General features: G+C 46.2%; 2 protein-coding genes and 1 pseudogene across 7 annotated transcripts; 2 read left to right on the top strand and 1 right to left on the bottom strand.

Moving 5' to 3' along the window:
- Window positions 1–2,798: 2,798 nt before the first annotated feature.
- On the top strand, window positions 2,799–11,560 carry LOC136510473 (putative disease resistance protein RGA1; annotated as a pseudogene).
- Window positions 11,561–21,140: 9,580 nt separating this feature from the next.
- Window positions 21,141–21,704, top strand: LOC136510472 (uncharacterized). Its single transcript, XM_066504903.1, has one exon. It carries the CDS (start codon window positions 21,141–21,143, stop codon window positions 21,702–21,704), a length of 564 nt encoding a protein of 187 aa, XP_066361000.1.
- A 12,865-nt stretch (window positions 21,705–34,569) lies between these two features.
- Window positions 34,570–48,657, bottom strand: LOC136514135 (probable leucine-rich repeat receptor-like protein kinase At5g49770). 6 transcript variants are annotated; one of them, XM_066508126.1, is made up of 9 exons: window positions 48,574–48,657; window positions 38,755–38,983; window positions 38,412–38,673; window positions 38,080–38,308; window positions 37,606–37,756; window positions 37,284–37,493; window positions 36,135–36,206; window positions 35,459–35,546; window positions 34,570–34,860 (listed from the first exon to the last, which is right to left on the bottom strand). In XM_066508126.1, the coding sequence occupies exons 2-7, from the start codon at window positions 38,854–38,856 to the stop codon at window positions 36,189–36,191; spliced, it is 972 nt and encodes a 323-aa protein (XP_066364223.1). In that variant the 5' UTR covers window positions 38,857–38,983; window positions 48,574–48,657; the 3' UTR covers window positions 34,570–34,860; window positions 35,459–35,546; window positions 36,135–36,188. The 6 variants fall into 6 exon arrangements, with proteins under 6 accessions (XP_066364223.1, XP_066364225.1, XP_066364224.1 ...); XM_066508128.1 differs by having other exon boundaries at window positions 35,481–35,546; XM_066508127.1 differs by lacking the exon at window positions 35,459–35,546.
- Between the last annotated feature and the right edge of the window lie 13,512 nt (window positions 48,658–62,169).

The raw sequence follows: 62,169 nt of genomic DNA, 5'->3' as shown, positions 1-62,169 counted from the left end.
TACTGAGAGGTAGGCCTCATATGTAATAGTCTCATCCAACTTTCCAATGTCTTGTAACCAAACATAAGACATGGATCGTCCCTTCACTCTCAACCAAACACGTGATGGAACCATCATATCCCTAAAAAGTCAAAACTGAGACATGTCTATCTCATTTCACAATGTCTCCAAACCAAACAAACCAAGGATCGGGAACTCGGAGGAGGACATGCGAAATGTGGTCATGTGCCCCTCCCCTTTCCCCTTACCAATTGAAGAATCCATTAATCATCCACTAAATTGACAGTTAAGAGTAATATAAATATATGCATAACAAGCAACATTTTAGTACTGATTGTTCTTGCTTGCTTTTCCTTCCTGAACCGGCACTAGTAGGATGAATTAACAAGGCGATGGGTAAAACAGTAATGTAGTTTTTTTTTAACTAGTAATGTAGCTTTATGTTGCCATGTCATCAGGGAAAATGCGATCCTATTTACTAACACTAGTACTGTTAAATGCTCCATTTAGAAACAACAATTGTGCTTCTACTGTGTCCAGAAATCAAATCATCCATCAAATCCTAATGGCATACATTAATTATCTAGATTGCAGTCACATACTTACTCCGTTCTTTTTTACATGTCACATTAGGTTTGTCCTAGGTCAAACATTCCTATCTTTGACCATTCATTTAAAAAATCGTTATAGTTTTTTGTACAAATGGTTGATTTAGGACAAAACAAATACAGGTAATGAGATAGACACCACCGAGGGATGGCTGCCAATCTATATCCACTATATATATAGTCATTTATTATTTTTCGAATCTTCCTTACTTAAAGCACTCAACCCAAATGCCTCTAAGGCCAAAACAATCCATAATTTTGTCGGTGCATCTAGTGGTCCCGATATTTTCGTGACTTCGCTTTGCCCCAACACAAGTTTTTGTTGGTGCCATGCATCCTCTGACTCATCATACCAATTTTGAGGCCCAAACCGGTTAAAGTTGCCACCATTAGTTTTGATGGGACCAAATTAGCAAACCTCACACACCACGCAAGGTGTGACTCACCAATATCAATGAGTATCCAGCCTACGCCCAAACGCATTTGCCTTCCTCCTTGACTTGACCGATGGCATATCTTCATGTTTGAGCTGCAGCTTGCAGCTTTGGGTTTTTGGCTCGAAAGCTGGCTTTCTGGCTGTTATTTATTTTCCTATTGGCTTTTGTAATAATTTTGAGCCTCTCAGCACACTAAAAGCCACAAAAACTTCTCAGAACATGCTTTTTAGCTTTTAGTTCATTTCTTTAGAAGCCAATTTTCCAGCTTTTTAAAATCCCTCAACAGCTAGGTTAGTTGTTTCATTTCTTCGGAAGCCAGCTTTCCAGTTTTTCAAAATTAAAGCCAGTTCAACTGTTGAGTTGTTTGTTTCAGCTTGGCTGCTAGAAGCCAGGTAAGAGCTGAACCAAAAAACCCCTTATATATAGTCTATACATCTGGCGACCATAACGTAGTAGGCTGGTAGCTAGTGCATGCATGTGGTGTGGTAACAAGGGAATCCCATAATAGTTAGTAGATCCTAGTTATTATAAGTTGATGTTGCTATTTACAATTCATGGATGATTCGATACATATTAGTGTTGGCAGGTGGATCAGAAAAATATAGCAATGGATCATGAAGTTAGCAACAATCCGCTAAATAATTGTCGTTCTCGCTTCCTGATAAATAATTTTGACTAATTTTATACAAAAATATTAATATTCATGGTACATAATTAATAGATCATTGAATCTATTTTCATAATAAATTTATTTAGAGATACAAATGTTGTACGTATTTTCTACAAATCTAGTTAAACTTACGGCATGGAAACAAAAAACGACAGTTATTTAGGGACGGAGAGAGTAGCATTTTTAATTCGGAGGCACTAGCACCCGGCACCAACAGCGCGTCCGAACGCAGCTCAGCCAACCAAACCGTGGGCTGGTGTCGCAGCCCACCAACAGGACGGTCCCATCTCAGCATCCCGCATAACAGAAAAAATGAAAGGGACCGAAGCGTTACCTACCGCATAATAGAAGGAGAGAGCATGCGTTCGCGTCCGCGCCGCCATCCCACGGTGTGCCCCCACCACTGGCCCCTGCCACACCCCCTCCACAGTCTGAGAAGGCAGCAAAAAGCGAGGAAATTGATGTAACACCCGATCTACTTTTGAAACATCCAAATACAACACATGCAATATACGTTTGAAGATAGATGAAACGCTTAGAACATGTGTCTAAAACATTTACAAGAAACATAAGAAACACTTGAAAACCATTGCAACAAATACGCAACATCCAGATAAAACACTTGCAACATATGTGTGAAACATATACAATATCCAGACAAACACACTTGCAACATATGTCTAAAAAATAGATGAAACATTGGGAACAAACACTTGCAACATATGCAACATCTAGATCTACTTTGCAACAGCCATACAAAACACTTACGACATACATCTGAAACATCTGAAATACTTGAAACATACGCTTGCAACATGCTTTTCAACGTAATGTCACCTTGCTGCTTGGACGAACGAAGCTTGTCGTTGTAGAGCTTGATGCCGGTGCGGAGGTCGGTGGCGGCACATGTAGCTCACCGGTGTGCCAGCGGAGTGGCGGGCACTACGTGACCTGGGCGAGCACCACCTACGCGAGGCCGCAAGCACCCCTAGCGAGCAAGATGGCGGGGGAGAGCACCTACGGCTGGCGCAGCGTGGATTGGGAGGAAGGCATCGTGGCGGGGAATGGAGTGCGGCACGCGGGATGGGGGCGCCGCGCGTCTCGCGGCGCAAGGCGGAGAGGACGGCGCAGTGAAACCGCGCGCCAGCGAACGGGGGAATTTCAGTCTCTTTTCCTAGAAAATGTCACCGGATATTGATGGAGGGGAGCAGGCTCGACCCGGTGCCTTGTCGGCCCGATCACTGCACGCCTGAGAACGGGGCATCCGGACGAACAAGTCTGGACGAACACTTTTTAATTTGTGATTTTGTTGAATATTTAACCGAGTGCCATGTAGTGGTTTCAATTTCTTTAAAACAACTCCACCAGATCACATGTTATATTTCCTTTAAATTTTGCTATAGGGTTTTGAAAAAAAAAACATAATTCCTCATTCCTAAAATAGTTGCTGCAGCAGATTGAATGAAAAAAAAACATCTCCTTTATCTCTCTTCAATTTTCTCTTCTCTCTCTTGCCCACGGCTTGCTCTTCTCTCTCCATTGACCAGCTCTCTTTTCTCCCTCGCCTTCAACCCGCTTGGCTCGCCGGTGCGGCAGCCTACGCCCACGCCCACGCCCACGCCCACGCCCTGCGGCCTGCGGCCTGCGGCCTGCGCGGCTGCTGCTCGCCCAGTTGGATGCCTGCCAGCGCACCTCGGCGGCACGGTGGCATGTGCGGCTGTGGTGCCGCCTGGCCGGCTTGCCAGCGCGGTGGGCCTGAGCGCCTGCCCTCCTTTGGTGCGGTGGCGTCCGTGTAGGCTCGTCACGGCTGTGCCGTAGAGCGTAAAATGAAGAAAGGGGATTGAAAAAAGAAAAGAAAAAGTCTAAATAACCCCCTGAAGTATTATACCTGGCATACTTAATGAGTAGAAGCAGGAGATGCCTCGTTCGGCTAACCCTATATTCGACTTGTTTTTCCAGCCGGAACAGTGTTTTTCTCTCACAACAATTCAACCAGAACAGTGTTTTTCAACCAGTTTCAGCTAAGATTCAGCGAGCCGAACGGGAAAGATATTGCTTCAGCATGATGGGGGTCTCATGGTTCTTCCTATCACTGGAATGGGTGGTCTGGGTAAGACTACCTTTGTGCAGTTCATTTACAATGACCCTGAAGTCCAGAAGGATTTCAGTCTCCAGAAGTGGTGTTGTGTCAGAAGATTTTGATATTGTTAGCATTGCACGAAGCATTTGCCAGACACATGAGCAAAATCGTGAGAAAGCATTGCAGGATCTCCACAAAGAAGTAAGTGGAAACAGGTACCTAATTGCGTTGGATGATGTATGGAATCGGGATGCAGAAAAATGGGGAAAACTGATGACATGCCTTAAGCAAGGTGACAGGGGCAGTGCAATACTGACAACAACTCGTGATGCAGAAGTAGCTCGAATTATGACCACGGGTGAAACTGGACCCTATAACATTAAAAAATTGGGTAACAAGTATATCAAAGAAATTATCCAGAGCAGAGCATTCAGTGTCCAAACACCAATAAGTTATGAGCTAGATGTAACTGTGGATAAGATTGTGGACAGATGTGTAGGTTCTCCTTTGGCAGCCAAAGCATTTGGCTCTATGTTGAGTACCAAGACTAGCATACAAGAATGGAAGAACATATTACACAAAAGTCACATTTGCAATGAGAAGACACAGATTTTTCCTATACTCAAGTTCAGCTATAATGACCTACCGTCAAACATGAAGCAGTGTTTTGCATTTTGTGCTATGTTTCCCAAAGATTATGAGATTGATGTCGAGAGTTTGATCCAATTATGGATGGCTAGTGACTTTATACCCGTGCAAAAAGAAGATAATCCTGACATGGTAGGCAAGGAAATTTTTAACCAGCTAGCTTGGAGATCATTCTTTCAAGATGTGAAGCAAACCCCAGCACCAATTGATATTTATGGAAGAAGAAAACAGCTCCGTTGTAGAAAAATATGCAAGATACATGACCTTATGCATGATGTGGCTCTGTATATTATGGGAAATGAATGTGCAACCATAGTTAATAGATCCAGTGAGAATTCATTGTCAAATCCTACTACTCGCTGCATGTTTATGTCATACAAATCATCTCACGGTCTTTGAATGATTTTCTGAAGAAGCAATCTCCAACTCTCCAAACATTGTTAGATTCGCAACCGGACAAACATTACACAACCATATATTTATCAAAGTGTAAGTCTCTACGGGCAATGCAAGTACGTCTAACAGAAAAGTTTCTAATCAAGCCAAGTCACTTGCAACACCTAAGGTATCTTAACTTCTCAGGCAATTGGCTGATCAAAGAACTTCCTCAAGAAATATCCTTACTATATAATCTGCTGACAATGGACCTTTCTAATTGCCGGTCTCTTTGCCGGCTTCCAAATGATATGAAGTATATGAGAAGCCTCCGACATCACTACACTCATGGATGCATATCATTGGAATGGATGCCTCCTGACCTTGGACAACTCACTTCTCTACAGACTCTGACATATTTTGTGGTGGGTTCTAGCTATGGTTGCAGCAATATTGGTGAACTCCAAAATCTAAACCTTGGTGGTGAATTAGATTTAAATGGCCTAGACAATGCAAATGAAGAGCAGGTGAAAGCTGTCAATCTTGGAAATAAAGAGAACCCACTTATCTCTGAAATGGAATACTGAGGATCATGAAGAGCTAATACAAGATTGTCATCAGAGGGTACTAGATGCTCTTAAACCTCCTGGTGGGATACCGATGCTAAGGATAGTGAACTACAAAAGCTGCAATTTACTGATGTGGGTGAAAGATCCTAGTTTGTTTCACCAACACTTGACCGAGCTCCATCTAGTTGGCTGTACAATGTGTGAGGAATTTCCTGAATTTTCTCATTTCAGGGCTCTTCAAGTTCTTCACTTGATTAAGCTGTATAAATTGCAGAGCTTGTGTGGCAATATGACATCTATGGAATCTCCAGCATCAAAGGAACACCAGTTACATGACTTCAATATGGTGGCAACAAGAGAACTAGCATTTCCAGTGCTTCATGAGCTTGATATTCAGAACTGTCCCAGATTGACAAATCTACCTGAAGCACCGAAGATCAAGGTGATAAAGATAAAAGAAGACAAGGCACAACTGTCTCTTTCACTATTTTCATCCAGATATTTGTCTTCCTTGTCTTTGTTAAAATTGTCTGTAAGTGACAAAGATGCAACTCTGGAGCTTGATCTGAATCACGAGTTATCAATTCCAGAAATGAAAATTACTGGCTGCAGCTTTTTCTTCGCCTCAACGGCTCAACTCCACAACAAAAAGTGGGAATTTGGAAATGGTTTGGACAACTTCAAGCACTGGAGATTCATAGTTGCAGTTCTGTCATCTACTGGCCAGAGGAAAAGTTCCTAAGCTTGATATCCTTGACAAAATTAGTCATTGGTAGCTGCTCTAAGCTAACTGGCCGTGCACGAGTGAATGGAGTAGCACCACGAGCAAGGGAGCAGCTCCTACCACATCTAAAGAAACTAGAGATACAAAACTATGAAAGGTTAACAGAGCTGTTCATCCTTCCTGCATCTATTACATACGTCAACATATTTAATTGTAGTAGTTTTGAGTTCATGTGGGGAAAAGATGATACAGAGTCGATGAATGTACAGTTGGAGCATGACAATGCCCTCGAACCCAGAAGAGAGCCAGAGCAATTGCCAAGAAATAACTCTTTACTTGCCTAGATACTCTATCTATAGTGCGTTGCGATAAGTTGGCAATGCTTCCAAATCTACTGCGGTCTCTCGAGAAGTTATGGGTTAATGCCTGTCCAGAGCTTTGTTCCATATCTGGGCATTTGGATGCAATCGTGGACATGCATATTATTGGGCCCTGTAATAAGTTGGAATCACCGGATTGGGGGAGCATGCCCGTATTAGAACACTGCCCAGCCATAAATATGAAGCCTCATTACGATCACCTCCCACAACGGCTTGACAGCATCGAATATCATCGCTTGTCACTTGCTCATTCAAGAGATCCTCATGAAGGTATTCTTCTATCCCCTCATCTTCTTCTTTTTTTAATTTCAAGCCATTATTACCTAATACTGCCTCTCCTCTATACATCCTTGTATCTTTAAAGGATTTTTTTTTATTTTTAACACTTTTTGTAAACTAATTTTAAATCTAACACTGTTTTTTTTTCAAAACTAACACTTTTGGCCGCGTCTATTGTCATGGCGCGGCCAAAAGCCTGTGACGCGTCATGTATTGTGGTGCGGTGGGTGGCAGACGTGGCGACAACCGCAAATGCTGACCGGTGACGTGGCAGGGCCTGCTGCGCCACCGATCTTGGCGCGGCAGTGATGCGCCACGGCGCATGGCGCGGCAGTACCTGGATGCAGACAGAAGATCGGCTGCTGTCGGTGAGGATCGGCAGCGACGTGACCATGGATCCCGGCTTCCTCGACCCCTCGCCGGTGGGCTCTGACCAGGTGCTTTAGTCCGACATGAGGTCGCGCAGCACGGTCGACTACTGCGCGTGTAACGAGGGTGCCTTCTTTGGTAATTTCGTGGCGGCGATGACCAAGCTCGGGAGGATCGGGGTCAAGACGCCGGCCACCGGCGTCGAGATATGCTGGGACTACCGGTTCCCGAACTAGTTGCTACTTAATCTCGCCGACAGTGCTGCCGCGACGCATTGAAACGAATATGAAGCAAATAAATAAAGTCCGTGCGTAAGTTGACAAGCTGCCACGTAACATTTTCATTAATTTGACATAAGTTCGACATAACATAACCAACTAAGCCTGCAAGTTTCGGACGTCAATATTCGTTCGACCTAACAAACTAAGACCCAGGAGTGTAAGAATCCCTCGGACGTCTCTGTCTCTTCGGATTTGTTGGCAACACATTGAGAGTGTAGCCAACGTCGGTGTGGTCACGTCGGTGTGGTCGCGTTGCCAGTGCGTACGGCTCGTACCCTGCAAGTATATGATATACACGATTACTTATAATCTTTATGATCTTTAGTTCATGGAGCCTACGTATTTAAAGAAACTACCTTTGTTAGTACATGTGAGGCTCCTTGGGTACCAAGCGGGGCACCACCTAGTTGAGACATGCCGATCTCATCCTACGGCCAATCGTCCCACTGGTCGTGTTGTCTGCGGAAGCCCGGGGGGTCGTCGTCGTCGTCGTCCTCCTCCTCGGTTGCAGGGTCCTTCCCAGCGCTATGATGTGGTGGTGTACGCACTGCTGAAGTGGCACCTCTCACCGCCTGAGAAGAGCCGGCTGGTGTCCTCAAAGAGGCCGAAGACGTGCCACCCGACTACGCCAGGAGTGGCGGTTCCACCCAAGGAGTGTCCATGCAGCTCAGCTTCTGAGCTAGCTTCATGCAGCTCTTCTTCACCTTCTGCATAAATAGACGTTAAAGTTAGTGCATTTCACAAACGCATATACACTAAAGAAACATATTTGGAACGGACAAGTTTATGTTTACCTCCACAAAAGCCTCGAGAACGCCTGGCCCCTGCCCTCTAGACTCGTGAAGCCAGAACGCTGCTTCGTTGGACATCCTTGACAATTGTGTCGCCAGGGTACAGAAACGTGATTGGACAGTTTTAGTACACATACTTAATACCAAATGGATAACAAATTGTACCATTCAAGTATCTTACCACGTATCTTTGAAGCGGGGCTCTCTGTAGCTGTGTGTCCTCCCTAGTGGCAATGTCGTACACATCTTCGATCACATCTTCCTCCGAGTCCTCGTCAATCTCCTCCTCAGTGTATGGGGGCTTGATATGTGTCCTCGTAGACCTGTGAAGCCACCGTAGGTACTCGTCGAAGGTATGTTGGTCGTGTGGGGGACCCGCATGGACCGGCTGTTGTTCCCTGGTCTGCCACAAGTGGATGTACGCGTTGTGTGTCACGCGCCAATCCTTGGTCTTGTATCTCTTCCTGCGGTCATACCTGCAATAAAATGATGTTAGTTGTACCACACACACCTCTGAATTGTAGCTTTATTATTAATCGATAACGTACCCGTACAATTCTTGGTTGGTGGAGTAAAGCGGTGGTGGGCAGCCTATCATTCTTCCAAACTGTCTGCAGACCCTGATGGGCAAGTGAATCTTGACCACGTGAAAGAAAATAAGAGGGACGCGGCAGCAATACTCGTCTGACTCATCCCTAGTGACAGGACTCAGATAGTATTGGAGCTCTAGAGTATCCCAAGGACACCAATGCACCTGAATATTTTATAATTGAGTTATGTTGTGATATAGTTTACATCGAACAAGACATATGTATGATTGTAAAGAGAGCGTAACCTGGTACTGTGTCAGGACGTCGAGGCCGTCTATGTACTCCCTGTACTTGCGCCTCGTATTCCCTCTAACTAACTCTACTTCCATCCAGATATACAGAGTTGTAGGGAGTGTATCCTATCCGTTCTATTACTGCATTGAACACGATAATGAATTAGCCATTAATAATTTAATCATATATAACTGCCTCAAAGAATATAGTGAACCGAAGTACTTATCGGTAAACCAGTATTAAGGGGCCTCCCAATGGGCCATCGTTCCCAACACCAAACCTGTTGTAGGTAGGAGCAACCCCTAAGGTCCGCATACCCTGAGGTGCGACGACAGGCAATGCACAGCCGTCGATATGTCCATGCCAGGACTGCGCTGCCCTAGCTATACGTGCGCTATGTTCTACCACGGCTGGCGTAGTATGTCAAGGAAGATCCAGCTGATGGTGTTGCCCGAGGCATCTGGGAAGAGGAAAGCATCAAGGAAGTGTCAGAGCCACACTCTAGCGAACCTGTCGATCTGAGCCTCTTCAGCCTGTGGGTCCAAGTAATCAAAGCGCTCTGTGATCCAGGACGACGAAACACCGTAACTTTTTCTAAAATTCACTAAAAAAATGAGACCCGATGGCTGCAGGAAAGCAATGCAAGTATTAAATAGGCTTGAATTGCTCACTTATTTTTCTTTGAAACCTCGTCGTCCGGTGGAAGAAAGCTAGTGAACTGAGCCACCAGCTCCCTCTAATGATCGTTGTCAACTATACCCGTCACTGGAAGTCCTCCCAACCGAAGGCCAAAGATAGCCTTCACGTCCTGCATGGTCAAGGTCATCTCGCCGCAAGGTAGGTGGAACGTGTGGGTCTCAGGCCTCCACCTATTATAAGAATATAGAACGACTGTTAGTTGACTCAAATTTGTTATAAGAATGTTTACGTACAAAGAAGGCACTCGTACCTGTCTACAGCTGCTGTAAGTAGTGCTGGATCAAAGGGCGGAAGACCGTAGTTGACAACACGAACAAGCTCGAGAAAACCGGCACGCCGTATATACGACGCGTAACGCTCGTCTCGCTGGTGCGCCCTGGTGTGCGTGCAGGGCCTCAAATGAGGCAAGGCCACCTCTGTGTCGGTGTCACTTAAGATATATGCTCGGTGTTGGTCGTCGTACTCCACCTCAAGAATGGGATACACCGGGTGCTGCGTGGGAGGGGTCATCCTGTTACAAATTGATAAACAAAGGGTTAGAGTATTCAAATTAACAATATTCAAATTAACATTATGTAGCATTGCAAAATTTGAACTATTTGTTATGCAATACAAACACAATATGAAAGCACATATATATATTCAAAGTAACATTAACAAACATATTAAACAACTTCACTAGAAAAATAAGCATTTGACGAAACTTCATCAAGTCATCCAAATCGACATATCACGCACTACTAAGTACCGACACTTGAAAACTAGTATCTATACCCAAAATCCCTAACTAAATAACTAACTATAAACTAAATAATAAATACATAATCAATCCCTAAACCCAAAATCCTAACTAACAGTAACCTAAACCCTAACTACCTAACCAAACCTTAACTATACTACAACACACAACCTCAAACCTAAACAAACAAATTCACTAACCTAACTATCCTAAATCACTAACCCTAACTATCCTAAATCACTAACTATACTAAATCACTAACAATCATAAAACCGTAACTATCCTAAATCACTAACTATCCTAAATCAATAACAATCATAAAACCCTAACTATCCTAAATCAATAACAATCATAATAACAAGAAATCGAGAGGGAGGTACCTTGATATGAGCGGGCGGCCGTGACGCGCCGGCGTTCGTGGCGTGGCCGTAACGGCGGGAGTGGGCGGGTGCGGGCGGGCGGGCGGGCTCGCTCGCGATATTTATCTGGTCTTGTTGCGCCATGCTCCATGGCGCGGCACTGCCGCTCCAAGATCGGTAGGGGGGCAAGCCCTGCCATGTCACCGGTCAGCATTTGCGGTCGTCGTCACGTCAGCCACCCGCCGCGCCACCATGCATGGCGCGGCACAGGCTTTTGGCCGCGCCATAGCAATAGGCGCGGCCAAAAGTGTTAGTTTTGAAAAAAAAATAGAGTTAGATTTAAAATTAGTTTACAGAAAGTGTTAAAAAAATTCTCTTTAAAGTACTACCTCTGTCCCAGAATATAACTGTAGTTCTAGCTATGTGTTGCGAACTACAACGTGCCCTGTTTGCAGCATCTACTTCAATAATTATCGAAGAAGTATGTGTTTGAATACTCTTAATTCTTAAATGAATATTTACCACCAATGGCATGTAAACATTTCTATTGCAATGAGCAATCCATTATGACTGGTGTAGCTCAACATTACTATAAGTTATATACATTACTTTTTTTTACTATGGTTCAGTTGATGCACAGAGAATTCTTACATTGTTGTCCATCTGCAGGGCCTAAACTAATGGACCCAAAATCATGGAAATACGGTCTCCCTTCGTGTAAAAATTGATCGATCTTGCATCACAAAAGTTCCCGAGTAGGGATCTCTCCTGATACCATTGAGTTTTGACTGACTCCAACAAGCTAGTTTCATAGGCTGTAAAACTGAATTTAGTTTCTGCTTCTTTCTTTCGTTGACTATGTGTGCCTTCATGCAGCATCCTTCCTGGACGATACGAAGCATCGACTTAATCTCTGAGTATTATCAGATTCACGGGAATTTCCTACATTAGGCGAAGTTGTAGTCAACAGAGGCGTGTTCAAGTGCTGACATGTGACAGCATGAAATCCAAGCTGCCAAACTAAAGAAGCTCCACCTGTGATTTAATTACTTTATGCATACTGAATTGTTAACGCGGCTGTTAGTAACTTTCTACCGGATCTTCAGCTCTCCACAACGTCCCCAAGTTATGGATCACACACTCCTGTGTATTGTGTGTGTTGTGTCAGCGTCTATTAGCGTTTGGTGCTCACAAGTCACAACACCACTTCTGTAACTAAGTGTACAACATCAGCTTGCCAATGAAATCATTCAGCTGTGAGCACTTGAATGGTATTAGGTACCTCTTCTGAGACATGTATTCCTCTCTGCCCTGAGCTACAAATGATGCATATATCCCTCCCATAATTGTGAAGACATAATAATTATTATATATATGGGTTGGTGATAGATCTTAAAGGTTGGTGTGCATGATAATGCTGTCTTTTTAAGCTAAGCTGAGCAATGACTTCACCTTAAATCTCTTATAATTTGGGACAATTTCAAAGCTCTGGGTACATTACATTTCATGGAGGAGATAGCAATGTTCAGAAGAGTGAGGCCAGGAAGACACACACAAAGCACTACTGCTTTGTGACTTATTAAAGCGATAGTGTTGCTACCTAAGATCCTCATCATTCCATCAGATTATTGTATGAATCTATTTCATTTTTTTTTACTAATTCAACCAAACATAGAGGTAGTAAAACATATTCGAGCTAATATAATTGTCACTGGCATTCGCAACCACTCTGCCACCCCATCAGACGATTGATGTCTACAGAATGGGATATGCTAGCATGTCATTCTTAGTTTGGATACAAGACATGTTAGTGTCTATTGTTTCTACACTCTTGTCATTGCCATGCCACTTGAAATGACATCGACTCTTGCATACATATAGAAACACCAAGAATGAAAGTGGTGGTGGATAACATGAGGTACTAGCCTAACAACAACAACAACAACAGGTAACTACTGCAGATTGATGATGCTGATACAGACATTGACCTGGATAGGATCCTCCTTGTTCTTGTCTCCAAGAACGGAATCTGGCACAACAAAGTGGAAGCAGTCGGCAGGGTCAGGCGGCCCATTGGAGAGGTCCATGCATTCCACATTGATCTCAGATCGCAGAGAATGGCTGGCCAGGAACTTACAGCGCTCACAAGGGTCATAGACTACCAGTGAATAGCTGAGCACACATCTTAGTATTTCTGAGGGTGACTCCTGACCGATGAGGTGCACGGTGATGGCACGGCCAAGCGACTGCCTTGTCACATTCAGGAGGAACAGGTATTTACTGCTGCTGATGGTGGTGGTAGTGCTTCCATGATTGTCGTCCTCAGCACAGTCAGCAAGGAGGAAGTTGAAGCCGTCATAGAGGCAAATGCTGTGCCCCTCAAACACACCAATCTTGGTGGTGGAAAGCCAGCCATGTGCACTGGCGAAGTGGTCCAGGAGCGCATCTGTTGAGCCAAGAAAGCTACATTCCTTGCTCGGGCAGCGGTACGGTGCATATGGACACGTCTTGCAGTGGCCATAGTGGTCGTAGTAGGCTGGCTTGGTGTTGCAGCCATGGGCCGCATTCGGGCATGGGACACGGATGGACTCCACCAGGCGCTCCAAGGCATGGCACCTGTGGTACGTAGCTGCTTGTGGCAATGCCGCATACATGGCACTTGCCAGCCGGTGCAAGCTTGTCACGGCATGACGAACACACCACATGGCCCTCGTTACACTGCAGAGGTATGCATCAGCATGTGTATTAGAGATATGTATAGTCTAACACATGTATATCATGTTACTTGTACCCCAAGTTGTATCTTGACTATATATATGAAAGTCACCCTCCCTAATTGGGTGAGAGGTGTTTCCCTAATTCTCTACAATGTGTAATCAAGTTGAAATTATCCATGAATAAATAAACACTATAAACATCTATGGCTAAAGGTAAAACCAGAGGTAACCGAGAACTTTCCAAAGGAACATTCATAGAAAATTCCTTTTTTTAGCCAGATTATGTTGGGAGTTCAGTAATTTGTGAGCTATATCTCGAAGTGTCTATGCTTGATACACGATCAGTTTTTAGCCAAATGGCAAACTATGACATTGACAAGTTCCCCTACCATGTGATCAATTCTTAGGATTTGTTTGTAATAATATGCTCCTTTTTATGTGATAATTGCTCCGTAGTATAAAAAGGTAATGAGTATGGAGCACAGTACTGTTATAACATTGAAATCAGGTAAAGTGTCTCTAGATTAGTATGGAGCACGGTACAGGGTGTTTCAGGAAACTTGATCTGAGATGTAACACGGACAAACAGGCCCCACATGTCATTGAGACGTTGAGTTAAATAAATCCTGAGTTATGACTATATTTAAATATTTAATGACATATCGTGAAATCTTCCAGTCTGTTTGCATGCTGATAATAGCCTCATATACAAATTTCAGTGGAGGTAGAGGCTCATAGTTAGATTTAAGAGGCACTGTTGAAAGTTGAAACTGAGTATAATTAACTAATTATCATCCAGAAGGCACAGATAACGAAGGAAATCTTATGAGGACAAGGGGGAAAAGGGACTGGCAATTTTAAGAGGCTTGGCTGAGATGGTAACGGCATTGCTGCTGAGAAATATGTGCCTTCAGGTAATATGGGTACTTTTGATGCTCTAGGACTAGAGCTAGTGGTATGGGCGGGCAATCATAATATCGATGGAGTTTGGAGAAGTCCAATTCCAAATTAACTGTTTGGAGAACGATGACTTTGTTTGCTGGAGGGAGAGAGCTCCTGTTTAAGCCAGTTTGATGACAATGATCAGGAACAACACTGACTCCTGCACCACAAAACATTAGGTGCAAGATAACAGCATCTTACCTCATTAAAGGAGACTGAATTTTAAAAAGAGGCTATGTATTAACTTGTAGTTTGGAGAATGCCCACTGTATTGATCAAGGATAGACAGTGCATATATATAGGCTAGGTGGGGAGCCTGGGACCGGCTGGCCCACCTGCCGGTTTACATTCTAACACTCCCCTGCAGTCTGAACTAGGAGCACCGCGAACATTTAGACTGGATCTAAACTCCATGAAAACAGATGTCGGCAGACCTTTGGTGAAGATGTCGGCGTACTGGGACGAGGTGGGAACGTGCAGAACGCGGACTTCACCAAGGGCGACTCGTTCTCTGACGAAGTGCAGGTCGATCTCGACATGCTTAGTTCGCTGATGCTAAACCGGGTTGGTGGAGAGGTAGACAGCACTGACATTATCACAATAGACCAATGTTGCTCGACGAAGAGGACAGCGAAGCTCTTGCAGAAGTTGGCACAACCAGCAGGCTTCAGCTACTCCATTGGCGACGGTCCGATATTCGGCCTCTGCGCTAGACCGAGACACTGTAGGCTGATGCTTGGACGACCAGGAGATGAGATTGTCCCCGAGAAACACTGCATAACCCGAGGTGGATTTGCGAGTGTCAGGACAGCCCGCCCAATCTGCATCTGTGTAGACGGTGAGGTCTGGTGGAGATGAAGTCCAAGATCTAGAGTGCCCTGAAGATACCGCAGAATGCGCTTCATAGTGCCAAGATGAGGCTCCCGGGGATCATGCATATATAAACAGACCTGTTGAACTGCGTATGCAATATCCGGGCGGGTGAAGATGAGATACTGAAGAGCTCCAGCAATACTGTGATAGTGAGTGGGATCGGCGACCATGGCCCCATCGGCAGGAAGCTTGGAGTGAGTATCCATAGGTGTGCTGCAAGGCTTGCAGTCATGCATAACAGCACGCTCCAGAATATCCAGCATGTACTGTCGTTGAGAGAGGAACAGGCTATCAGCTCTGCGATCAACAGGGACACCCAAAAAATGATGAAGAGGTCCCATGTCCGTCATAGAGAATTCCCGACGAAGTGCTGCAATAATGCGCTGAAGGAAACTTGTAGACGATGCTGTGAGAACAATATCATCAACATATAGGAGTAGGAACGCCACAGCAGCACCTTGGCAATAGATGAACAGTGATGTGTCAGACTTAGCCTCCATGAACCCCAGAGAAGTGATGTGGGAGGCAAAGCGATTGTGCCATGCGCGAGGAGCTTGCTTCAGGCCGTAGAGAGACTTGTTCAGGCGACACACATAGTCGGGTCTAGAAGAGTCAACAAACCCAGTGGGCTGAGCACAATAAACTGTCTCCGTCAGGGTGCCATGTAGGAAGGCATTCTTCACATCAAGCTGACGAATAGGCCAGGACCGAGATAGGGCCAATGTGAGAACCACCCGAATAGTAGCCGGCTTGACGACAGGGCTGAAAGTCTCATCATAATCAATTCTCGGACGCTGTGTGAAACCGCAAAGAACCCACTGAGCTTTATAGAGGTCAAGCGAGCCATCAGACCGGAATTTGTGACAGAAGATCCATTTCCCTGTGACAAGATTAACACCAGGTGGACGAGGCACCAAGGTCCAGGTGTCATTCACCTGCAGCTCATCGAACTCAGCTTGCATGGTGAGGCGCCAGGCGGGGTTGGATAGGGCGGTGCGAACGGACGTAGGCACCGGACAGAGAGCCGCCGTGTTGAGGTTGAGGCGATCAACTAGCTGCCGAAAGCCAGACTTGCCACGTGTGCGCATGCTGTGCGCATTGACGACGAGAACAATAGCCTCTGGCGCTGTCGAGGTGGTGCGACCAGTGGACCGCCCGACGCCACTGGCAACAACCTGAGGCACGATGACCGCAAGGGCAGCGGCATCAGGTGGCGGCCCAGTGGCAGTGGGTGCTGAGGGACCAGCAGCCGGGCTGTTGTGGCCTGTAGGCGAGCTGCTAGTCGCAGCGGGCGGCGTCAAGTGGCCAGCAGCAGCGCTGGTAGGACCCGCAGCTGGCGGCGAGCGGCCAGCAGCTGGGCTACTGGAGCCAGGAGTGGCTGCCACGCCGGGAGCACTAGGGGCAGCAACCACGTTGCTGGGAAGTCGAGTACCTGCAGTCACAACTCTCGGCCCAATGGGCAAAGTGGAAACATTATCATCAGTGCTCAAAAAATCCAGTGTGTTGGGATCCTGAGGGGTGGTGGACACTTCGGAGAAAGGAAATAAAGTCTCATCAAACACGACATGTCGAGAGACAATAATCCGATTGGAGTGAAGGTCAAGACACCGGTACCCTTTGTGATCGGAGGAATATCCAAGGAAGACACACAAAGATGAGCAAGGTGACAATTTATGTGGAGCTGTGGAGGAGAGGTTAGGATAGCAGGCACAGCCAAAAACCCGAAGGTGAGTGTAGGATGGTTGTGTGCCATGAAGAGCAAGGAATGGAGTGCGGCAGTCAAGGGTTTTGGTTGGGTGACGATTGAGGAGGTAGGTGGCAGTATGGAGGGAGTCAGCCCAATAAACCGGGGGAAGACTAGCCTGAAACAGAAGGGAGTGCACGATGTTGTTTAGGGTGCGAAGGGTACGCTCGGCACGCCCGTTCTGTTGAGAGGTGTATGGGCACGACATGCGGAGGACCACACCGTGAGTGAGGAAGAATGTGCGGGCCGAGGAGTTATCAAACTCATGGCCGTTGTTGCACTGAACCGCCTTGATAGGAGTGGTAAACTGCGTGCGCACATATGAGAAAAAATGAGATAAAACACCAAAAGTATCGGACTTGAGACGTAAAGGAAACGTCCAAGTGTAGTGGGTGCAATCATCAAGAATGACAAGATAATATTTATAGCCAGACACACTAACAAATGGGGAAGTCCAAAGATCACAATGTATTAAATCAAACGGATGAAGCGCGCGGGAGTTTGACATGGAAAAAGGAAGACGCACATGGCGGCCTAATTGACAAGCATGACAAACATGATCATTGTGGTGCTTATTACAGGAAATAGCGTTGGAGCTGATGAGCTTGGACAAAGCCTCATGACCGATGTGACCAAGGCAGCGATGCTAGAAAGTGGATGAGGACAGGGCGGCAGTGAGGGCGACTAGGTTGGCTGGTGTCGGTGGAATGAACGGGTAGAGATCACCCATGCTATTGCACCTGGCGATCACGCTCCGTGTCTGTAGGTCCTTCACAGAAAGGCCAAAGGGGTCAAATTCGATGGAACAATTATTGTCAGTGGTGAAACGACGAACAAAGATTAAATTCTTAATAATGCTAGGTGAAACTAGAACATTAGAAAGAATAAGAGGACGTCGATCGGTGGAAAAAGAATGTGACCCAACAGAGGTAACGGGAAGCAAAGCTCCATTGCCGACAATGATAGATGAAGGACTTGATGACGAAGGAGGGTGAAAGGAGGATAATATACCAGCGTTGTTGACCATATGAGTGCTGGCGCCGGAATCAGCATACCACTCGGCCGAAGATGGTGGGTTCAGCGACATGGTGTTGAAGTTGCTGACGAGAGACGATGCGTCTCAAGAGCCGCCCTGCATCGGGTCCCAGGGCGAGAGCTGCTGCTGCTGCTGCGAGGTACTGTCGTAGCCGCCGAAACCTGGAGGCGGGGTGCCATATCCCGGAGGGGGTGCACCAGCACCAGGTGCACCAGTGCCATATGCAGCAGCGCCATACGGCGAGTAGAACACCGGGTACTGCTGTGCAGTGAACGCACCAGGCGGAAGACGAGGGGGCGCTCCTGGAGCACGGCGAGCGACGGGTGGATGCGGCCAAAATTGGACCGTGCCAGCCCATGGGTTGATGAAGGGCGCTGGCGGGCGAGGCATGCTGGCGTAGTGACCAGCACCTCCGGCGTAGTGACCAGCACCTCTGGTCTGGTTGCCAGACCCTCCAGCATGGTGAGATTGCTGCTGCTGTTTGCCTCCACGGCCACGATGGCGCCCGCCCGAGCGCTGGGACTGGGAGGAGCCGCGGCTGTGGCCGCCGTGCCCGCTGCTGTGGCCTTGCCCGCTGCCACCAGAAGGAGTGCGTGGGGCAGCGACAAGAGCGGATGGCGCCGGTGGTGGTGGAGCGCCGTTCCCGGCGGCGATGTCGTCGATATCAATCTCCTCGAGAAGGAGTACAACACCAGAGGTATGAGAACCTTGATGTTGACGACGGCGATGGCTGCGGCGTGAACAGCAGCATGCTGGGCCTCGTAGGCGTCGAGGGCGGCCTTTTCCGCGGCCTCGCGCATGACGCGTGCGTCCTCCGCGGTGCGTTGACGTGCGGCCTCCGCCGCATCATGCTCGCGCTGCTCGCGAGCCTTACGGGCCAGGCGGTCGGCTTCGGTCTCCATTGCTGGCGGCGCGAGGATCAGTGACGGGAGGGGATCGGGCGGCATGCGCGGGCTCCGCGACGTCCCGTGGAAGGAAGGCCGGCGAGCAGTGACGGCTCCACGGCGGCAGAAGGGCTGGCCGGCGATCGAAAAGACCAGCGGTGGCGCAGTTTTAGGGTTTGCGGAAACGATCTGTCGCAGGAGCGAACCGTGACAATGATACCATATTAACTTGAAGTTTGGAGAATACTCACTGTATTGATCAAGGATAGACAGTGCATACATAGAGGCTAGGTGGGGAGCCTGGGACCGGCTGGCCCACCTGCCGGTTTACATTCTAACACTATGGTCTTTTAGATAAATTCACAGGAATTTGGAATTCATGCTAGGAAATAGTTAAAAGGTTTGAAATTGAGAAGAAAGTTTAACAGGGGACTGCCCTTTATGAAATCCGAATTCCCTGAACTGTGTTTATTGTTCATGATCCTTACAGGGATGTAGCTTAAAGTCTGGAGCAAGTCTAGGCTCTTAGAAATTATTCACGGCTGGTAAGGACCAGATGCATGTGTAAATCTAACAAAAGCATGTTAACTAATAAATAAGTGGCAAAAAGAAGGTTCTATTCAAATATTAAAGTCTGGAAGTACTAAATATATCGAAGGATTAAGGTATTATGGTTTTGTTATGGATAGAAAGTTTGGGATCAAATGTCAAAGGAAAAAAGAAATTTCCTAGAATTGCAGTGAACTCAGATTCGGCTGGACCTACAGCATACTAAGTACATAGATAGTATTGACAGTATTGTCCTAGTTTATTTAGCTTCCTCTTTCTGTTTCCTCATCTGTTTCAGAATTTTCCTCCACTGTCCCCTTCCACCCCTGTGGTGTTTCTCCTCTTATCCCCATATTAAGCGGGTTCTTTTTAACCAACACTCACTTGATATCAATGACGGAGCCAGAATTTTTTTTTAGCTGGGGCGAACTCTATACACAAGCTACATCCTAATCAAAAGCACCAAACAGAACAATGCTTAGGGAGAGTACCACACAATCATCAATCACGCTTACCCAAAAGCAGCGCTTCCTAGTGAAGCTGCTCCTCTCCTCCCTCCATCGCAGGCTCGCAACAGAGCTGCCAAAGCAGTAGCAGTTGAGCAGCTCCTGCCTCCTAGAGTCTTGGCCGGCCGGTGGGAGGCGGTCGGCGGCCGCAGAGGGCGGTCGGGGGGCGAGCTGGCGACGCCGACGGCCAACGTGGAGCGGCGGGAGGCAGGAGGCGATCTGGCGACCGCGCGACGGTCCGCACTCGGCAGTCGGCGCGGAGGTGGAGCCGCAGTGGCCGGCGGGTAGGGCCTGGCGGGCAGCGACCAGCTCCTCGCGAGCTTGGCTGCAGGTCACGATTGGGGGATTTGGAATTTGGGAACGAATCCACCGGTTAGGGAAGAAGTGTGCTTGTGTGAGATGGTGGGCTTTCAAGGGCCTCTCACGGTCTCACATCTGTTGGGCTGAACAAAGTAAATAAAAGGCCCATTCTGTGTGCTCGTTTATCCTCTCACCTCTGCTTTCTTCTTCCATGCTCGAGCGGCGCAGGTCGCTGCATCCTGCTCGTGCTCGCCACCGGTGTTAAGGAAGAAGGGGTCCGGGGGTCTTGGACGAGCTCGCCAGTAGCTGGGGCGGCCGCCCCACCCCGCCGCTAGGGTGGCTCCGCCATTGCTTGATATCAATTACTCAGCACAGCTGCCATTCGGATATAAAATGTGATTTTTGTGACAAGGATGAACCTGTAGACCATCTTTCTGTTTGGGGAAGAAATTATTTCCTGACTGTGCGGCTGTAGCCGGTCAAGGATGGACATGTTTATATCAAATTGGGGCTGATAAAGCAACTTCCTTACAATTTGGGGATCGTGTTTTTGGTGCAGGGTTATTGAATTGCAATTTGGGCAGATTTTTGTGGGGGTGAAGTAAATCTGGGAGCTAAGGAAATAGTATAAAAACATGACATATAGGAAGAAACACATGACCATCAAATTCCTTGTATGAAACAAATTGTTTGCAATCATGGGCTGTGTTGCTTAGACTGTTTCCAACGGCCCGGACCTAAAAACGAGAGGCATTCGATGGTTTCGGTAGCGCACAGCGAAAGGGTCACGGACCCAAAATTTCCCTTTTCCAACAGCCGACGCAAACGAGAAGCCCGGAACGTCGGCCAGCCAAGCACCGCCCGCCTCACCGCGTCGGGCCGCTCCCCGCCGGCCGCACGCTGCCACGGACCCGCCTCACCGTACTGGCCGCGCGCCGCCGCGGACCCGCCTCGCCGTGCCGGTGCGCACCTCCGCGACGATGACCTCCTCCTCTTCCACCCGGTGCTGCCTGCTCCTCCGTCTTCATCTTCCCCACAGCCGGCCACCGAGCTGCGAGCTCCAGCGCGAGATCCGGCGAGGCGCGGTGCCCCTTCGCGCGGACGAGCTCCGGCAGCGCCCCCGGCGCGGGTCCCTTCACGGCGCGACCCCTTCGTCTACCGCCTCGCAAGCGGCGCCGCGGGTGAGAGCCGCCGCGCGCGAGCCGCCTCCGTCCCCACCGCGAGCGGCACCTGCAACCACCTTCCTCAACACGAGATCCGGCCGCCCTCTCCTCCCCTCGCCGGCGGAGCGGCACTGGCGGCGTGGCCCTGCGGTCCGTAGGAGCGGCACCTGTGACCCCCTTCCTCAGCTCCGATCCACGTTGAGCCGGCTTCGGTGCTGCGACCTCGAGGCGCTGCTCTCGCCGGGCCAGGCTCCGGTCATCCCCTTCCCTCGTGGTGGTGGACCTGGCGCCTGCATGGAGACGCAGAAGGACGGAGAGAGGACGCTTATTTGCGTCCCGCGTCGGCTCCCACCCAAAATGGGTCACTCGTTTGCCTAGTCTGTTGGAGCTTGTTTTGTGCGGATAAAACACTGTGAACAACCCATTTTGGGTTTGGGTCACGCTATACCTACTCTGTTGGAGTCAGTCTTACTATAGATGATAAAGTTGTCGCTCCTATGCAATTTGCAGGGATAGAAATGATGCTTTGGCCTTTGGCTTTGTGGATGCGAAGGCATCCATGAGCCACGAATACTTAATTCATAATGTAGCATGTCTGCAGTTTATTAACTGAAAGAAAGTGTCCTGTGGTTTCAGCTGGTGGAAACGTTTCTTGGATGTAAAAAATGTGCCCCCTTTCAAAAGGAACGGCTGGAAATCAGGTTGCTAGGTACTCATACTAGAGCGCTGTGCTACTTCAATATTATGTTGCTATTTATTATGTTCCTATTTTGCTCTAGTAATATGCTTGATATAGTTATGATTGATGATGAATATATGCATATGTTCACAAAGCTCTTAGCTCAGTTCTCGAGAGAGTTAAGTGGTCGACATTATGTAAGCATGGTGCTTAGATACTGTTTGCCTGCGGATGCATTCTGCACTCTGGGTCATGTGGTAGATCGTGGATGTGACACTCTCGTTAGTCCTTTGCAGTCCACTCCCCATTTGTAGAGCACGTAGAACATGATTGCGAGGCTCTGTTCTTAATCTTCCTTAGTAATGTTCCTTATGCATAAATCTAAAGTTAATTATACTATAGATGAGAGTGTATATACTTGGGTGTACAAAAGACTTAGTAGATAAGTAATGACTTAGGAATCTTTTGCTCTTAACGAATCTCCTGCTTAGCCTTACTATATTTTATGAGTATCTATTTCTATCTCTGGAATACCATTATTACCTTACACTTATTATTTATTTATCACTTGACTTACCCCTGCCATAGCATGAGAGTGGTTTTATCATAAGTATACATATTTGTTAATATCTCAATGCCAACACAACCCCATAGCTCTTTCATGTGGATAAAATATAAATAACGATACTCGGTATACTCCCGGATGAAATGCTACAATGGTAAATTATTTATGCGCTTGCGGATACCTTATATATAGTTTACAAGTGTTCTCATAATTATCAATAACGCATTTCTGGCATCATGCTAGGGATGACAACTTAGTTAAGAGTGATGCTAAGAAATGTCAACACCCTCCAACACCAATCTTCGTGTACCTGTCTCAAGATTCATGCCAACAAGATTTGCAATATTTATGATAAACATATGCATCTACAACTACCCTTTCAAAATCTTTATGAACAGGAAGCACGAGGGGGTTGAAGATATCGTGTGTTGCAATGTTGGAGAGACTAATTAATTCAGGAGATTTCTCATGTGAGCATAGATTTGATGAGGTTTTCATGAAATAACTTCCATGCTCATTGATGTCATCTTCCTTTTTAAGCTCTAAGGGTGTTTCTTTATGAATGTCTATAGGCAGAAACATTGTCTCCATCATTCCATGCCTATGACATTCATTGAACGTTTTATTGTCCAAGATTTCCCATGGATTGGTGGCTCTCGGGTTGATCTCGTCTAAGGACTCCTCCAAACTTGGATGAGTCATGTTTGTAAAAGAGATTGATTTAAGCTCACTGTTTGAATCTAGACCAAGTTTGGATTCTACCCATAAGGCTTCATCTTGTCCATCCATTCTTTAGCAATGTCATATGTGTTCTTAATACATTCCAGCCATTGTCATTGCTCTTCTTGGTCATCCTTGTGGTCTTCATGACTCCTATGCCTTGGTTGTCTTAGTGGATTCTAGGGTCACCATGAGACTTAGGAGAAAGAGTATAAAAGGGATCATCGGGGTCAAGGATGGGTTGAGAGAAGGATTCATATAAAACATCTAATGTGGGTATAGAAGGGGAGAAGATAGCAATGGCTTCCAAATGACTTGGCTCTCTTTCTATGGGTTCACTAGACATGCCATCCTTGAATTCTTCCCAATGTCCTATATGGGAATAAGGATGTTTTCTAAGAGGTCTCTTCTTGAGAGGATTTGAATAATAATCACTTGAAGGTCTCTTATGAAGGTGAGAATTTAAGCTTTTCCCAAAATCAGCATCAAAAAGATCATCCTTAATTTCAACAAGGACTCCCAAAGGTAGAATTCCTTCTCTTGGAGGATTTTGGGGTATTGATGGTTTGGGATTGATAGCTAAACCTTGGCATTGGAGTGGTTGTGATTGGCTATCAAAACTTCCAATTCTTGTTCGAGAGATGATTCTTTCTCTTCCTTGGGGAGTTTATTAGGAATGCTAGTGCAGGGAGTCCTTCCACTAATTCTATCAAGCATAGACCTTGCTTCACTAGCAGATAAATGAAGGAAAGCTCCTCTATAGGTTGCATCAAGGGATTCTCTGGAATCTTTGCTAAGACCCATGTAAAAATATTAAAGAAGTACAGGGTCTTGAATGGCAAGGTCCGGGCCAGTGATGATGAGTTCGTTAAAATGATCCCACGATGTACCAAGAGATTCTTCTTCTATTTGTCTAAAATTTAGAACCTCTTTTCAAAGGCTAACCACTTTAGAGATGGAAAAGAAACATAAACAAAATTTAGAGCATAACGTTTCTCAATCTCCTTGCATACTTCCTATGGTTTGACTGTACCAATGTTTAGCTCTTCCCGTCAAAGAGAACGGAAACAACTTCCATCTTAAGGTCTTATCAGACATGCCAGCGATACTCAAGCATGCACAGATCTGTTCAAACTCTTGTAGGTGCGAGTATGGGTTTTTATTGCCTTCTTCCAAGAAGGATTTATCCCGAATCAGTTTTATAAAATACAGGCACAGCTCATAACTAAGTGTTATGATAGGGTCTGAGGATTCTGGTGGCTTTAGGCTTGCGCTTGTGGGTTTAGCATATTGATAGATAGGAGTGGAATCCATGCTAAAAGAAAAATTAAAATAGAAGAAAGATAAAAGGTTAAGCTAGGCTTGTAATTAATTCAGCAACCGTTTCTCCGGCAATGGCTCCAGGAAGCTTGCTGATATATTTTAACGCACACAGATAAATCCGCAAGCACACAGATATCATTGTAGCTTTTACCCAGAAGTATTCCAAGTATCATATCCACAGGGAAACGTGTGAGACTAACTATGGTCTAACTTAACTAAGGGTAACAACAAGGTTTGGATAAATAGTAGCATAGAGAGGAAAACTAAGGTTCTCTAATTCTGACTTGGGTAAACTGTCTTCTACTATTTAACTAGGGACATTACTAGGGAAAAACTGGTAGATGATGCTTTCCTTCATAACCGTGTCCTACGTGCCCTTACAAATGGGAGGTGGACTGCAGAGGATTCAACGAGGCTATAAGAGTCACCCTCGCGAGCTGCCATCGATCCGGAATGCAGGATGCATTTATGATTAACCTAAGTCTAAACACCATGCTTACACTTATGATTAATACTTTACTCCCCCTAGGAAGAGAATAAAGCACTCAAAAGAGTCGCAAACCTGATGAACAATATAAACAAGATGCTTACTTGGATCAGAAGTTGGTTACCAGAGAAATCTTAGAGGCAAGCTCAGATAGAACTTGGATCTGCCAAGGTACAAGCCATAGAGAGAGCACCGATAGGCCGGCACCTCCTCCAAACTCTTCTCTCACTCTCTATCTCACTACTATTTACAAGACTAGATCCTAAAGAGGTCTAATCTTCTCTTGATAGCTGGCTCTGATCTTGATGAGGGGGGCAGGGGCTGGTATATATAGGCCAGAACATCAATTCTAGATCCTCGGATCAAACCAACTTGAAAGAACGGCATAAATGCAATCTAGGAAGCGGTGGAAAACCGACGTACGAAGGAGAGCTAACTGGTGGGACCCATAGACTAGCCGGCCTACAGGTGGGGACGGCCAGCCCCACCCATGTCAGCCTCTCATGGTCATCATCGATGGAGAGTCTCCTGGAGTCTTCTAGAGTCTTCCCACGCTATTTACACAGCGGAATTCCGTGATTTCCTTTGACGAATAAGTCCTCCTTGGGGGTTTTCTAATTAAATCCTGCTGAAAACATAGATTTATGAAAACTCATGAAATTTATTAGCTTAAACCCCTAGGGTTTAGGGTTTAGGGAAAGCGTCGGCGCTGGCAGCGCTCGAGGGGATCCACGGCTATCTGGGCCGCTGGCCACACCAGAGGCATCAGACTCCCGCCCAGCACCATGGTTCTGCATCCCCCTCCAACCCACGCCATCGACGTCCCTTCACTAGGGTCCTTCCACCCTCATGGGAGCGATCACCAACGAAGGGATCTAGGCTCACTCGGAGGGAAGCGTCACACTTCATCATCACCATGGCTGTCAGGAGTTGGATCTAAGAGGAAGAAGAGAAGGAGCCAGAGGAGGGGGAGAAGGTGACGTGTCCCCAAGGCCCCTCTTTATAGTCCTAGTCGATGCGCTATTAATGGCTCTGGGCCCTATGATCAGCCATCAGCACTAGGGATTGACCAGGCGCTCCCTCAATCCCCATATCACACCTTAGAACAGTTGCGTGATGGTGGCTGCACAGTAAAGGCAGAGTCAGAACGGCCCGGATCCGCGCGCACCAAGTGTCGTGGCTCCTCCACCTGATCTGCTCCACGTGGCCCGATGCCCCATCTCCTAGACAAAATGGGACAGTGCAGGAGTGCTGCCATAACTCCTCTATTAGGCATGATGGCGCAGACACCATCAAACCGCCTGCATAGAGCGTCAGCGGATGGGATGTGCCTAGACGCCATCACGCCCGCTGATAAGGAGGCCCCACGATGGCCTCGGGGGCTACGCTGGCTCCCTAGACGAAGTGACTCGACCCCCCGATCAACGGGTGCTCGGTGGTGCGCCCCCAAAAATCAACCAACTCCCTAGAGTTAGGTCGGGAGCCGCTGAGCGGTGGACCCAATGAGGGTCCCCCACCTAAGCTCAACGTGCTCCCCTGCATCCTGACCTATGGCCATGGAAGGTTGGCCCTAGAAGGCTAGCCCGAGAGGATTGGAGCCTGCTACCGAAGCCCCTAGAAGGGCATGGCACGCTAGTTGATCAGGTTGCCCTAAGCTAGAGCCCAGATGCTCTCGATCACCCGACCCATGGTAGGCTCGAACCAAGAGGATGGTACCCCTAGACCTAAGGTTGGTAACTCCTAGATGAGTTCATCAAACCCTCACTCGGACCACAGACCAACGTGACATAGGGCCAGAAGAAGGGTCAGCGCACAACTGCCTGGCCTCGACAGCTGGAGCCCCCCATCACACTAGGGAAAGTGCCTCACACAGGGCATCGCATTCTCATCAGTGGAAGTGTTCCCCATCATGGCTAATTTGCTCACCAAAAGATTGAATTCAGCCCTTCGTCACCATCATGAACCAGGCCAAGTGAGGCCACGAAGGGCTTGGAGGCTCTAGATGAGATCCTAACATACAATTATGTTAAGCCTTGGGATTAAAGGCTCCCGACCGAAGAGACCCCTGACTGACCCCTCTAGGATCATCCGGGGGCTCAGGGGCTATACCCATTGGGTATGCTCACGCATACCCTCTGACAAAGAAACCTGACTGAGCCAGGGCTCAGGCTAGTGCCCTCTCAGAGCTCAGGGGCTTGCCCAAGCCTCAGGCTTCCGATCAACGACACGACAGAGCTTGAGCCTTGGCTCCTGCCCAGCCTACGACACCAATCAAGGCCCGGGCACAAGAAGACAAGCCCCAAGCCATTAGGGCTCGAGGGCTCCCAGATGTCATGCTCTGGGCGTGGCTTTGCTGGCCACTCCTGCAATAGGGTCATGCACGGGGTGTGACACAAGAAGACAAGCCTCCTTTGGCCTCCAGGGGCTGGGCAGCTCCTAGGCCCACGCATCAGCCCTTGGAGCCAACCTCCTTCATCACCAAGAAGACTCCAGAAGATCCACCTGGGAGAGGTCGGTCCAAGCCGACACAGCTTGACATGCATAGTGTCAGAACGGATTAGCCAGGCGACACCCAAGGCTTCTTTGTCACCACGACACCGCCATGGTCCATAGAGCGTTGCTGCAAGACCCTCCTAGACTCCGATGCATGTAGACTATAGACTCATCTCCACAAACCACCATGTACCCGACCTATCTCGTTATATAAGGGATAAGGTCGAACCTAGAGGAGAAGAAGATCCAAGAGTCCCCAAGATAGATCATTCCATTCCATTCCACTCCATCTGCTCCTGCTCAGCACCGAGATCAGGGGAACCCAGAGAAGGGCACTGAGAGCTCCTCTACCGCATCCCGTCACCTTCCTCCTCTCCAACGAGGGGAAGGCTCCACCTGTGGTGAGGCAACCTAGGATTAGCACTGAGCTAATCTCTACCAAATCTCTCTCTACACACTGTTGTAACCCCCTAATTTTGGGTGCTTTTGAGTATAAGGATCATCAGCTGCTAGACGTAGGGCATCGATCAGCCCAAACCAAGATAAATAGTTGTGTCCTCTCTATGATTCTTGTGTTCTTGAGTCCACCCGAGCCACCAAAGATACGCACTCTAACACCAACTTGAACAACAATGCTTGCCGCGGTTCTGACCCCGTGACACTAGTGGTGGCAGTGAGAGCAAAGTGTGGCACGGGCAAGTTAAGTATAGTCCCGTTGTCTGGCTAGAATCTACATGAGCCATGATAGTCACAAGCCCCTGGTTAATTATGTTTCGTAGGTGGATATAGACTATTTTGGTTGGGAATAGACCTTGTTATGCTCACACCGCCAGTCGCGCATGGTTGGACGCATTGCATATCATGTGGGTAAAGTATACACACTCTGCAGAGTCAAAACTATCCGGATAGCCATGGTCTACGGTCAAGGACGTGCTATGGTCAGGTCCTAATGATTAGTTTTAGCTTGAGCTATCCTTTGTGTGTGTGTAGGGTTGATGCCTGGTTTTCAAAAATGCCAACTGTGAGCCGTGAGCTGGTTTTCTGCCAGCAAGTAAAACTTGGGAACTTGCGGGGTTGATGCATTCTCCCCCAGGGACAACAACTTAAAACTTGAAAACTACCTGGTTTTAGAAAATGTTTTCCAACCGCGCTTTTACAAAAAAAAAACTTGCATGAAAATGAGGCCTTTCTGCAAATGAAACCCCAAGCCAGTCCTTGAATATTCCCCTATGCATGGTCTACCCCTTGTCATGGTGTTAGGGCTTGCTGAGTACATTTGCCGAGTACATATTGACAAAATTTATAGAAAAATCTTGGACAGGATGGAGAACAACACTTGGAAACGTTGAGTTGGTCAAGAGTGGGAACAACACAAGGAAACATCAAATGTAGACATTACCCTCGCATATGCTGATGAAAGGTAGAACTCAAAAAAAACTATTTCATAGTATTTAGGATATGGATATAGTGTGATTTCCCATGGTATGGCATGACCACTAAAACTATTTGTGCTTGATATATTGTTTCCTTGACTTTGTTGTGATGTTCGTTCACGTGTTTCTTGGATCTTCTGTTTGTGTGTGTGCATGATCTTTCGATCTTGCTTTGATTGCTCTCTAGTCAATAGTTTGTTCCATCTTAGCTCTCAACTCACCTTGTGCTTTCTATCTCACATCTTCCTTAAAGAATGAAGGTCCAATCAGTCGAAGGTGCCACAAGGAATCCCAACATACAAGAGCAACATTCTCAGAAAACAACTCAAGAAATAACAATGGAGGAAGAAAACACTGCCAGTCTACCTGAGCAATTAGTACAAAGCGACAAAAGCCAAATGAAAAGCCATGAGAACAGGACGGAAGAACACAACCAAGAAGATCAGAAGGATCTAAAGGGAGATGAAGCTATGAATCAAGAAGATCATGGCATAAAAGAAGACGAAGGCAATATGGATGGAAGACATACACCACAAGAGACATTCGATCTTAGTCTACTCACAATAATAGATCATAAAATACAAGAAATAGCCGATGAGCTTAGTGACATTAGCAAAGTCCTACTTTTGGAGAAAGACAACCAGGATCATCATAACGACAATAAGAGAATGGCTCACTCGATTAGCCATGATGGATTTTAGGAAAATAAGCCTGATTTACATAACAAGACGATGTTCTAGTAGAAGATAAAGGATGGAGCCACATCCATAACCTGTGACCACAGAGGCCAACCACTACGTAAAAACAATTTTTAGCAACGGTTAGATTTTTTTGTAGGGGCGGCTGGTGATGGAGCCGCCCCTACAGTGGCGTGCTCGGGTGCCCAGACACCAGCCGCCCCTACAAATGGAACAGCAGGGGTGGCTAGTGTTATGAGCCACTCCTACAAATGGAGTCTGATTTGTTGGGGCGGCTCAATCACCAGCTGCCCCTGGAAATGCTATTTGTAGGGGCGGCTGGTGATTGAGCCGCCCCTACAAATGGCCCCGTATTTATAGCTCTGATTTGTAGGGGCGGCTCAATCACCAGCCGCCCCTACAAATGCCCCCATATAAAACAGATGCAGCACCTTCTTCCTCCTCGGGTCACTCACTCCAACCCATGAAAGAAAGGTGGGGAGGCCTTGGGCACCTCCCAAAAATTGCTCTACAAAGAGGGGAAGGTTTTGGTCTAAAATCCTTTGGTGGAAAGGTTGTAGAAGGTAAGAAAATGATATTCCATACTTTTTTTAAGTTTTAATGGTTGGTTAGTGAGTAATTAGAGTTTTGTTTTTCTCTCTCTTTATGGTGCTTGAGCTACTTATGAAATAAATTAGACCCAAGTTTTAAATGTACTAGGGTAAATTAGGGACGGGAATAAGATCATACCCTTATTTGGTCCATGTTTCTTGATTTTAGTGAACAATTAGTTAGTTTTATGGATGTTTCATGTGCATGTGGATCTAGATCTAGGGTTTGGTTTTTTTATTAATTCCATTTTTGTAAATTTATGTTTGATGAAATTGGACTAGGATTTGTATGAAAGATATTGGGTAAAGTATAATTGTTGCTAATTGTTGTCTTTGAAATTGTTTATTGTAATCAATAAATATGTATTTTAATTATTTATGGATAAATGGGTCATTAATTAATTTTCCTTTACCATGGTGTGTTTGTATGCTTCATGTAATTATATTAGATTTATATTCATATATATCTGAAGTATATACAATTATTCTCAAGTAATTATTAATTTGTTTCATTTTTATATATATCTGAATAAGTAGTCCTTTAATGTTTGTTTTGTTGTTGTTGTAAAAGATGGAGTACAGGAACTCTTGGATGTATGGTTCGTTAAGGTTCAAGGCAGGTTTCCGTGAAGAGGTTGATAAATTTATTGAAGCCGCAAAGAAGCATGCAACGACATTGAAAGATAATAAGGATATAATTATTTGCCCATGTAAAGATTGCAAGAACCGTATGGCATGGACAGATGTGACTATCATCAGATCATATTTGATTATGCGAGGATTTGTTGAGGACTACACAGTGTGGATTCATCTTGGTGAAACGGTTATTGTTAACGACGAGGATGAGGAGGAATACGACGATGAAACCATAGAATCTCTGTCCCAATATTCGGCAGAGCTTGATGCACGAATGGATTTCGAGTTTGGCAATGAACAAGGTGGTGATACTGGTGGTTGGGATGGTAACGACGAAGGTGGTGCCAATAATGATGGTGGAGCACATGTCGGGGATGAAGATGATTTGAAGGACATGATTCGAGCCCATAGACCAGAGATTTTACTAAATAGCCGGAAAGGTCTAGAAAATTTGAAAAGGGTGACAAAAGCATCGAAGGAGACTGTGTATGGTGTTGAAAAGGGTTGTCCGACACATTGGGCATTGCTATGTTTTGTGCTTGAGCTGCTCATCCTGAAGGCTAAGTACGGCTGGTCAGACTGTAGTTTCAATGATCTATTGCATCTTCTATCATGGGTGCTGCCACAATCAAACTCAGTTCCCACCAACACATACCAAGCGAAGAAGATCATAAGTCCATTGACAATGGGGGTTGAAAAAATCCATGCATGCCCCAACCACTGTATACTTTTTCATGGCACAACATTCAAGTCACTGGATAAATGTCCCCGGTGTGGGGCCAGCCGGTACAAGAACAATGACCTTTACGGTGGGGACGAAGCCTCCACGGGGAAAAAGAGAAATAAGAAGGGTACAAAAAAGGCGGTACAAGAATCTCAGCCCCCAGAGGACACTCCATTAGGCAACGATGCAAAGCAGAGAAGAATTCCTGCCTTGGTAACGTGGTACCTGCCAGTGATCGACCGCTTGAGACGTATCTTCCTAAACCCTAAAGAAGCCGCACTCATAACATGGTGGGATGATGAGCGCAAGGTGGATGATGATAAGATTGCACACCCGGCTGATTGTAGTCAGTGGCAAAGGTTTGATGAGAAGCACAAAGAATTCAGCGATGACCCAAGGAATGTACGGTTTGGCTTGAGCACCGATGGAATGAATCCCTTCAATGAGAGGATGAGCGACCACAGCACATGGCCAGTGATCTTGACCATGTACAACATCCCAACATGGTTGTGTCAGAAGAGAAAGTACCTTCTCATCACTATTCTTATTTCTGGCCCTAAACAACCAGGCATTGATATAGACGTGTTCCTCGAGCCTTTGATGTAAGAAATGGAGAGGCTATGGAGGCATGGGGAGCAGATGTACGATGCGTTCCGAAAGGAGGAGTTCATATGTAGAGCAATAATATTTGTTACTACCAATGATTACCCCGCGCTGTTTGCTTTGTCTGGACAGATCAAAGGGAAGACGGGATGCTTGGTTTGCTTGGATGGTACTACATGGGTGTACCTGGATGCATCCAAGAAGATAGTTTACCTAAGAAACCGACGCTTCTTAAAGACAAGTCACAAGTACCTCAGCAAATTGTTCTTTAAATTATTTTAGCTTATCTAGTTCTATGATTAAATCCATGCAGCAACCACTGGATTTGTATAGCCGTCGATGTCGGAAGGAGCATGGCATGGGTCTTTGATTCATTAGATAAGGACACAGTGACATACAAAGACTTCATATCGATTCTCAAGACGTATACATATCGACAATCCTCGTTAGCTTATATGTTTGTATACATACTTGTAACGTTCACTTTTGGATACTAACAAGTTGTATTTGCTAAAATAATTCGAATAGGGCATTTAGGTTCTATGTCACTAATCATCATGGAAGGCATGATCCAGCAAGGAAGGAAAAGCTGGCTATAAAAACACTATGTGCGGTAAGTGTAACTTACTTCTTCAGTACTCTATTATATGGTTGTCAAAAGCATTACTTAACATTTTCATATGCAAAACACACAGTGCCCCAAGCAGAAGTCTAGGAGTGTACATTGTGGATACTATATATGTTCTATAATGAGTAACACCGGTGCCTACAGGAGACACTCCTTAAGGGTAAGTTTGAACCTCTTCACCCGTAGTATAAAAACTTCGTAAATGGTATGAAATACTAAACCGAAACTTGTTCTCTTGTAGTGGAGAGAAGAGAAAGGAATGAAAAGAGACCCATACAAGGATGACCAACTCTTAGAGCTCGTCGACGACCTTCGCAACTTCATATTGGACCAGATTGTACACGTCAGAGGCGCCTACCATGACCGAGAGTCTGAGTTAGGTACAAATCCTCAGTACTAACATCTTCGTGAGACTGAAAGACTAGCTCTAGGACGTTGATAACAATGTGTATGGAATTTATATATTTAATGATGGATCGTATATATTCTTGTGAATTGGACTTGTAATTGTAGTTTATAGAATACTCTTGTGCTTGTAGTCGCGGTCGCGGGGCGTTCGGCAACGCGAACGCGGTTCGGAATGTTGGTCGCGGGGCGTTCGGCAACGCGAACGCGGTTCGGAACGTTGGTCGTGGGACGTTCGGCAACGCGATTTTGAATTGTAAATTTGATTTTTTTTTTTTTTTGCGGGAAAACATACTGTAGGGGCGGTTCTAGATTGAACCGCACCTACAAATACCTGTTTGTAGGGGCAGCTGGTAATACAAGCCGCTCCTATAAATCGATTTGGAGGGGCGGCTGGAAACTAGGGGCGGCTGGGCAAACCGCCCCTACAAAGTGTTACCAGCCGCCCCTATAAATGCTTTTTGTAGTAGTGAACCAAGAAAATTTGGCTTCCAGCATGTGCCTCTTCCAGACAGGATATGCTTCAATTGTAGAAACAAGGGACATCGCATGAAAGATTTTTCAGAACCTCCAAAGAAACATAAGAACACAAACCAAGATCCACCTCGAAAGATGGAGTCTCAACCCAATATGACGCGTGAAGCCATGTCATTAACGACAGACTCAAAAATCTTATCTCCGCACCCCTGGCACACCGAAGGTCATCAACAAAGAAGTGGTCACAAACATCACACAGGAGTAAGTCTGCTACAACTGCCAGAAGGAGGGACACTTCATAAAGGATTGTCCTGAACGCGAGAAAGTTAGGCATCTTGCAAAGGACTAGCCCCAAGGATGGTCAAGTAAAGGTTTAGTTAGCACCTATGTAGTAGGCCCAAGCATTAGCAGGACAACGCAACTATGAAAGAGCACTCAGAGCGTGTATCGTGTATCTCTTGGACAACCCTAAGTTATGATCCCAATAAGTGGGGTAGTACCTGTCACATCCAGTTTCAAGGCTAAACCGAATGCATAGCATATGTATGCCAGGATCAATTTTCATACATATAGCTCGACATCATGAGTAAATAGCAGAAACACGCATCACGAATAAAGTCTTTACATTACGACCTTTGGTCCACAAAAGTGATAAATAACATCACTGTGACATAATTAAACAGAGTATCATAACTGTACTAAAGTAGCAACATAGCAGCGGAAGTCCATAAACACACAGGCAGATCGACCGGTGAACAGTGTGCCTAGCAATCTCCAAAGTCTTCAGGGAAATCAGCAACACCTCCCTCTGAGCAGCATTTAATTTTGTACACGACATGGAGTTAGAAATACTCTGCAAATGTTGGTAATAAATGCAATGTAAGGCAATAACAAGAAAGGCTGACATAAAGGTAAACAACAGAATTGCACCTATTCTAATCATATTTTAAGTAGTTGAATTAAATAAATGAGACACATCCTACAACAAGTGCTCAGGCTAACCACCTGCAGCAAAGACAACAAAGCTCAGGCTAACCACCTGTAGCAAAGAACATTACCAGTGGGCTAATCACCCACAACGCCCAAAGCACAGTTAACCACTGTGACAACCATCCTAACCATCCAATTCTAATCATGTGAGGGTCCATGCCGCTCATAACCGTGAGCACAGCTAATATATCAGTTTTACACTTTGCAGAGGTTGTACATCTTTACCCATGGGTCACGTTCCCGTTAATGCCCGTGGCGACCAACCACTTCACACAAACCAAGGTGTGCGGCACAGTTTCGCTACGAAGCCTTTACAAGAAGTCTATCAACACACACTAGACCCTAAGGTACTACCCATCGGCCGATGATGATCGCTAAGGCTACCCACCTCTCCCATACACCGCCCTGGCACTTCACTCTAGGCCGACTAACCATCTCATCTAGCAGTGTTGAGAGCCTACCAATTATTCAGCTAAGCCATACCCATGTTCTGGTCCCATGGTTGCACTGTTGTCCTTGGTGGTCGCTCCACGAACCGGTCCTTAGGCCCTGATTAGTTCACACCCAAAAACAAAAAATTTTAAGATTTCCCGTCACATCAAATCTTGCGACACATGCATGAAGCATTAAATGTAGGTAAAAAGAATAACTAATTGCACAGTTTGTCTGTAATTGGCGAGACGAATCTTTTAAGCCTAAATAGTCCATAATTGGACAATTTTTACCAAATACAAACGAAAGTGCTACAGTAGCCAAAAGCCAAAAATTTTCGGAACTAAACGCGCCCTTACTAGGGACACTGGAGCAAGATCAGGGAAATAACACACCACCATGAACACCTCACTGGTAGCACTCTGAACCGAACCAACAATCCACTTGCTCAAGGCCCTATATTCCATGTTGCTAAAAATTAACATGTTAAACCATTAACCCACATGAGAATAGTCACATTTGTATGATATACCAGTCCCAAACCATCCCAGTCCCAAACCATCCCAAGAACGTGCTAGCATGGTATCTACGACGACAAGGACGATATGGAAAATACTAGGTAAAAGCTAACAATAGGTTGCAAATTAATTAAGCATGCATAAATGATAGAAAGAATAGGTACAAAATACTTCAAGGAACACTTGCCTTCCTCTTGATATTGCTGCTGCTCAAAGGTGTTGAACTCTTGATCCTGGAGGTTCACGTACTGCGAGTCGTCTACACGCATCAATCATCACACGAGCAACATTACATGCAAGCAAGATATATACTAACATCAGTACACCAAACATCAGCAAAGCACAGTGAAACATGCATAAACAGATAGTACACATCGAGTCGGTCATTTTGATATAAAATTCGTCAAATTTGGATTTAAAATGAACAAGTTATGCCTCTTTTAAGTTTACAGGGACTTAATTGCAGTGAAATAAAGATAACAGGGGCTATTTCGTAAGTTATCATAGACACAGAAATAAATCAAGTTAATTTTTGTAAAACCGAGGGTTCTATATGCAAATTAACATTATCCAGTTAATAAAACTATTAAAACAATTCTAAATTGATTTACTGCACAAGCATGACGTCATATTTTTTTTAAAATAATTTATAAAATCAATTAATTAATAAAATAAATCAAAAAAAGCTAGATGGATCCAGGCCCTTGATCTAAGCATCAACTGCCGGGGTTCATGCGGGGCTTAAACCCGCCAACGGCTTGGCCGGTGTCCGGCGCACGGTGGCGCCATGGCCGGGCTTGGCCGGTTGGGGCTCCCGGCTGCGGAGCTCGCCGACGAGCGGTGGAAACAGGGGCGCACGATGCGGCGGACCCACCTTGGGCCTCACCTCACGCGGACGAACGGCGACGAGAGCAAGCGATGGCAAGGCGGCGACGACGGGGTCCGGCGGTGGCCCGAGCTCGCGAAGGCGAACGGTGGACGGCGTGGAATGGTCCAACGGTGTCGATGCAGCTCCACGGACGGCGTCCCGGGCTCCTTCTCGACGGCGGGCGAGCACGGCGCGGATCGGCGTTGGGGCTTGGAGCTCGGCTAATGGCGGCGGCGGCGCTAGGGTTCACGAAGGAACGGCGTTGCGCACGCTTTGGGTCGGCGGAAAGGAGGGCACGATGTCGGGGCTCTCCACAAGCACCAAGATATGCCGTTGTTAAATATTTTTGAAAATTTTCATTAATTGAACCTTATAAAAATCTTGCTATTGAGAAGATCGAGGATCATAACTGCCAAATGACATTCCGACATCATTATGAAAAAGGCGTAAGTGAATATGTACAATTACCTTGTCCCGCTGGACTGTATCTGACATCGAAATACAGCTTTCTGTCTCATTCAGCTGGTCAATGATTTCCCTTATTTCAGGTCTCATCTTTCTATTTTTCTCTGCACATTTCAATCCTATCTGAACGCATTTCTCCACTTGTTTGCAATATGCTTCTAGTAAGGAATCTTTGTATTTTTGACATAACATTGCTCTCCATTTCTTTTGAGCCTGCGAAATTGGAATTTAGAGGTGGACTGATATTGTGCAAACGTATATCATAGCCTAGTTTTTTTTTTTTGTTAGAAGATATTAATTGCCCTTGACATAAAGCATTTCTTACTTGATCAATAAATTCTGGGTGAGGCGTGTCATCAATTTCCCGATAGCATTTAGGCCCTGTCACCAACTCCAGTACTACAACACCCATGCTGAATATGTCGAACTTTTCTGAGACGTGGTTTCTGTCCACAAACTCTGGTGGACGGTATCCCCTGGACGGCATCAAATACAACAATTTATTTTAAGCTCTTTTTTGTTTGTTAGTCCCTCCGTATCCAAATATTTGTCACCATTGATTTTTGGTCACGAGTTTGACCGCTCATCTTATTAAAAAAAAAATATAAGTTTCATTTATATTATGTATGGATAATTTCATCATCTAAAATATTTTAAGCATAGCTTATATTTTTGTATATTTGCACAAAAATTTTAAATAAGACGAGCGGTCAAACTCGTGACAAAAAGTCAAGGGCGACAAATATTTAGACACCGAGGGAGTACTAAAGGAAGCATTCCTACCAAACACTGGACTTACCATGTTCCGTAGGAGCTGTCTGTGGTTCTGGTTAATCTTTGATGGAAGACCTTGGACAAACCGAAATCTGCAAGTTTTGCCCCCACCTCCTCATCTAGCAATATGTTGCCAGGTTTTATGTCCAAATGGTAAAATGCTTCTCCCAGTTCCAGATGAATGTATTTTATTGCCTCAAAAATCCCCTTAATGATTTTGTAACATGTATGCCAGTCAAGATTATAGAAACCATCTGTTAGATGTAAACAAATAGATTATCAATCAAATGAAAATATGCAAAACTACTTCTCTTCAATTGCATACTAGCATTGTCGCTTTGGATCAGGTCTTAGTACCTGATAGATAATCATTAAGGCTCCCCTTGGGCAAATACTCCAAGCAGAGAACTCTGTATATCTTGAAAACTTCAACTAAACGTCCCTGGTGCCATTCATTTAACTTTTTTTCCTCATAGCAATAGCCAACAATCTTGACAATATGTGGATGATGAACCCTTGTAAGGTTGTCAAACTCGGTTTTGAAATTAAAATCATCACGTGCTGGACTTGAATCATGAAATTTCTTCACAGCAACCTTATCCCCATTAGGCATTGTTCCCTATTTAAGGTAAGGAGCAATTTCCACATAACTGTACTAAATATTTCACAGAACTTTTAGCGACACTAGTAATGATCTTACCAGATAAACCGCACCATATGAGCCCGAGCCAATTTGGTTCTCCTCCGAGAAACCACCAGTTATGGATTCTAATAGTTCATATGTGACTTGTGGTGGCTCCATGGTTATGTATTCCGTTATTTGTTATATAGTTGCTATTGTCCTGCGTTCCCTAGAGTAGTTCTTTGTCACCACCTGGTTCCCTAGAGTAGTTCTTTTGTCACCACCTGCTCCAGCGAGGCTGCTGCAACTATACATAGCCAAAGAAGAACAACAGTTACCAACTTAACATAACTCATGCTAGAGTAGCAAGACGATGGGGCTGGGTGGAGGCTCTAGCTTATGTCAGCAGCAAAACGGATTCAGCACGTGAGTATATGATTAATCAGGTGTGAAGATTAAGTATGGAACCTTAACAAGGTGTTTGGTTTGAGGTATTAACCGATCCTTCATGAGATGTCCATCATCATGGCATGGTAGGGTTCTATTAATGTTTTCACCAATGTCACTAGGAATGTGGAATGGTGTTAATTTCTTCGTCCCAAGAATGATGTTCCCATTCCAGGAAGATTTTTTTTTAATTTTAACCCTTTTTCATGTAATTTTAAATCTAACACTGTCGAATTTTTTTAAAAAACTAACACTTTTGGCCGCGCCTATTGCCCTGGCGCGGCCAAATGCCTGTGCCGCGCCATGCATGGTGACGCGGCAGAGGGCTGACGTGGCGAGGGCCGGATTGGGGGACCGATGACGTGGCTGGTCCTGCCGCGCCACCGACTTTGGCGCGGCAGTGCCGCGCCATCCGTGGCGCGGCTGGACCAAATATATACCGCGTGCGAGCCCGCCCGCCCGCCCGCCTGCCGGCGCCGCCGCCAGGGCCTTGCCAGTGGCCGCACATGCTCGCGGCCGACCAGCCTCGCCCCGCCCGCGCCCGCCCGGCCCGGCCTCGGCCTCTCGCCCACGCCGCGCAGCGCCCTAGCCGGCGCGTCAAGGCCGCCCGCTCTAAGGTACCTCCATCTCGATTTCATATTTTTTTTATTATTATCCAGTATAGTTAGGATTTTTTTATTCCTAAGGTACCCCACGTGTCCTCGCAATCCTCGAGCAGCCGGCGTAGAAGCAAAAGAGTTGATGATGGTCTGCTAGTGCTAGCATTTGTAGGAGCATCTAGGGCCATCGAGGCTATTTTCATTGAGTATTAGTGTCTTTGAGATATCTTAGAACGACTATTGTTATGTGACGGAGGAAGTACCACTTCCGTCCTAAATAAATGCACAACGAACGACTATTGTTATGTGACGGAGAACGACTATTGTTATCTCCTAATAGCGTAATAATATTTATGATACATAATAGGTACTATTACATTAAGCATGGAGTATACTTTCGTAATAAACTTATTAGGAGATACAAATATTGATACCGTTTTTTTAGTTTTGATCAAACTTAAACATATTTGACTACTCGAGAAGCATGATGTGTATTTATTTTGAGACGGAGGGATTACTTGTAATTTTGGAACCAAAGTTTTATATGGATTGATTATGTATTTATTATCTAGTATAGTTAGGATTTTGGGTTTAGGGATTTAGGCTAGTTAGTATTTATTATCTAGTGTATTTATTTTGAGACGGAGGAATTTGTTTAGGGATTTTGGGTTTAGGGATTTAGGATTATGTACTTATTAATGTTAACTTGAATTTTGTTAATTTGAATACTCTAATGCTTTGTTTATCAATTTGTAACAGGATGACCTCTCCCACGCAGCACCCGTTTGAAAGCTCCAGTTTGGTTTTGGTAAATTGACGAAACCCTAAGTGCTAACCTAGTTTATCAAGTGATCATGAGATAGGTAGCACACTCCAAGTTACGAAGCAAATAAAGATCATAGCATGATGAAGATAATGCCATGGTGATGATCAAGTGCTTGGACTTGGAAAGAAGAAAGAGAAAAACAAAAAGCTAAAGGCAAAGGTATAAACCATAGGAGCTATTTTGTTTTAGTAATCAAGACACTTAGAGAGTGTGATCACATTTAGGTTTGATAGCCGTACTATTAAGAGGGGTGAAACTCATATCGGAATACGGTTATCAAAGTGCCACTAGATGCTCTAACTCATTGCATATGCATTTAGGATCTAGTGGAGTGCTAACACCCTTGAAAATGTTTTGTGAAAATATGCTAACACATGTGCACAAGGTGATACACTTGGTGGTTGGCACATTTAAGTAAGGGTGAAGAAGTTAGAAGTGAAATAGAGTTGGTCGCAATGATGCTGGCGTCGGTCAACTGGCCAGACGCTGGGTCGCTCTACGACCGGACGCTGAAGGGCTGCGTCCGGTCGTGTTGTCGATTAGCACAGTAATATGTCATAGTGTGACCGAACGCTGGCAGGGTCCGGTCAAGCTTGACCGGACGCGTCCGGTCGGCAAAAACACGTTTTTGACCCTTACTGTAAACGACCGGACGCTGAGGGTCCAGCGTCCGATTAGCTCTGTCGGAGCGTCCGGTCAACATCTCAACCGTTGAGATCAAACGATCACCGTTGAACGCAGGAGACACATGGCCGCCATCGGACGACCGAACGCTGAGGAGCAGCATCCGGTCAGTAGGACCGGAGCATCTAGTCACCCCGATCTGTACCCAGTGAATGGGTACAACGGCTCTATTTCGTGGGGGCTTCTATTTAAGCCCCATGGCCGGTTGAAGCTCATACCTTTGGCTATTTTCATTGACATAGCAACCTTGTGAGCTTAGCCAAAGTCCCTCCCACTCATCTCCATCATTGATTCATCATCATAGTGAGATTGGGAGTGAATCCAAGTACATTGCTTGAGTGATTGTATCTAGAGGCACTTGGTGTTTGTGTTTTGCTGTGGATTTCGCTTGTTACTCTTGGTGGTTGCCGCCACCTAGATGGCTTGGAGCAACGAGGATTGTTGAGCGGAGGGTGGTGATTGTCTCCGGCTCCGATCGTGGTGATTGTGAGGGGTTCTTGACCTTTCCTTGATGGAGAGCCAAAAGGTACTCTAGTGGATTGCTCATGGCTTGTGTGATCCTCATCTTGTGTTGGTTGTGCGGCAGCCTATTGAGGGTTTGACATGTGAAGCCAATTAGCGCGTGAACCTTCAAGTGAGTGAATCGCCACAACGAGGAGTAGCTTGCCGGCAAGCAAGTGAACCTCGGTAAAAATCATTGTGTTCATCATTGATTCTGAGGTGATTGGTCTTCATTGTTATTCACTCTTATGATTGATTGGTTCCTTCATCTACACGGCGGTATAACTTTCTTGATCACTCTCTTTACTTTACCGCAAACTAGTTGACAAGCTCTTTAGTGTAGCTAGTTGTGAGAGCTTGCTTGCTTAATTGGTGTGGCTCCTTAGTTAGCTTTTGAGAGCACACTAACATAGGGTAGTGTCATAGCTATTGTGTGAATAGATACTATCTAAACTTGAATTGTGGTAGGTGGCTTGCATTTTGAGTAGGCTAGCACAACACTTGCTTCACCTCATAATTGTCTAACCATTTTTTAAGTGTTGTTGTAGAATTTTTTATTAGGCTATTCACCCCCCCTCTAGCCATTAGGACCTTTCACCATTGTACCCCGTTCTAGAGGTGGAGTACGACGACCAGCACCGAGCACACATCTTGAGTGACAACGATGCAGAGGTGTCTTTGTCTCCTTTGAGGCCCCACACGCACACCAGGGTGCATCAGTGGGATGAGCGTTATACGCCATACATATGGTGTGTCGGCTTTCTCGAGCTTATCTATGTTGTCAACCACGATCTTCCGCCCCTTGACCCAGCACTACTTACTGCAGCTGTAGACAGGTGCGAGTGCATTCTTTGTACGTAAACTTTCTTGTAACAAATTTGAGGCAACTAATAGTCATTCTATTCTTATAACAGGTGGAGGCCTGAGACCCATACATTCCACCTACCCTGTGGCGAGATGACCTTGACATTGCAGGACGTGAAGGCTATTTTAGGCCTTCGGTTGGGAGGACTTCCAGTGACAGAGATAGTTGACAACGATCACTGGATGGGAGCTGGTGGCACAGTTTACTGGCTTTCTTCTACAGGACGACGATGCTTCTAAGAAAAATAAGTGAGTAATTAAAGCCTATTTAATACTTGCATTGCTTTATAGCTGGCATCGGGTCTCATTTTCTTTGATCAATTACAGGGAAAGTTCTGGTGTTTCGTCGTCCTGGATCACAGAGCGCTTTGATTACTTGGACCCATAAGTTGTGGAGGCTCAGATCGACAGGTTTGCTCGAGTGTGGCTGTGGCACTTTCTTGGTGCTTTCCTCTTCCTAGATGCCTCAGGCAACACCATTAGCTAGATCTTCCTTGACATACTTCGCCAGCCGTGGGAGAACATAGCGGGGTACAGCTAGGGCAGCGCAGTCCTGGCATGGACGTATCGACAGCTATGCATTGCCTACCGTCGCACCTCAGGATATGCGAACCTTGGGGGTTGCTCCTACCTACTTCAGGTTTGGTGTTGGGAACGATTGCCCGTTGGGAGGCCCCTTAATAATGGTTTACCAGTAAGTACTTCGATTCATTATATTATTGTAGGCAGTTAGATATGATAAGATTATTTGTTGCTAATTAATTATTGTGTTCAATGCAGCGATGGAACGGCCATGATATACTCCCTCCAGCTCTGTATCTCTGGACGGAAGCAAAGTTAGTTAGAGAGAATGCGTGGCGCAAGTATAGGGAGTACACGGATGGTCTCGACGTCCTGACACAGCACCAGGTTACGCTCTCTATACTATCGTACCAATGTCTTCTTCGATGTACACTATATCACAACCTAATACAATTACGAAATTTTAGGTGTTTTGGTGTCCTTGGGATTCTCCAGAGCTCTAGGGCTATCTGAGTCCTATCACTAGGGACGAGTCACACGAGTATCGCTGCGACGTCCCTCTTATTTTCTTCCATGTGGTCGAGATTCACTTGCCCATCCGGGTCTGTAGACAGTTTGGAAGAATGACAGCCTACCCACCACTGCTTTACTCCACCAACCAAGAATTGCACGAGTGCGTTATCGATTAATAACAATGCTATAATTCAGATGTGTGTTTGGTACAACTAACATCGTTTTATTACAGGTTTGACCGTAGGAAGAGGTACAAGACCGAGAATTGGCGTGTGACACACAGCTCGTACATGTGGCAGACTAGGGTACCATATGTGGTCCTTGTGGGTCCTCCACACGACTAGCACACCTTCAACAAGTACCTGCGGTGGCTTCACAGGTCTACGAGGACACATATCAAGCCCCCATACACTGACGTGGCGATTGACGAGGACTCGGAGGAAGATGTCATCGAAGATGTGTATGACGTTACCACCAGGGAGGACACACAGCTACAGAGAGCCTCGCTTCAAAGATACATGGTAAGATACTTGAATGGTACAATTTGTTATCCTTTCGGTATTAAGTATGTGTACTAAAACTGTCCAACTGCGTTTCTGTACCCAGGCGACACAATTGTCAAGGCTGTCTAACGAAGCAGCGTTTCGGCTTCACGAGTCTAGAGGGCAGGGGCCAGACGTTCTCGCGGCTTTTGTGGAGGTAAACATAAACTTGTCCATTTTAAAAATGTTTCTTTAGTGTATATGCGTTTGGGTAATGAACTAACTTTAACGTCTATTTATGCAGAAGATGAAGAAGAGCTGCAGGAAGCTAGCTCAGAAGCTGAGCTGCATGGACACTCCTTATGAGGAACCGCCACTCTCGGCGCGGTCGGGTGGCCCGTCTTCAGTCTCTTTGAGGACACCAGCCGGCTCTTCTCAGCCGATGACATGTACCACTTCCGCGGTGCGTACACCACCACATCATAGCGCTGGAAAGGACCCTGCAACCGAGGACGAGGACGAGGACGATGACGACGACGATGAACCCCCGGGCTTCCACGGACAACACGACCAGTGGGACGAATGGACGCAGAACGAGATCGGCATGTCTCAGCTACGTGGTGCCCCGCTTGGCACCCAAGGAGCGTCACAGGTACTAACAAAGATAGTTTGTTTCAATACGTAGGATCCATGAACTAACGATCATAAAAAATTATAAGTAATCGTGCGTATCATATACCTACAAGGTACGAGCCGTACGCACCGTCGATGCGACCATACCGACGTTGGCTACACTCACAATGTGTTGCCAACAAATCCGAAGAGACAGAGACGTCCGAGGGATCCTTACACTCCTGGGTCTTAGTTTGTTAGGTCAAACGAATATCCGAAACTTCGGGGTTATTTGGTTATGTTATCTTAAACTTATGTCAAAACAATGAATATGTTATGTGGCAGCTTGTCAACTTGCTTCTTATTTGTTTCTTTGAGTCGCGGCAGCACTGCCGGCGAGATTAAGTACCAACTAGTTCGGGAACCGGCAGTCCCTGCGTATCTGGACGCCGGGACCAATTTTTCATAATCGATTAGTTAAAATAGTGCATAACCGTATTATGAAAGGCGAAAAACTAATCATTGGCTTATCAAATTCTCTATTTGGTCGTGAAAAAAACTCAACAAAAGAACCTTCGCGACGCGTTTCGATTCAACCATCCAGGTACCACGGGCGGGCGGCGGGCACAGCGGCCATGTGGTGTGGCTGCTCGGGCAGTATATTTGGTCCAGCCGCGCCACGGATCAGGCGCGGCACTGCCGCGCCAAGGTTGGTGGCGCAGTAGGACCAGCCACGTCATCGGTCCCCAAGTCCGGCCCTCGCCACGTCAGCCCTCTGCCGCGCCACCATGCATGGCGCGGCACAGGCATTTGGCCGCGCCAGGGCAATAGGCACGGCCAAAAGTGTTAGTTTAAAAAAATCCGACAGTGTTAGATTTAAAATTACATTCAAAAAAGGGTTAAAATTAAAAAAAATCTCTAGGAACACTAGAACATTTTCGTTCCTGCCTTATCTTAGGGCCTGTTTGGAACACCGGAATTTTACAGAAATCCCACAGGAATTTCATAGGAATCAGTTCAATTTCACAGAAAAAACACGTGAATTGAAAAAAAAAATCCCGTATTCGAAACAGGCCTTAAGCTTTCCATAATCTATCCCGTTCTTTTGACCCCGGCAACACGAGACCTTGTGGCCACAGGGACAACACTATCCCTAGCCTTTTGTACTAACCACGTGCCTATGAGCGAGCAAAAAAAATTAGGTAGGAGCAATCATATGCTTTACACAGTTCGTCATCGAACCACACCTCTGTGAGTGCAGGCCAGCTAACAGGTCCTACTACTGAACCTACTCTTAAGGCGACACCTCAAACGGCTTTGAGATTTAGGGTTCAGAGCTGAGTAGGATAAGATATTGAACCTAGCGTCAAATCTGCACATATTTGTATCATCGAGTGTTTCCATTTGGTCCATGTAGTAATAAATCTATACCGAATAATAAAGTGGCAAAATTTTCAACCATCTTTTTCTATCTATCCAGTTTTTTCATCCACTCCCTAGCTACTGATAATCGAGAGTTTATTCCATCTTGACTTACATGACCCTACGTAATTAGAATAAATAGATCTTTCCGAGTCTGAATAGGAATAGGAATCCTAATTGAAATAGAACATAAATTAGACAAAATCTTTTTTTTCCTTTCTATATAGTAAAGCGTCTCTTTTAACTGGGCTTTTTACTTCCTATAACATGACAGGTCCACCATATTGCATTGATACCCGCAAATTCAAAAAAACGAACGGTACGCTGCAACCTGTCAAGTACTCCGCCTCGGGCATGCCTTGTCGCGGCCCTGTTGCATCTTGCTCCGCCTCGGCCATTGGCCATGGGGCTGTTTAGAGGGTGAAATTTTTTGCAAAATATACTATAGCACTTTTCGTTGTTTTTTATCAATTAGTGTCCAATCATAGTCTAATTAGGCTTAAAAGATTCGTCTCGTGAATTTTGTCTAAACTGTGTAATTAGTTTTATTTTTTATTTATATTTAATGCTTCATGCATGCGTCCAAAGATTCGATGTGACGAAAAATCTTGAAAAATTTTACAAAATTTTTTGCAACTAAACTAGACCCATGCTGGACGCATGTATTTGGCAAGGGGACTTGCTGGATGCATGTATTTCTCGTTTCCAACAGTGCCTGAACTTCAAGCCAAGGGGACTTGCTGCAAGCCTCTTCGTCAGACAAAATAGAACGCCGCACATGGAGCGCAGAATCCGACAGCAGGGGGCCTCGCTGGCAGGGAAATCTGTGCGCACGGCAGAGTGCGCCTGCTATGGGGTCGCTGCGCCTAAAGAACTAGGAGAGGGAGGTACCTGCGGCGCAAGGCCACCGGTGATCGCACGCGCTGTGGAGAACCCATACCAGAGCCTGCCCATGGCGAGTACAAGGGGTCGCCGCGCAGCCAGCGTGTCGAGTGGGTGTCACGGGAGAGGATAGGGATCCAAATGAGACTCTTCTTTTTTTTGCAAGCATCGAAAAATTCCTCTTAAAAGTTAAAATTAAAGTTGTTCTATATTTAAGTTTAAATACTTTTACTTTTGTGGTTTGCAACCGGACAAAAAAGTTGTAAAGGTGGTATTTTAAATTGACACAGGTTTAATAGAACATTATTATATTATTGTCAACATTAACTTATACTATAGATGTAGGTCATTATAAAATAAATTATAGACTTAAAATTTATAAAAAAATGATAAATCATAAATAGATATGTATTATTTTTGTCATTGTTTTTCATTGACATCTGGTAGGTTTTTCTCCCGTTGCAACGCACGGCCAAATTTGCTAGTATAGCTAAATTGCAAAAACTTTGATAAAGTTTATCCAAATTGAAACCTAAAAGATCAAATTTAGTTGAAATCCTCACAAACTTACCTCAAGTTCAGTTGAAGAACACTTCTTACTAAGTTTTTTGGAAACTTGTCAAAGTAAGTTTTCAAAAAATCTTTTTTACACAAGTTTCATGTGAAAAAAAGGAAAAGTGACTAAAACAGAGGAGTGGTGGGTCCAGTCTAAAATCCACTGGGTGGAGTAGACTTTAATACGAAAATATATACTAATGGGATAAATTTTTTCATGGACAGCTAGAGAAAAAAAAATCCCATCTATTAGATCATCAACACAACTGCCAGATAATAACCAAATCAAGACATTAACAAATAACAATATGCCCTTCCGAAATAAACCAATTCCTACTTCCAAGATTAGAGAGTTCACAGGCTTACAGTGAGCACCGAACAGCATGGAAGCACTTTTCAGATGAACAAAAGATCAGCAAGCAGCTAATGCAACAAGCCAAATAAGATCTGCACGTAGTCACCTTGTGCAGCCCTCACTGGCTCATGGCCCCTCACCTTCGTTTGCCCATCATCAGGAGCTCGCCCCTGCCCTCTCCTCATGGCCTCACCTACCTCAAGGACATGCCGCCAGTTCCCCATCCCTAGCAGCCCTCTGTGGCGTTCACTCTGTTGCGGGTGTCTCATATCCACCTCAGAATGGAAGGGGGCTAAGGACTACGCTACGTTCCCACTGCACAATCTACACTAGCTAGTAGATTGTTGGGCTATAAGAGTACAAGTTCCTATAAACATGCGAATTTAGATGGCTCTATGTAAGGTCCTATCACCATCAAAAGATCCAGGCACACATCACACTCGTTGAAGACGCATGCTGCTGTCGACAAACACTAAGAATCTACAGCACTTGCAAGCTAGCAAGGGTCGGATTGGATAATAAGACCATATATATATATATATATATATATAGTTCCACCAACAAGCTACTGGCTGGATCCAAACCTCTAAAGCAGTAGAACGTAACAGAAGGGAGAAGAAGGTTGTTACATGCCTGGAGCGAAGGAGTGAGTCGCCGATCGATCTGCTTGTGGTGAGAGTAGGTGGCGGCAGGTTGTGGCTCCGCCCTCTGTTGCCCTTATGTAGACGGCCAATTTTTTTATTTTTTAGTCATTTTTTTTTAAAAATTCATAAATATACCCCTGAAGTATGATTTGAAAATCGAACCCTTAGCTCGACGCCATCGTTGCTGACGCCAAGCTTACACGTCTCGGCACCATACTGACGCTGAGATCTTGAGTCGTGGCGGTGTGACTTGCCAGATAGCTCTGGGTCGCAAATCTTGGAGCCAATGCGCCGTACAAAGGTCACAGCCTCACAGCACTGTTCACTGCTGGTGGCTCGGCCGCTCGCCTCCGGAAAAGCAGAGCAGCGTCTCCCCCGTCCAGGTCTTGTCACCCTTCGGAGGCGTCTGTTTCGCCATTAAACTTGCAGCTAGAGTAGCTAGCGGGGTACTAGCAGCACTGGCAGGGCGTGGAGGAGGGGCCACGGTGAAAACTCAAAACTACTACTACTCCACTGCTCCAGGAGGCGCTACTCCACTAGCTTTGCTGGAGTGTAGTTTCAGGCTTTTCTGGTACACGAAAAAGGACGGGCTCGAGCTCACGCCATGTTTGCCCAGTTTGCCAGGTATCAGGCATGTGATTGCGACCTGAGCAGCTCCAGCCGCCGCCACCGCGTCACGAGCTCAGGTTAACGAAGGAGATGTTTAGGGTGCGTTTAGATCCAAAAATTTTTGGATTTTGGCTCACTGTAGCATTTCGTTTGTATTTGGTAATTAGTGTCTAATTATAGACTAATTAGGTTCAAAAGTTTCGTCTCGCGATTTCTCGATCAACTGTGTAATTAGTTTTTTTTTCGTCTACATTTAGTACTCCATGCATGTGCCGCAAGATTCGATGTGACAGTTACTATGCAAAATTTTTTGGTAACTAAAAAGGGCCTTAGTAGTGGATTTTTCCAGCTGGATGGCAATGGCATCCGGCCGGACCACACACCACACGGGCAGCGGCAGCGCCAAGCGAGCGAGAGCGCTGTCCCTGTTCCGGTGCTCCCCCGTGCCGCAACCGCACCTGCGCATCTCTCGCTTCGGTGGTCTGGTGGTCAGGGTCAGGCCGCGCCAAAAGACGTACTAGGAGTACCACTGAGTGAACAGTGAGGAACCTTTGTTGGCTTGCGACGAGAGGCTAGCTGCTGCTAGTACCCCGCTAGCTACTCTAGCTGCAAGTTTAATGGCGAAACAGACGCCTCCGAACGGTGACAAGACGTGGACGGGGGAGACGCCGCTCTGCTTTTCCGGAGGCGAGCGGCCGAGGCACCAGCAGTGAACAGTGCTGTGAGGCTGTGAGTCTGTGACCTTTGTAAGCGCCAAGATGGCGTCGACACTACTACACAAATTTTACTGGAGGCGCATGTTTTCGGTTTTTCGTGGCGGGCAAAGTCGTCCGCCACGGCCTATAGGCCACGGTAAATCGTGGCTTAACCGCGGCGGGCGGCTTTGCCCGCTGCGGTTAACCGATTTACCGCGGCGGGCGGTGTAACGTGTCCGCCGCGGTAAATATACTTTTACCACGGTGGACACGTTACACCGCCCGCCGCGGTAAATTATTTTACCACGGCGGACACCTTTTGTGGCCCGCCGTGGTTATGTTCATTAGCCATGGCGGGCTTTATTATTTGTCCGCCTCGGTAAATTATTTCCTAAATTAAAAAAAATACAGCAGGCATATAAATTCAAATTCAAATCACATCCAGATTTCACAGATTAAACTTAAAAAGTATGCAGGCATTACACATGAGATAATATACATATATATATATATATATATATATATATATATATACATTCACTTAGTCGTTCTTGTCATCGTTAATTCATTACATTTACATATTAAAGTCGTTATACATAGGCTAAGGAGTAATCCTGCGGACGCATCATCGTGGATCGTTTCCTCAGCCTCTCGTACTTCGGTAAAATCGCTAACGGGCTGTTCTTATTGAAGAACGTGCCCTCTTCAAGCACGCATTTGTCTAAGACAAACTTACATATGTCCGCCTTTGTCTGCTTGAAGGAGTGTTGGGTGCTCTGCACGTCTCTCCACCAGTTCAATCCATTCTTGAGCACCCTCCAACTGCTGCTGTACTGCTTGCACGCCCTCAGGAACTCACAGGCGTAGAAGCCACAGGTTTATGATCCTACCGGTTGTTTGGCACACTGCATGATCGATACACAAGCATTACAACATAGGCATTAGAACGCATATGAATGGAAAGCACAATTAAACCTTTCAAATACTTACCGGAAAGTTGCGTCTGATTTTGATGCGGTTCTTATACTTAGCCTTAAAATTCTCTGTTCTTCGATCATAGCATTCAGGATCCTTCACATACTCCTTATAAGCGCTATACGAAATATACTAGTATTAGGCAGGGCATTAGAACGCAAATGAGAAGACAGTTTAGTCACTTACACTCTGAGGCAATCTTCAAAGGCCTTGTACCCTTTTAAGTTTGGCACTGTCAACGAATCAAATATGCAGGCCCTGCCATCCTGAGGGTAGATGATAAATGCAACCCAGTGACCCTCGAGGCCTTGGCTGCGCCATTGAAATAAAATACAGGTTACGATGAGAAATAATAATACTAGCTAGCTACCTACTTATCTCTACAGGCATGTCTTCGACTTACCCAAAGTGGTAGGCAGCTAGGATACACCCATTTCCCCTGATCTTCTTCATTGCTCCTAGTATGTACCTTGAAATGTTCAACTTCTCATTGTCCATCAGTTTCTTCCTGTGCGCCTCTCTCTGTCGCTTGGTCAAGTCTTTCATGGTTGGATGATTGTCATCTAGGTGGTAACCAATGATGATTCTTTGAGCAATATGCATTAGAGATAGATAGATAACATCAAGTTTTAGTTCCTTGGATATATAGGCCATCAACCTGCAAGGACAAGCCATCGTGGCATATATAAGTAGTCTTGACCGATTCAAAGGCAGGTGATATGTGAAACTCACAATTCATCACTTACATAGAGAACAAGGTAACTTGGGCGATGTCAAGGTCTTGTTCTCGCAGTAGTCTGTACATGTCGTGGAAAACCACGGGGAGTTCTACATCGTTGCTGGGCAAGTGGAAGTACTCCGCCACAACCTTGACTAGAAAACCATGCAGGCTAGCTTTTGCCGCTTCCATGTACCAGAGATGAAACCTCCTTGTCTCCCACCTTTCCTCGTCGACGAGCTAGGCCTTGGTTATCATGAACTTCCCATGCTCGTAATGGCCGGAGCAGTCATCCGATTCAGGAAATAGATGGAAAGGTGATCTCGGCCTAGGATAGAAATGTTAGTACCATATTATGGCAAAGAAAAGTTATTAGCAAATTATGCTCATCGCTACCATACCTTTCGAACTCAAGTGAGTATGTGAGCTACCCTTGGTCGCCTTTAGTCTTCGCCGGCGGTGGAGGACAGTGGCTTGTGCTCGCAATGGTAGCAGGCGGTGTCTTTGCCCCCGGTTCCTCCGTGCCTCCCGGTCCTTTGCTCGTGCCCTTAGACGGACTGTCGGGAGGTGGAGGTGGACTTGTTGTTGGAGGAGGAGAACGAGGGTGAGGGCTTGTGCCTCGGGGTGAGTTCCTTCCCTTGTCATCCCCGCCATTGCCTTCGTCATCGCTGTCGCCGTGATCCGGATCATCGGGGGGGGGACAAGATCTGGCAACGGATGGTTGTGATGCTAGTGTCGCTGTCGGCGTAGAAGCCGGCGTCGAGAGAATGATCTCTATGTCGTCCTTGTTCCATAGGACTTCGGAACCCATGGTAGCTCCAAGGATCGTTACCCCTTCTGCAGTTGGATATTCCATTTCAAATTCTTCGTATTCGGTCGTATACCATGTAAGTATCATGGCAGCATAGTTGGTAGGGATCTGATCTTGGTTGAAATCTTTGATATCTTCTTTGGGGTGCATGTAACCCTCACCCACGGTCAACTTTTTCGCCCTACCAAACGGGATCGTGAGGTGGACGCGCATGGGTTCCTGGATGTCGTCGACGGGGTGCCTTGGGCAATCCTCGATCATCGGCAGTGGCTGCCCTTGTGTCTGCCCTTGTGGAACTTGAGGCACGGCCACGCCAGCCTGGCGAAGCATCTGTGACCTCATCGACACCATATCTGGGTCATTGCTCATGAAGGCTTCTTTTATGGACCGGCTGATCATTTTGGCCACGCCTTGATCATAGCCATTCTAAAAGATGCCCTCCTTGTACCTCTACCTTGACCGGTATATGGCAGCATCGGATTGCCATGACTCCACTGAGTTCTAGCTCATCTTCGACGACATGCCACAGACGCGGCCATGGTGCTCAGGGGTTCCCAACGCCAGGGTCAGCAAGTCCTAGCCCCTGCAAACCTTGAAGCTATCCTTTGGATTTAGCGGCCTCGATGAGAGCCCTCTCCACCTCCTCAAACTTGGGCTCATTGAACTTGCTCGCGCCCTCCTTGAGCTTCTTTGACTTGCGGGCATAGATGAAGTCCTTAGCCCTTAAGTCTACACCGTCGTACGGATCAGGAAGCCCGGCGGCAGCTCTAGCCCTTTCTTCCTCCCGCCACTAGGGCCTCTTACTAGCAAACCCAGTCATGCCCAAGTGGTGGGGGTGCAGGTTCTTCTTCGTAAGTGCGCTGAACTTGGCGCTCTTTGCCTTTGCTTCTTCTGTTGTTCTTTGTTTGTAGAACTCTTCCTAGTGATGTTCCTTCACCATAGTGTATTTGACACAGGGTGACTTGCCTAGCTTTAGGTAGTACCTAGTCAGCATGTACTTGAAGTTTCTAAAGGCTCTTCCTGCCACGTGCATGACCCACTCCCTGCACTTGTTCAGATCGGCGTCCTTGGTATAATGGAAGCTCCTCATGACCTTACCCTAGATATGTGTCTTGTAGTCGACCGGGACATTGTTCCACTCCTCCCAAGTGATCTCCACCTTGTCCTTAACTATACATGCCACCTGGTTGCTGAACTTGGCAAGGACCGTGGGTGGTGACAACAGGTTTCCCCCTAGTCCCACCTCATGGATCACATGGACTTCGCCGTGGGTTTCCCTTTGGTGCCTCCCGTGTTCCCCCCTTCTCAGCTTTGTCCTCTGACCCCTAGACTTGCCTGAAGTGGTTGGAGATGGAGCGGGGGGTTCTTTGTCCCTGACTTGTTCCTCCTCGAAATTCAATTCTCGAGGCACCACCGGCATCTGTTTAGGGTTTAGAGACCGCGCACTTTCAACTTCATCGTCCCTCGGTTGGTAGGTCAGATCATCTTCCTCCTCTGTACGACGTTTCTTTGTTGGCCTCGGGGTCATGGACACTTGGCTCTCGAGGCTAGTTGATGATGATGCACTAGGGGTAGGGTCACACCATTCACTTATCAGTTCCTCCGCCATTGGAAAGCTACAATGAATACATATTTCAGTTGTATAGACACAGTTATAGAGTAGTAATATAGAGTAGTACTAGAGTAGTAAAGTAGAGTAGTACTAGAGTAGTAAAGTAGTAGTAGTTGGCTCAGATTTGCCCCATTGTCATCACATCGCTTTTAAACTGGTTGCTTGTATCTGGTATACAAGCCATCCTAGTTTAGCGGGGGCACTCGATCATCATCGCCGCTGCCTCAGCATAAAAGGGTTCACATCATTGCATATGCCACTGCCTCAGCTTAGAAGTGTGAAAAGAATCATCATTGCAAATACCAAACAAAAGCCATCAAGATAGTTTCAAAATTCGGCCCCAAAGGGCTAAGTCCTTCGGCCATCAAGATAGAGTAGAAGACTAGAGGAGGTGAGAGTAGAGTAGAGTAGAGTAAGAGGAGTAGAGTAAGAGCTGTATAGCTCAAAAGTTTATTTGGCATCATAGGCAGCCAGCAAGACAGTAGTAGTAGAGTTCAGTAGTAGCAGTGTTAGCAGAGTTTAGTAGAAGATTGAGTAGAGTTTAGTAGTAGATTGTATAGTAGTAGTAGTAGTATTCTATAGTAGAAGGACACTGAGCACTCAAACTGAGCACACAGTGGTAGGGCTAAGTCTTCGACCATCAAACTGAGCACTCACACTGTTGTAGAAGGAAGCAAGGGAATGCAAAATCGCATCATAGGCATCATAACCTATTAGAGGCATCATAGGCAGTGGCATTGCTCAGCATTGAAGTCTGGCATCATAGGCAGCAATACAACAACAACAACAACAACAAAGCCTTTAAGTCCCAAACAAGTTGGGGTAGGCTAGAGTTGAAACCCAACAGAAACAATCAAGGTTCAGGCACGTGAATAGCTGTCTTCCAAGCACTCCTATCTAAGGCTAAGTCTTTGGGTATATTCCATCCTTTCAAGTCTCCTTTTATTGCCTCTACCCAAGTCAACTTCGGTCTTCCTCTACCTCTCTTCATGTTACTATCCTGATTTAGGATTCCACTACGCACCGGTGCATCTGGAGGTCTTCATTGCACATGTCCAAACCATCTCAACCGGTGTTGGACAAGCTTTTCTTCAATTGGCGCTACCCCTAATCTCTCACGTATATCATCATTCCGAACTCGATCCCTTCTTGTATGACCGCAAATCCAACGCAACATACGCATTTCCGCGACACTTAGCTGTTGAATATGTCGTCTTTTCGTAGGCCAACATTCTACACCATACAACATAGCAGGTCTAATCGCCGTCCTATAAAACTTGCCTTTTAGCTTCTGTGGTACCCTTTTGTCACATAGGACACCAGACGCTTGCCGCCACTTCATCCACCCTGCTTTGATTCTATGGCTAACATCTTCATCAATATCCCCGTCCCTCTGTAGCATTGATCCTAAATATCGAAAGGTATCCTTCCTAGGCACTACTTGACCTTCCAAACTAACATCTTCCTCCTCCCGAGTAGTAGTGCCGAAGTCACATCTCATATACTCAGTTTTAGTTCTACTAAGTCTAAAACCTTTGGACTCCAAAGTCTCCCGCCATAACTCCAGTTTCTGATTCACTCCTGTCCGGCTTTCATCAACTAGCACTACATGAAGGGCGGGCCTGGTGCAAGCGGTAGAGTCTTACCGCCTATGACCGGAAGGTCCCGGGTTCGAGTCGCGGTCTCCTCGCATTGCACAGGCGAGGGTAAGGCTTGCCACTAACACCCTTCCCCATAGGCAGCAATAGAAATCCAAAAATTGACACTGCCAAAAATAGCATTGAAGTCTAGCATCACAGCTAGGCAGCAATAGAAATCCAAAAATAGGATTAGATACAAGCCCACTTGATCTCATCACTAAAAATAGGATAAAATAGCATCACATCATAGTATAGTATTATAGAGAGATAGGGGTAGTAGTAGGGACAGGGGAGGGGGGACTGGGGAGGAGCTGCATGAGTTGATATGCATGAAACTGGAACTATCTCATCGTCGCTGCCTCAGCACAAGAAGAACCACATCATTGCATGCCACTGCCTCAGCACATGTTTTTATAAGTTTAACAAAAAATCATCATCGCAAATGCCACACAGATAAGACAGTGTCAAAAAATAGATCCCAAATCCATCCCAATTTATCAAAATTCATCCCAATTTCATCACAGGCAGTTCCAATTCATCACAGTTCCACGTGTAGAAATAGGCATTGCTCAGAAATGGACACAGAAGGGAGAAATCACATACAGTTTCAAACCTCGAAGATGGAGCCGGGGAAGAAAGGAGCGAGCACGGTGCTAGGGTTCCGGTGCACGGACGGAGGCAGCAGCCCTTGGCGTCGGTGTGGTCGACCAAGGTCAGCGGGGGCGATGGCAGTGGCCCTCAGTGTCGGCGGTCGGAGCTATGGCTCCGGGCTCCGAGGACAGGGGCGAGGCATGAGCACGGGGGAGGAGGACAAGGGTGGGGTCACCGTGGAGGAGCTCGGCGGTGGGGATGGCGGCGGCCCTCGGTGTCAGTGGCCGAAGCTATGGCTCCGGGCTCTAAGGATGGGGGTGGGGCACGGGCACGGGGGAGGAGGACGGGGGTCACCGCGGAGGAGCTCGGTGGCGGGGATGGCGGCAGCGGCGCTAAGTTTCGGCAGCCCTTCAGGGTCGAATTCGAGGGCGCGAAAGACTTAGAAAATTTGGGCGAGCAGCGGCACATATATAGCCACGAATTAACCGCGGCGGGCAATATAAGCCACCCGCCACGGTAAATGTTTACTGCAGCGGGAACCTTAGACTGCTCGCCGCGATTAATCGATTAACTGCGGCGGGGCGCTGTTACGTGCCTGCCACGGTTAATAATTTATAGTATTCTATAGTAGTAGTAGGTTGAGTAGTACTAGTAGAGTAGTATTGTATAGTAGTAGTTGTAGATTCAATAGTACTAGTAGAGTAGTATGGTTCCATGATATTAATAATAAGTTACAAAACTTGTCTTCAATAGATCGAACTATATTATTACATATATGTCTCTAGGATACATATATCATTTTGGTGCAGGTGCTTTCACCATCCTCTTCTCACCGTCGGGGCGGGCCCACGGCATCATCCTGGACTTGTTGAATCGGTCCTCGACGGCCTTGATCTTCTTTGGATGATCGGTAAAAAGCTCGAGCTCTGCGTAGTTGTTGTATTGTTCGGGACTATGCACCCCATCAGCTCCCACAATCCGCTGCTTTCTGAACACAACCACATGCCTTTTGGGTCCTCTGCATATATATAGTAGGGCACTTGTGTGACATTGGTTGCTAGTACCCACGGGTCATCTTTGTAGCCGATACTTTTGAGGTCCACGGTGGTTAGCCCATAACTGTCCACTGCAACTGCATTCGGTTTGACCCACTGGCAATGGAAGATAGTTATGCGTAGGTTTTGGCCGTAGTCAAGTTCCCATATTTCTTTGACTTGCCCATAGTATTGCCTCCTTTGGCCCATGGACTCTTCTTCGCCCTCGTATCAAACACCGCAGTTCTGTGCCGAGCTCTTCTTGTCCTTGTCTTTCGTGTGGAACCTGTAGCCCTAGACGTCATACCCTTGCCATGTGGTGATTTGGCTGGATGGGCCTAACACAAGCCTCTTAACGGTCTCTGTATCTTCATCAGGGCATCCTTCAAGGGGTATGTGTTGCTCTTTGCGCCACTCTATAAAATTGCTCTTGTGATGGTTCTAGACCCATGCCTCCGTGCGCTGTCCGTCATTAGCGGCGCGGATCTCTTCCAGGTGCTTTTCAATGTATTTCTCCATGCTCACTAACTGATGAAGGATGATGTAATGAGCTTCTTGCACCATTCGGTTTGCCACATCGGTGCATACTTTTCGGCCTATGCACCCCATCCCTGAGGTTTTGCCTTCGTGGTGATGGACAGGCAGCCCAATCACCCTCCCATCTCTTATGTACCTCATACACTAGTTCACGGCCTCCTCCGTTGTGTATGCCTCGATCATAGAGCCCTCTGGGTAAGCACGGTTATGGACGTATCTATTGAGGGTGGACATGAACCGCTCGTACGTCCACATCTGGTGTAGGTACATGAGGCCTAGTTGATGGATCTGATCGACCATATGCATCATTAGGTGTGGCATAATATCAAAGCAAGATGGTGGAAAGCACATCTCGAGCTAGCAAAGGGTCTCTGTGATGAACTCCTTCAGGGCAGGCAGCTCAGCCTTATCAATGACCTTCTGGGTAATGCGGTTAAAGAAGTATGACATCCGCGTGATGACCATCTTCACGTACTCTAGACAGATAGCCCTAATCGCAATTGGTAGGAACACCGTCAGCATGACGTGGCAATCGTGTGAGTTGTAGCCGGTCATTATGAGGTCTTTCATGGAGACCAGACTCTTGATGTTGGAAGATAAACCAGTCAGCACCTTGATACCCCTAAGCAACTTAAGAAAAGCCATCCTCTCGTCTTGCGTTAGGTTGCAGGCCGCACCTGGAATATCGACTTTACCGTTCTGAGGCGGTCTCGAGTGAAGGTCCGGCCTGATGCCCAGATTGACAAGATTCGTCTGTGACTTGATACCATCCTTTGTCTTGCCCTTGATGTCCAGCAGGACACCGATTGTGCTTTCGAAGACATTTTTCTCCATGTGCATGCAGTCGATGGCATGGGGTGTATTCAGTGTTTTCTAATACGACAGATACTTAAAGAAAATTGACTTCTTCTTGAAAGGAACGGCGGCGGGGACTTCCTCCATCTGGTCTCGCTTTCACTTCCTTGTCTGCTTGGTCCCCTCTTCAGATGGCTTCTTCTTCTTTCCAAACTCCACCTGATCCATGTCCTTGACCATCTCATACACCTTTGTCCCCCAACTAGTCTATGTCGGTTGATCACGCTGCGGCTCGTCCTGATTGTCAAAGTATTTGTTCATAATACTTCTTCTATACTTGTGATTTTTGGCGAGGAACCGTCTGTGCCTCGTGTACACTATCTTATTGGATCCCTTAAGGTATGTGTAGCAGGTCCCGTTGATGCAAATTACGCAGCCGGTCTTCCCTTTGATCTGCCCTGATAGTGAGAAGAGACTGGGGTAATCGGTGATGGTGACAAAGATGATTGCTTTTAGTGTGAACTTCTCCTTGCGGGATGCATCCACCATATGGACCCCAACATCAAATAGTATCTTCATTTCCTCCATGAATGGCTCTAGGAACATATCTATATCGTTGCCGAGCTACTTCGGTCCAGAGATAAGCATGGTCAGCATAAGGTACCTACGCTTCTAACATAGATGGGGAGGTAGGTTGTACATGGTGAGCACGACGGGCCAAGTGCTATGCGAGCTGCTAAGCTCACCGAACGGGTTCATCCCATCGGTACTCAGCACGAACCTAACATGCCTGGGCTCCTTGCCAAACTCCAGGTAGGCCTCGTCGAAATCCTTCCACTGCTTGCCATCGGATAGGTGCCATAGCTTGCCATTGTCTTTCAGGCGGTCAGCTAATGCATGCCAGGACATGAGCTTGGCATCATTCGGGTTCCCGAATATTGCACGTAGGCGATCGGTCACGGGCAGGTACCACACCGACAGTGCTGGACTTTTCCTGTGCGTGTAACCCTCTTCTTCATCGTCCTACTGAGCTAAGATCTATTTGGCCGCACTGCTCTTCTTTGCCCCTTCTTGTTCTTCTTCCGACCACCCCACAAGCCTCCCTCGTCTTCTGCATCCACGCAACAACCAGCATTTTTCTTGTACCGACTAAAGCCACAGTGCGGACAACTCATCAAATTCTCATACTCATTGCCCCGATACAAGATGCAGTGGTTAGGGCATGCATCAAACTTTCTAAGCTTCATCGCCACTGACCGGATCAGCTTCTTGGCCTGACAAGTATTGGCGGGCACCTTGTTAGTCGTTGGGTACATGGTGGCAAGGTAGCTTAACAACTCATTGAAGCTAGTGTCAGACCAACCATGACGAGCCTTCAACATCAACATATGGAGGTTAAAACAGAGCGTCGTGCACTCCTTCAGACAATCGCCGCCATCCTTATAGAGAGGATCAACTACCGCCTGCTTCAACACTCTAAAATTCTCCAACCACTTTGGGCAACCCAACACAATGTCGTCTTCATCGAAGTGTTTGACTAGATCTTCAACAAGCTGCACATCCTCGGGTTGGCTCACAGTATCCTGACCATCCCCACCGTCGCCGGCTTCGTCGGCCATGTCTTGCATTAGATCATCCACCGTGATGTAATCACGACAACTGTTGTCACTGTCGGCTGGCGCAGCTGCTGCTGAAGATGATGAGGAGCCGGGTGCTCCTAAACAATCTTTATTCACCGGTGGTGCTGTCGTCGTCGGCGTCGAAGAGCTCACTCTAGATGCACCGCCACTCGCACCAACTCTTTTGCCATGAAATGTCCAGACTGTGTAGCCCTCGACGAAACCATACATGATCAAATGAGTTTGCACCTCGCTGTCTCGGTGGGCTTTCAGGTTCTTGCAACGAGAACATGGACATATGGTTGTCATCCGCTTTAGTCTCTCACGGTGAGCTTTACCAGCAGCAATAAACTTCCTTAATTCAAAGAGGTACCGCGGATCATTCACTCTATCGATTCAGTACATCAATTCTGACCTATCCATCATACCTGCGAACATTATCCGTCACAATCAACAAATAAAGAAGAATTAGGAGAAATTGATGATTTTTACGTCCAAAATCATGAAAAAGAGAGGAAATGACGATGTGAAAGATGAAGCATGCATCTATGATGAATCTAAAGTTAAAGAAATACATGACATCATTTTTTTCCATTAAAATTGATCTAGATCTAGATCTAGAGAGAACTCTAGGTGATGGAAATAGAGAGAGAGGATGGAAGGAGAGAGGGAGAGCCTTTATGAACCTCTTATGATGTCCTCCTCCCTCAAATCCAAGCCCTTCAACTCAAATCAAAAGTTTCCTCAAATTTTAGGGCAAAGCCTCCCCCTGAGTTTGAGAGAGGAAGACCCGTGGAGAAGATAAAGGGGTGGTGCTGTGTATTTATACAGGCTTTACCGCGGCGGGCAAGATAAAGCGCCCGCCTCGATAAATCAACTCTTTACCGCGGCGGGCAGTTTAAAGAGCCCGCCACGGTAAATCGTATTAACCGCGGCAGGCGATTCATACCGCCCGCCGCGGTAAATAACGATTTCCTGCGGCGGGCACGTAAGGTGGCCCGCCGCGGTAAACCCTTTTCCCGCAGCGGGCGCCTCGGTGGCCGGACTCGCTGGTCGGCCACTGGTTAACTGTGGCGGGCAAAAGAGGTGCCCGCCACGGAGCCTTTTTTGGCCACGCTGCGCAAATTGATTCCTGTAGTAGTGCGAGCTGCCTGCCAGGGGGTGTTTGGTTCTTTAGTCGAATGTTTAGATACTAGTAAGGAGCATTAGATATATATTAATTATAAAACCAATTACATAGATGAAGGCGAATTTGCGAGATGAATTTTTAAACCTAATTAATCCGTCATTAGCACATGTTTACTGTAGCACCACGTTGTCAAATTATGGACTAATTAGGCTTAAAAGATTCGTCTCGCAAATTAGTCGCAAGTTGTACAATTAGTTTCATAATTAGTCTATATTTAATACTTTATACATGTGTTAAAATATTCGATGTGACAAGAATTTTAGGATGTACTGTAGAAACCAAACAGACCCTAAGTCATACCGTCACGTCCATGTCGAGCTCAAGACCTTAGATGTCAGTAACGATGACGTCGAGACGTGTAAGCTCGGCACCGCAACGATGGCGCCGAGCTAAGGGTCCAGATTTTAAAATCATACCTCCAGGAATATATTTGTGAAAATTTTTCAAAAAAATAGTTAAAAAATAAAAAAATTCGGCAGAAGGACAGCTTTCCTCAGATGTATTATTGTGGGTACTTAGTAGTGGAAAATAAATACTATTGTTGCGGACTGTACTTGGGAAGGGGTTTTGCGGGCGAGAAGCACTTTAAAAATTTGGCCTGGCACGATATTCGGCGTTGCGGACTATACTTAAGTACGACACAAGCGCTGGGTCCAGTTGAAACGATCTCGATTTTCCTCGAAGGGAAAATCCACAGATACGATTTATAATGTAGTAGATCACGAGAGCAATCCATCTCATTATCAATTATCAGCTGATA

The sequence above is a fragment of the Miscanthus floridulus genome, chromosome 16, assembly GCF_019320115.1.
Source record: "Miscanthus floridulus cultivar M001 chromosome 16, ASM1932011v1, whole genome shotgun sequence".
NCBI lineage: Eukaryota > Viridiplantae > Streptophyta > Magnoliopsida > Poales > Poaceae > Miscanthus > Miscanthus floridulus.
This window is presented reverse-complemented; position numbering and strand designations above follow the sequence as displayed.

Coding starts and splice junctions, on each gene's coding strand:
- LOC136510472 (XM_066504903.1), top strand. CDS start 21,141: ATGGTTTCGGTAGCGCACAGCGAAAGGGTCACGGACCCAAAATTTCCC.
- LOC136514135 (XM_066508126.1), bottom strand. CDS start 38,856: ATGGAGCCACCACAAGTCACATATGAACTATTAGAATCCATAACTGGT. Junction 38,309..38,411: donor CCTTAATGATTATCTATCAG/GTACTAAGACCT, acceptor TACATCTAACAG/ATGGTTTCTATAATCTTGAC. Junction 37,494..37,605: donor ACCCAGAATTTATTGATCAA/GTAAGAAATGCT, acceptor CCAATTTCGCAG/GCTCAAAAGAAATGGAGAGC.